This window comes from Salvelinus sp. IW2-2015, linkage group LG30 (assembly GCF_002910315.2).
Source record: "Salvelinus sp. IW2-2015 linkage group LG30, ASM291031v2, whole genome shotgun sequence".
Taxonomy (NCBI): Eukaryota; Metazoa; Chordata; class Actinopteri; order Salmoniformes; family Salmonidae; genus Salvelinus; species Salvelinus sp. IW2-2015.
The window spans coordinates 22,784,465-22,856,553 of NC_036869.1; the positions used below are offsets into that span (position 1 = coordinate 22,784,465).

General features: G+C 42.8%; 1 protein-coding gene across 1 annotated transcript; it reads left to right on the forward strand.

Moving 5' to 3' along the window:
* Positions 1 to 12,119: 12,119 nt before the first annotated feature.
* spaca4l (sperm acrosome associated 4 like) lies at positions 12,120 to 21,940 on the forward strand. Its single transcript, XM_023975363.2, has 3 exons — positions 12,120 to 12,393; positions 20,860 to 20,970; positions 21,474 to 21,940. Exons 1-3 carry the CDS (start codon positions 12,342 to 12,344, stop codon positions 21,698 to 21,700), a joined length of 390 nt encoding a protein of 129 aa, XP_023831131.1. The 5' UTR covers positions 12,120 to 12,341; the 3' UTR covers positions 21,701 to 21,940.
* Positions 21,941 to 72,089: the final 50,149 nt, after the last annotated feature.

Below are 72,089 nucleotides of genomic sequence, written 5' to 3' on the forward strand. Positions count from 1 at the left end.
AAGTCCTTTGCTGTTGTTCTGGGATTGATTTGCACTCTTGGCACCAAAGTATGTTCATCTCTAGGAGACAGAACGCGTCTTCTTCCTGAGTGGTATCACGGCGCGTGGTCCCATGGTGTTTATACTTGCGTACTATTGTTTGTACAGATGACGTGGTACCTTCAGGCGTTTGGAAATTGCTCCCAAGAATGAACCAGACTTGTGGAGGTCTACAAATTTTTTTTTTGAGGTCTGGCTGATTTCTTTAGATTTTCCCATGATGTCAAGCAAAGATGCACTGAGTTGAAGGTAGGCCTTGAAATAAATCCACGGTACACCTCAATTGACTCAAATGATGTCAATTAGCCTATCAAGCTTCAAAGCCATGACAAATATTTTCTGGAATTTTCCAAGCTGTTTAAAGGCACGGTCACATTAGTATGTATGTAAACTTCTGACCCACTGGAATTGTGATAGTGAGTTATAAGTGAAATAATCTGTCTGTAAACAATTGTTGGAAAAATGACTTCTGTCATGCACAAAGTAGATGTCCTAACGACTTGCCAATTTATAGTTTGTTTTTGGGAGTTGTTGAAAAATGAGTTTTAATGACTCCAACTTAAGTGTATGTAAACTTCCCGACTTCAACTGTATGTAATCTTTTATAACTAAATCACGTCTCTCTTCTGATGTGGTAACAATTTTTTGACATCCATCACTTCGGTGGGTAGCTAGCTAGCATCAGCCCGCTGGTAGCTAGCTCGTCGATGGAACTCACGTTAATCCGCGAAGGCAGAAATTACAGTCATTCGGTGATATGGAACAATCCTCTTCCAGAAGCTGAACATACTTTTTCTCCAACATAAGTTACTTTCTGAATTCGGCTCCTCTCTACTCGTTATCGTTCTTTAACTCTCTGCTCCTTTTGCAACACATTTGCCTGCGCACTACCTCGCGCCCATCTTCCAAGGACCTTTTTAGAGCCGACGCGGGACGTCACCTGGCTCATAGTATTTTGGAAAGTCCCTGAACAGACACAGAAATCCCTATTCCTAGACTTTGCCACAATGACACCCTAGATAGCTAGATGCAGGAAAGAGTATGCAAAGCGGTATTGAATGTGTCTCTGTCTTGCCAATGTGTCACTGTCTGCCACCTAAATCTTCTCTCGACCTGTGTGCACGCACCTACGTTGTAAACTTTCATTCATAGGCTAGGTTGTAGCAACCTCATGAAGGGTATATGACAATTTGAGTATCATGTAGTAACCCTATCGATGTTACATTGAACTGGGTGAATGGAAATGAATGAACAGTCATCCAATATGCTGTAATAGAAATAAGGCCATGCCATGGAAAAAATAATCGTCCTCCCTCATCTTAAACGGCACTGACCGCCACTGGCTTAGAGTTGGCCTAGGCTGTTGGCTATATAAGATCTTTTCTTTCCTTTCTTTTCCGTTTATAAACGCATTTCACGCAATTCTACTACACGTTATATGACTGTAGAAATGAGCAGAATCTTTTTAAATAAGACAAAAATGACAGAGTAGTATAGGCCTATAGGCTACTGCTGTCACTACGACAAACAGATCACTACAAACAACCTTGTCTGCAACCATCTAATCTAGGCCTATGAAAAGGGGAGACAGAAATGATACAAAATGAATCCATCTAACCTGGAGGAGGAAAGATTGTCCAAAAACAAAGTTTCAAGTTGCACTGATCTAATGATAGATGTGATGCACTCATCTGGGATATGGACGATACTCTCTGCTGGTGTCAATAAGGCTACGGATTCACAGTCCTTTGAGTCCCACAGTCCACCTCCCACACAGCTAGACAGTTCGCCTGCAGCTCCAACTCCACATGTTGGGAGGAATCACAAAAAAATACCCATACAGCACTTGTCCCAGAGGTTGCTTCAACTTTGGCCAACTTCACCCACAAACAAGAGGATCATCTTTCAGAGAAGTAGAAACCCTAATCAAACTGTGGTCTGTCTTCCGATCTTGTTGCAATCCTCCGGAGAGGAACGTTCTCCAGTCTCACACACCCTGTTTGTAACACTTTCCTAAAACAATACTTGTCCACCTCAGTTGTCAGAGATTTGAGCACTAAATGCATTAGGGCATTGCATGCATAGGCCTATAGGCTTACGCGTCCACTGTATGATAAGAGCAGTAGAGAGCTCACATCATCACACAAGCCATTGTTTATAGTGGTCTCTTCCTTGGCCTGGGCTATTGTTTGCATTCAAGGCAAGGTTGTTTTTATTGTCAGAGTAGCAACTCATTTCGGTCATTTGTGTGGTATTAAAGATTATTCTGCTAACGCCTTCTCTCATGTAAATGACATAGAATTGTATGAAATGTGTTTATGAAAGGCTCTTTTTTTTTGAGCCTGCTAAATAATGTTCCCCATGTGTGGAAATCCTAAAAACGCATCTGCTCAACTGTATGCCACTACACAAATGCAATGGTTCATTATGAAGGGGATTTTTTTTTCTCAACCCAACTCAAAACGTCTTCCCTCTGCCATGCATGCGGGCGAGCAAGCACATGCTCTGAGGTAAAATGTGTGTGTGAATGTATGACTAATTCATCCAACCTCTATTCTATTCTAAGGGCTTACTTTGTGTGTCTTAATTCCTGGCAACGTGGTGCGTCACATGTGTGTGACAATTCATACAGGGCTTATTCATTACCAGGAAGTTACTACATTTCCCATAGGGATAGATTGAGGACTCATCTTTGTATCTGTGCCATTATTGCGTCTGTGACAGCATGGGCAGCGCCATTGAGACAATCTCCATTTTGAAGTTGAGGGTAAAACAGCCATCCACCTAAAACAGCCATCCACCGCAGGAGCCTCGATCTGGCTCTGATGCCAAGGCACCAGGACCGGCTGATACCCCAATACGCACTGGAAGGGGGAGAGGTTAGTGGAGGAGTGGCGGAGCGAGTTCTGGGCCATCTCTACCCAGGGCACGAACGCCGCCCACTCCCCCGGCCGGTCCTGGCAATAGGACCGCAGAAACCTACCCACATCCTGGTTCACTCTCTCCACCTGCCCGTTAATCTCGGGGAGTAAACCCGAGGTAAGGCTGACCGAGACCCCCAGACGTTCCATGAACGTCCTCCAGACCCTTGACGTGAACTGGGGACCTCGATCAAATACAATGTCCTCAGGCACCCCGTAGTGCTGGAAGACGTGTGTAAACAGGGCCTCCGCAGTCTGTAGGGCCGTAGGGAGACCGTGCAAAGGGAGGAGACGACAGGACTTAGAAATCCGATCCACAACGACCAGGATTGTGGTGTTACCCTGTGATGGAGGAAAATCCGTTAGGAAATACACCGACTGGTGCGACCACGGCCGTTGTGGAATGGGTAACTTCCCTCTGGGCAAGTGCCTAGGGGCCTTGCACTGGGCGCACACCGAGCAGGAGGAGACATAAACCCTCACGTCCTTAGCTAAAGTGGACCACCAGTACTTCCCACTAAGACAGCGCACTGTCCGACCGATGCCCGGATGACCAGAGGAGGGGGACGTATAGGCCCAATAGATCAAACGGATGTGGACAGCAGACGGAACGTACAGACGCCCAGCTGGACATTGGAAGGCACACTACCGGTGCCACCAGGCAAGAGGCCGGGAGTATGGGAGTGGGATCCATGGGCCGCTCCTCTGGGACAGTGCGTCTGCCTTCGCGTTCTGGGAACCTGGTCTGTAGGATAGGGTGAAAACAAAACGGGTAAAAAAATGGCAAACCTTGCCTGGCAAGGATTCAGAGCACGGCTACTATCCCAGCCTCGGATGCGTCCACCTCCACTATGAACGCCAAAGAGGGTTCCAGATGAGCCAGCACGGAAGCCGAGGTAAACAGAGCCCTCAGCTGACCAAAAGCCCTGTCCGCCTCACTGACCACTGCAAACGCACCAGTCCCCCCTTCAGCCGTGAGGTAATGGGAGCCGCTACCTGACCAAAGCCCCCGGATACACCTCCGGTAGTAGTTGGCAAACCCTAGAAACCGCTGCACTTCCTTTACCATGGTGGGAGTCAGCCAATTACGCACGGCTGTAATGCGGTCACTCTCCATCTCATTTACATTACATTTAAGTCATTTAGCAGACGCTCTTTCAAACTTGGCCCAACTTCACCCACAAACAAGAGGATCTCCAGAGAAGTAGAAACCCTAATCAAACTGTGGCTTGTTCTTCCTACCTTGACTTTGTTCCTTTCCTTAAGCCATTTTGCCACAACTTTGGAAGTATGCTTGGGGTCACTGTCCATTTGGAAGACCCATTTGCGACAAAGCTTTAACATCCTGACTGATGTCTTGAGATGTTGCTTCAATATATCCACATCATTTTCCTGCCTCATGATGCCATCTATTTTGTGAAGTGCACCAGTCCCTCCTGCAGCAAAGCACCCCCACAACATGATGCTGCCACCCCCATGCTTCACGGTTGGGATGGTGTTCTTTGGCTTGCAAAGCCTCACCCTTTTTCCTCCAAACATAACAATGGTCATTATGGTCAAACAGTTCTATTTTTGTTTCATCAGACCAGAGGACATTTCTACAAAATGTACGATCTTTGTCCCCATGTGCAGTTGCAAACTGTAGTCTGACTTTTTTATGGCGGTTTTGGAGCAGTGGATTCTTCCTTGCTGAGCGGCCTTTCAGGTTATGTCAATATAGGACTACTTTTACTGTGGATATAGATATGCTTTTTTTAGATATGCTTTTGTACCTGTTTCCTCCAGTATCTTCACAAAGTCCTTTGCTGTTGTTCTGGGATTGATTTGCACTCTTGGCACCAAAGTATGTTCATCTCTAGGAGACAGAACGCGTCTTCTTCCTGAGTGGTATCACGGCTGCGTGGTCCCATGGTGTTTATACTTGCGTACTATTGTTTGTACAGATGAACGTGGTACCTTCAGGCGTTTGGAAATTGCTCCCAAGAATGAACCAGACTTGTGGAGGTCTACAAATTTTTTTTTTGAGGTCTTGGCTGATTTCTTTAGATTTTCCCATGATGTCAAGCAAAGATGCACTGAGTTTGAAGGTAGGCCTTGAAATAAATCCACAGGTACACCTCCAATTGACTCAAATGATGTCAATTAGCCTATCAGAAGCTTCTAAAGCCATGACATAATTTTCTGGAATTTTCCAAGCTGTTTAAAGGCACGGTCAACTTAGTATGTATGTAAACTTCTGACCCACTGGAATTGTGATAGTGAGTTATAAGTGAAATAATCTGTCTGTAAACAATTGTTGGAAAAATGACTTCTGTCATGCACAAAGTAGATGTCCTAACCGACTTGCCAAATTTATAGTTTGTTTTTGGGGAGTTGTTGAAAAATGAGTTTTAATGACTCCAACTTAAGTGTATGTAAACTTCCCGACTTCAACTGTATGTAATCTTTTATAACTAAATCACGTCTCTCTTCTGATGTCGGTAACAATTTTTTGACATCCATCACTTCGGTGGGTAGCTAGCTAGCATCACGCCGGCTGGTAGCTAGCTCCGTCGATGGAACTCACGTTAATCCCGAAGGCAGAAATTACAGTCATTCGGTGATATGGAACAATCCTCTTCCAGAAGCTGAACATACTTTTTCTCCAACATAAGTTACTTTCTGAATTCGGCTCCTCTCTACTCGTTATCGTTCTTTAACTCTCTGCTCCTTTTGCAACACATTTGCCTGCGCACTACCTCGCGCCACCTCTCCCCAGGACCTTTTTAGAGCCGACCGGGACGTCACCTGGCTCATAGTAGTTTTGGAAAGTCCCTGAACAGAACAGCAAAATCCCTATTCCTAGACTTTGCCACAATGACACCCTAGATCAGCTAGATGCAGGAAAGAGTATGCAAAGCGGTATTGAATGTGTCTCTGTCTTGCCATGTGTCACTGTCTGCCACCTCAAATCTTTCTCTCGACCTGTGTGCACGCACCTACGTTGTAAACTTTCATTCATAGGCTAGGTTGTAGCAACCTCATGAAGGGTATAGTGACAATTTGAGTATCATGTAGTAAACCTATCGATGTTACATTGAACTGGGTGAATGGAATATGAATGACAGTCATCCAATATGCTGTAATAGAAATAAGGCCATGCCCATGGAAAAAATAATCGTCCTCCCTCATCTTAAACGGCACTGACCGCCACTGGCTTAGAGTTGGCCTAGGCTGTTGGCTATATAAGATCATTTCTTCTCCTTTCTTTTTCCGTTTATAAACGCATTTCACGCAATTCTACTACACGTTATATGACTGTAGAAATGAGCAGAATCTTTTTTAATAAGACAAAAATGACAGAGTAGTATAGGCCTATAGGCTACTGCTGTCACTGACAAACAGATCACTACAAACAACCTTGTCTGCAACCATCTAATCTAGGCCTATGAAAAGGGGAGACAGAAATGATACAAAATGAAGTCCATCTAACCTGGAGGAGGAAATGATTGTCCAAAAACAAAGTTTCAAGTTGCACTGATCTAATGATAAGTGAATATGTGCACTCATCTGGGATATGGACGATACTCTCTGCTGGTGTCAATAAGGCTACGGATTCACAGTCCTTTGAGTCCCACAGTCCACCTCCCCACACAGCTAGACTTAGTTCGCCTGCAGCTCCAACTCCACATGTTGGGAGGAATCACAAAAAAAATACCCCATACAGCACTGTCCCAGAGGTTGCTTCAACTTTGGCCCAACTTCACCCACAAACAAGAGGACTCTTCAGAGAAGTAGAAACCCTAATCAAACTGTGGCTCTGTCTTCCGATCTCTGTTGCATCCTCGGAGAGGACGTTCTCCAGTCCTCACCACCTTTTACTTTCCTAAAACAATACTTGTCCACCTCAGTTGTCAGAGATTTACACCTACCTCTCAATCGCACTGGCTATGAGAGGTAGGTGGTAACTGTGCCTCACTGTGATCTGGTTGATGCCTCGATAGTCAATACACGGGCGCAGATCTCCATCCTTCTTCTTCACAAAAAAGAAACTTGAGGAGGCAGGTGAAGTGGAGGACCGAATGTACCCCTGCTCCAGGGATTCGGAGACATATATTTCCATAGCCGCCGTCTCCTCTTGTGACAGGGGATACACGTGACTCCTGGGAAGTGCTGCGTCTACCAGGAGATTTATCGCACAATCCCTCCGTCGATGGGGTGGTAATTAAGTCACCTTCTTCTTACAGAAGGCGAGAGCCAAATCGGCATATTCAGAGGGGATGCGCACGGTGGAGACCTAGTCTGGACTTTCCACCGTAGTTGCACCGACAGAAACCCCTAAACACCTCCCCGAGCACTTTCGCGACCACCCCGTGAGAGCTCTCTGTTGCCACGAAATAGTGGGGTCATGACAGGCCAACCAGGGTATACCCAGCACCACGGGAAACACAGGAAAATCAATAAGGAAAAAACTGATTTTCTCCTTGTAATCCTCCCGCGTCACCATGCCCAGTGGAGCGGTGGCCTCCCTAATTAGCCCCGACCCCAATGGTCGACTATCTAGGGCGTGAACTGGGAAGGGCATATCCACTGGAACAATAGGGATTCCTAAACTATGGGAAAATGAATGGTCAATAAAATTCCCAGCTGCGCCTGAATCTACGAGCGCCTTATGCTGCGAATGCGGGGGAAACTCAGGAAAGTTAATATACACAAACATGTGTGCAACAGAGGGCTCTGGGTGAGCCTGGTGCCGACTCACCTGGGGTGACACAAGAGTGCCCTGCCTGCTGCCTCAACTCCCAGAGTTCCTCCAGCACCGACCGGCAGTGTGCCCTCTGCGGCCACAGATGGTGCATGGACCGGCCCCTCCTCCGGTCACCATACGTGCAGCACCTCCCAGCTCCATGGGTGTAGGAGCTGTGGTGCTGGGGGATGGAATCGACAGACCCCGATCTGGACGTCCGCGAGTAGCCAGCAGGTTATCCAACCGGATGGACAGGTCCACCAGCTGGTCAAAGGTGAGAGTGGTGTCCCTGCAGGCTAACTCCCGACGGACGTCCTCGCTCAAACTACAATGGTAGTAATCAATCAGGGCCCTGTCGTTCCATCACGTGCTAGCGGCCAGGGTCCGAAATTCCAGAGAGAACTCCTGTGCGCTCCTCGTCCCCTGCCTAAGTTGGACGAGCTGTATGGGATGAAGGAGAAGCGGTGTCTCCAGGGCTTTCCCTGAGAGACAGGAGACGAGGGCGGACACGCTCTCACGGCCCGAAGGAGCCGGGTGGATGGTTACTAGGTAGAGTTCCAGCTGGAGTAGGAACCCCTGACATCCCGCAGCCGTCCCGTCATACTCCTTCGGAAGATCAAGCTGAATCCCACTGGGACGAGGTGATGGAGGGGTGTGTAGTGGTGTCCTTGGTGGTGATGGTGGATGCACTGGAGGAACTCCTCTTTTCTCCCAGCGGTCCAGATTCTGCAGGACGCGATCCATGGCGATGCCGAGATGTTGTAACATAGCCGCATGCTGCTGGACGCGCTCCTCGACCCCTAATCCGGGGTTGTCTGCTCCTGCTGATTCCATATGGTTTGGTGCGTGATTCTGTCAGAGGGTGAGTGTAGCTGGTGCATGAAGTCAGGCGCAGGAGAGCAAAATGAGTGAGCAACGTACTTTACTCAAACAATAAAGGCACAAGGTAAACAAATACACTTGACAAAAAACCCAACGGTAAATATTACACACTGGTGAACACAGCACCCGTCGAAAAACCAGCCATCATGAACCGAACTGAACATAGAAATAATCACGCACAACAAACATGGGGGAAACAGAGGGTTAAATACATGAACATGTAATTGGACAATGAAAACCAGGTGTGTMGAAAATAAAGACAAAACCAATGGAAAATGAAAGATGGATCAGCGATGGCTAGAAGACCGGTGACGTCGACCGCCGAACRCCGCCCGTACGAGGAGATGGACCGACCTCGGCGGAAGTCGTGACAGAAGTAGTACATTTTCTTCACGATTATCTTACTTTACATTATAAAACAATATATATATTTGACCTTAATTGTTGTATTAAGGAAAAAATATCTTTAAAAATATCTTAGAAGATGCATTACAAATAAGATGCATTACTTGTATTAAGCCTATTAAATAATAGGTTAAAATAAGCTAAATTATCTGCCAATGACATTTAGATCATTTATACTTTTGACTCATCTGTCCATCATCTCTTCCAAGAGTTTTGATGATCATCCAGGTGCTTCCAGGTGCTTTTTTGCAAACTTCAGTGAACATTTTGGACGACATGGGTCCCATTTATGTTTGGTGAAAAACCAAACACTGCATTCCACAGTAAGAACCTCATTCCAACGGTCAAGCATGGTGGTGGAAGTGTGATGGTTTGGGGATGCTTTGCTGCCTCGGGACATGTACGACTTGCCTTAACAGAAAGAACCATGAATTCTGCTCTGTATCAGAGAATTCTACAGGAGAATGTCAGGACATCTGTYTGTGAGCTGAAACTGAAGTGCAGCTRTGTCATGGAGCAAGACAATGATCCAAAACGCACAATCAAGTCTACATGAAGATTGTTAAAAAGCAACAAATGTGAAGGTTTGGAACGGCCTAGTCAAAGTCCAGACCTAATTCCAATTGAGATGTTGTGGCAAGACTTGAAACGAGCAGGTCCTGCTTGAAAACCCACAAATGTCACTGAGTTAAAGCAGTTCTGCATGCAAGAGTAAAACAAATAAGTATACATTTGTTTTGTTAGTTGTAATCTCAGGTTCCCTTTATATAATATTAGGTTTTGGTTGAAGATCTGATAACATTCAGTATAAGACCATATGCAAAAATAGAGAAAATCAGAAAGGGGCCAATACTTTTTCACGGCACTGTATCTACTCTATAAGATATTTAAAATGTAAAAAATCTGCTTAATCTCTGAAATGTTTTCCTTAATGTGTTTTTCTGTGTAAACAAGAAAGACCAACGCCATGGCAAAATCCCAAAACTGTGAAGCCTTGCCAGTGACTATATGTTATGAAGACTATTGTCGTCTACTTTTTCCCAAAGCCAGTGCTGTTCCTCTTTAGTAAAATGAGCAGTATGCAACCATGTGCCTGCCCTGACTCCGTCACATTTTCCAGGGAAAGGAGGAGTGCCTACGTGACTCAGGAGTTTTGACCACAGCATCAGGAGTAGCGCCATGTCCCTCCCTTGGTCTCTCCTCACACACCCTGGGCACACTGGGCAGGAGGCCAACAAGTTTCTCCTTTGTTTCTTACTGATATGACCATTATTTAACAATTGTGTTTTTGTGATCAAGTGTTTGCTTTCTGGGTAGAGCACTCAAGCGATTGCATTGGGCAACATACCGTAATTAAAAAATATATAAGAGTGATTGAATTTGTATGAGAGGATCCAAAAGAATCCTCAAAAACGTGTTCAGTCGATCTGTGTTTGAGTGTGTGCTCGCGTATGTTATGTTATATGGAAATGCATGTATTGTCTGAAGTTGGAACAAGGAAAAACAATTAGTGTAACAGCACATTATCCGTGACAGTATGCCTGTTGCTCACTGAGTCATGTGACATGTTCCCTCACCAAGCCTGCTGGCATCACCACACCCTTTCCTCCGCAAATGTTAAAAAARATATCTTACTCCTAGTCCTAACATCTACAGTAGGCTCTTTCTTACAATTGTTTAAAAAAATAATTTTAAGCCAGCTGCAACTCCAGAAAAAACACTTTTGGAGGACGAATTCTCATCYAAAATTACATTATAATCAAAAGCTCTACCTCTCCAATCCTTTCCATAGTCCTATTTATCCTTCTCTCTTGTATAACTCCTGGGATCTCTTCTGCTGCAGTGACTGATCAGAATARAGATTAGCATTGTTGTTCACTCCCAAATGCCCTTTGCTATAATGACAACAGTTGAGAAACATGTCAGAGACTCTGGGATCTGTGGGCAAAACAAAGACTGCAGTCAGGGTTTGAAGTAATGACTGATGAAAGCATTTCATAACTGTTGCCCTCTGAAGAGGAGACACAAACGCCCCTTAAAGCCACACACAGTCTTTCCTGCTCAAAGTCACCGACCACGCAAATGCACATAGTATCACAAACAATATTGACTCAATCACAGAATATCTTGCAACAGGATAGGGAAACAATGATTCAAGATAAACTCAAGCAGTACTTTTCAAAAGTAACCAATATTTGCTTTTCCAGTTACACTGGTGGGAGTCAGTGTTCACTAATTCGCTAACTGTTTTGTCTTTTGCTGACAAAGATTAAAATGAGAGACTGACATATCATGAGCACAATTTAGAGATGCTTGCACAGACTGGAAGACCAGACTTCCGACTGGGCACACAACTTCATTTCATTGTGGATAATTGGGTMATATTTGATTGAGACCTTGTTCAAAGGTTACAATCTACTGTATAGTCACCCACTAAAAAGTGAGTTGAATTTCCAATGTGTTATCACTATGCTTTCAATCAACTAAAAGAACATCCAAATTTTAATGGAAAGACAATGTCTGAATTTTGGTCCAGTGGTCACTCAAATGGTTGGTTAAAACCTTGGACGGGAGGTCTAGAGGTAGCTGTAGATAGATCAATTCTCCAATAGKAGGTGCTGCCCAGCCTGTMGTTTTTTCTTCTTCATAATAGTGGATATAACATTGAACATTTGATGTTGTTCTAAATATAACACGTAAACATATTTTATTCAAGGTTTGTCTGTGTTGAGATTTGGTTGTCATGATGACATAATCCTGTGGTTGAAATTTCACAACCACCCCCCATTTTTTATTTTTTTATAAATGCTTTAAATTAATGACTTTTCAAAGCCTTTGTATTTTCCAACGTCACAATTCGTTGACAAATTACATTGAAACAACGTTATGCACCAGTTTGTGCCAAGTGTGTTGCCATGAAAACAAGCAAAAAAACAGAATAGCAACCTTGCATTGCAGAAGCAAAGCCAATAACGGAAATAATTGTGTTTCTCTTAGTGCTGGAGGAAAATCGTTTCTGTTCAGACAACTTCAGACAGTGATCTGTTCTAGCATGTCGACCCAGGTTGAATTGGCTTGCACATAGCCTATTGCAGGGCGGAAAATACATTGAATTTACGTCTGTGCTCAGTGGGTCGGCCCTCTTGATGGAATTTATATCGCCAACGTTCACGAACGTTTAGCAACTGAACGTTGCCCAGACACTTCTATGTTGAATAGGATAACGGTGACGCGTCTGTGAAAATGGGTGGGAAATTATAAATGGCGAGTTGGTGACGAATTTGGCTATTTGATCACATTAGCTAACTGTCCATAGAGGCACGGAAAAAAACTTGTCGACACTGATCTTTTTAAAAATATTTTCCAAGATGAACAGAATTCTTCTCAGCWTTTTCGCAGTTGGCCTGTGTTTTGCAGTTGGTAAGATAAAATAGTTTGTCAACTGTATTTGTTTGCTTATTTCAGTCGTTGTTTAGTTAGCCTATAATTTTGATAGCCAAAACAAAATGTTTGATACCATTGTAATGAATTGGGTAGTCAAAATGATGTTCGTTTTTTCATCATTCGAATACTATGTATACTTTCAATTTATTGCAAAGAGGCATTATAGTTTATCATATAAATAGGCAAGCTTTACATCCGAATACAATCAATTAGAACATGTGGACGTCTTAAATCCGTGTTTCTGATCTTTGCCCAATTATTGGCAAAAGAACTGGTCTGATTGGTCAAAATACCAATTATTAGTATTTTTTTTTTAAATATATCAAATGGGCTGCCTGTGTAAACGCAGCCTAGTGTTTGTAGTTGAAGGTTCAGATTCTCCCATACGCGGGTTACAATAAAAATCATGACCATAGACCGTTTACAGGGTAAGGAAACCAGTTTGGGGGAACTGATTTGGGGGAACTGGCCCCTTTATGAGCGAATGGTTCAGAATATTCAACTGTAAAGACTAAATAAACAATTTCTTGCCATTATGTATGACCCTTAGTTTATATAACTTAGTCCCGCTAAACAAGTCTTTGTCCCCATCTCCGGTTTCAAACCACACCCTTACTATATGATTTTCTGCAGTTGTCGACCTTGATTGAGTTCTTCCTGAATTGTGAATATGTATTCCTCATRACCTTTACCAAATATTTTCGGGAACATTTTAGTGAAACTAAGACCTGAGAAAMTGTAGTTATGCTGACTTCCCCCTTTGGCCCTTAACTTGCAGAGTATCTGTCATTCTGAGAGAAGTGCTCTAGGGCAGTGGTTCCCCAACTTTTTATAGTCCCATACAGCTTCAAACATTCAACCAGTCAACCTCCAGCTGCGTACCCCCTCTAGCACCAGGGTCAGCGCACTCTCAAATGTTGTTTTTTGCCATTATTGTAAGCCTGCCACACACACACTATATGATACATTTATTAAACATAAGAATGAGTGAGTTTGTCACAACCCGGCTTGTGGGAAGTGACAAAGAGCTCTTATAGGACCAGGGCACAAATAATAATATATACTTTTGCTCCTTATTTAACCATCTTACATATAAAACCTTATTTGTTCATTGTGAATAATTCACCACAGGTTATTGAGAAGGGTGTGCTTGAAAGGATGCACATAACTCTGCAATTTTGGGTTGTATTGGAGAGAGTCTGTCTTAMATCATTTCCCACACAGTCTGTGCCTGTATTTAGTTTTCATGCTAGTGAGGGCCGAGAATCCACTCTCACATAGGTACGTGGTTGCAAAGGGCATCAGTGTCTTAACAGTGCGATTTGCCAAGGCAGGATATTCTGAGCGCAGCCCAATCCAGAAATCTGGCAGTGGCTTCCAATTTAAATAAAAATTTCACAGAACCGCTTGTTGCAATTTCGATGAGGTTCTCTTGTTCAGATATCRGTAAGTGGACTGGAGGCAGGGCATGAAATGGGATAACGAATCYAGTTTGTGTCATCCGTTTCGGGAAAGTACCTGCGTAATTGCGMACCTAACTCACTCAGGTGCTTCGCTATATCACATTTGACATTGTCCGTAAGATCGAGTTCATTTTCACACAAAAAATCAAACGATGGAAATACCTGTGTGTTGTCCCTGTTAATGCAGATGGAGTAGAGCTCCAACTTCTTAATCATAGCCTCAATTTTGTCCCGCACATTGAATATAGTTGCGGAGAGTCCCTGTAATCCTAGATTCAGATCATGATATGTAGCGCTGCCCATATCATTGCATAGTGCAGGAAATACACGAGAGTTCAGGAACCTCGCTTTAACAGAGTTAACCATTTTCACTGTAGTGTCCAAAATGTCTTTCAAGCTGTCAGGCATTTCCTTGGCAGCAAGAGCCTCTCGGTGGATGCTGCAGTGTACCCAAGCGGCGTCGGGAGCAACTGCTTGCGCTATCACTCCACTATGTSTCCCTGTCATGGCTTTTGCACCATCAGTACAGATACCAACAGATCTTGATCAAAGTCCATTTGATGACACAAAGCTGTCCAGTACTTTAAAAATATCCTCTCCTGTTGTCCTGGTTTCCAGTGGTTTGCAGAAGAGGATGTTTTACTTAATTGACCCCACATAAACGTATTGGACATATACCAGGAGTTGTGCCAAGCCCGCCACGTCTGTTGACTCATCCAGCTGTAACWCATAGAATTCACTGGCTTGCATGCGAAGCAGTAATTGTTTCAAAACATCTCCTGCCGTGTCACTGATGCGTCGTGAAAGTGTTTGATGAAGACATTGTCTGTATAGTTTTTTGGGCCTTTTCCCCTAGCATTGTCCCAGCCATATCTGTGACCGCAGGAAGAATTAAGTCCTCCACAATTAGTACGGGGCTTGCCTGTCCTAACCACTAGGTAGGTCACCATATAAGACGCTTCTAGCCACTTCTTATTAATGGTCTCTGTTGCTTTTATACATGTATTACTACTCGAAAGTCGTCTTAATTCTCGCTCAAAAAACTCTGGCTTATTTTTCAAATTGGCATGTTTTGTTTCTAAATGTCTGCGCAAGAGTGAAGGCTTCATCGAGTTGTGAGGTAGTACTTTTGCACGTATAACACACTGTGGCTGAGGAAAGGCACTACTCCCAATATAAGTGAACCCAAAATCAATGTAGTTCTCATCATATTTGCGCCTCTTCGACGGTCCAACGTCCCTGTCTGTTGTTCGGTGCTTTCCCTGGTAAGGGGGCAGTAGCTCTTCGGCTGCATCAGACACAACTGTTAGTGTCCATGCTAGCTGGGCAAACAACAAATGTAGAATTACTAATGTTAACATTGGATGTGCTCGTAGAAGCAGGACAACTTGTGTCGTCGACAGGTGCAGGTGTAGTACTGCTGGTAGTAGCAGTACTACCAGTAGAGCTGGTATGTGTCTCTATGGATGTGGGCCTTACTTTTTTTAACCATTTATCTATTTTCAAGCAAACAGAATGAGCAGCAGCTACGTTTGGCTACATACGGTCCCACGAGAGAGTAATAGTTAATGTGATTGGATGTTAATTTTTTGACTAGGCTACCTATATTTTACTTTGTGGCGTTATTTCGCTGAACACTAGATGGTTTAATTTTATTTTTGGCAGTGAAACGAGGCTACTCGGGCGAGAAAACAACCTCACCCAAATCTATAGCCCGGTTGGAAAATATAAGTGGACTGTTTGAAAATGTATTTTTGTTTTTTATTAAGAATTATATATTTTAAATGTGAATCACRTTTTTATTTGGYGTACCCCCGACAGCATTGCGYRTACCCCAGTTTGKGAATACATGCTCTAGGGTGTATTCACTAGGAGCCAAAAGGAATGAAATGGGGAGGGGCCTACCTCAGTTTGGAATAAACGGTTTCCATTGCCAAACATTTTGTAACTGTTTGCTACGGTCTTTGTCTAATGAATACACCCCTGGTGTCACAGGTTTGATTCACGGCCAGTTACATTGATGCCGTGACCCTGATCACTTAGYTGATGTGTAGGCTAATAAGCCTCTTAGTATACTGTGTGGCCAAAGGGAGCAGGCCAAAGGGAGATGTCTGTAGCTCAGTTAGATTGAGTTCAACGTTGCAACTTCGTGTTAATGTTGTGACAGCGACATTAAGAAAGCAGTTCGTTAAGGTTAGGTGTTTGGTCCTAAGCCTTGTGGGTGGAAGGTATTGGCAATTACAGGAAGTCATATTAGTTTAAACCTTTCAGGGACAGTATGGAGTAAAACTAGTATATATTACTGACTACCCTCAAGGTAAAACGTGTTTGCTCAATTAGGGTTGTGAAGACTGGCTCTAGATCTGATTTGACAACTGCAGTAACGCAGGTCACGCGATTGATGGCATTTTGTAATTGTCAAATATACCTTTTTGATCTGATTTATTAGCATCCCTATTGAATACTTCCGATCCAGGCTCTTGGTTAGGACACACCATGGCAGTCTGTCTTCTATCAGGCAACATTGCCATCATGTGGACAACTTTGGTTTTAATGTTAGAAATCTGTATCAAGACTTGATTTGCTTATCAATATCCCAACACAAATGCCTTACTTTGAAGAGGATTCATTGAAATACATTTTGACCAATGTTTGGTGTTTTGGAATCCCAGTTATGGTATCCATGGTTCCCATCATCATGGGGTCTCATAATGAACTGATAAACTCATTTGACGTAGTTGCAGTGAGTGAACTGTAGAGTGCAACAGTAGTCTGATTTGAACTGTGGTACTTGGCACTGTGGTTTGTGGTTATGGGCCCTGATCTGAAACCAGTTGAACAGAGTAACTCGATCTGCTCTCCTATTTGGCCAAATACACAATACAGTATTGGTTCTTTCATTAAATACACAATACCCAACCTCTTTGTTAATGTTACTGTTCCTTCCAATTCCGCCACCAGTATGTACCCAGTGTAAAAACTCCTTACAGGACATAAAAACGACACCAGACAATATACAAAAACATACACTGAGTGTACAAACCATTAGAAACACCTGCTCTTTCCATCACATAGACTGACCAGTTGAAATCTTTGATCCCTTGTTGAGGTCACTTGTTAAATCTACTTCAATGATGAAGGGCAGGGAACAGGTTAAAGAAGGATTTTTAAGACAAAATATTGAAGTGCCTTTGAACAGGGTATGGTAGTAGGTGCCAGGAGCACTGGTTTGAGTGTCAAAAACCGCAATACTGCTGGGTTTTTCACGCTCAAAAGTTTCCCGTGTGTATCAACAATGGTCCACCACCCAAAGGACATCCTGCCAACTTGACACAACTCTGGGAAGCGTTGGAGTCAACATGGGCCAGCATCCCTGCGGAACACTTTCGACACCTTGTAGAGTCCATGCCCCAATGATTTGAGGCTGTTCTGAGGGCAAAAGGGTATGCACCTCAATACTAGGAAGGTGTTCCTAATATTTTATATGCTCAGTGTGTATATATGCCTAGGAACTGACTGTACAGGGGACAATACAACTGATGATCGTCAGTCAGTCCCCCCCCCCCCCCCCCTGCTAGTCCATGCATGACATGCATACTGCATAAACCTACAAGGAGTTTTCTTTTTGGTGGGGGAATTTAAAGGATACTTGAATGTTGCAAGAGGCCAGCGAAATTCCCCATGACTACAATGTCCTCAAATAGTTGTCTCTTGTGTGTAATTATGTCGGCATCACACTTTGTCCATGTAATAATAATTCCCCTTATGTGGTACATATAACACAAACCATATGGTTTATAATGATCATCAAAAAGCACTAAAACAAAACATTTTGATAGTCCTAGGCCACATGATCATTATCTTGTAGTTGTACGAGCAGCTGTTTATTCATACTCAATGGGCACCGTGTCCTCAGTCCTCTTAAAGGTAACAATAATGACAGATGGTGGAGACCAATTGTGAACATCATCCCCGTGCTCCCTATTACCCAATCAAGGCTTGTGCGCTCATCCTTAACTTAACCCCTCATTGCGTCTGTAAATTACCTGTTGTGGCTAGAATACAGCCAAGTGTGTAAGCCAAGAGGCAGCTTTGTTTGCGAAACCTGACTGTTACCTGTGTTTCACCTGTATGAGTGTGTGTATGTGAGGCGGTGACAGTTTGGTGGTGTGACATGAGTGAAAGGAACCGATTTGACAGGATTTCTGAAGGGGGTAAAGGCGCGGCCCAAGGCGCGGCTCCAGGCAGAGGCTGACAGAGAAATGTGCATCATGTCATGCATGACTCATTTACGTGATGTTGGTCTGTATGTAGGGGAAGAGGCATTCTGATTGAGAACATTTGATTGTTTTCACTCTAAGGGCTGGTTTCCCAGACAGATTTAAACCCATTCCTGAACTAAAAAGTATGGTCAATAGAGAATGTCTATTAAAATAGCTTTTTAAAACGTAATCTGTCTATCGGAAACCGCCACTTAGACAGCATTTACACAGGCAGCCCAATTCAGATTTTTGGACCAATTATTGTCAAAAGAGCTGATCTGATTAGTCTAAAGACCAATAGGTGGGAAAATATCCGAATTTGGCTGCCTGTGTAAACGCAGCCTCAATACATTTTTGTGAAAGCATTCTTGAGTGGGAGGGTTTTTGACAAGTGGAAGTTTACTTGTGCGCCGACATGTCTTACTCATCTGCGTTCTCTCTCAAGGATGTATTTGTCCTTCCCGGAAGGACACCTTATTTGATATTTGAACCTAAAGAATGGAATTCAAACATTGATTGAATGATCAGATCACTTGGCAATCACTTTTTCGGGATCTTTAGTCCACCAGACAAAAGTTCAGACCACATTCTGCGCATGTGTATATATTTTCTACTTTATACGTAGAGAGCAGGGTACTCAGGTAAACGATGCTCGTTAAATAAAGTTAGATCAAAGCCGAATCGATGTCTGCAAGATCACATAATGATGGTCTTTGATATAAGTGGACACCCAAGCTGACAAAGAGATTCTGTTGCGTCCCTCTTTACATGTGATCAAACAGCTGAGTCATTTGGTTGGATTGTGGGGATGCACTCAATGTACACAGAACAAAAATACGCAACATGCAACAATTTAATTGATTATACTGAGTTGCAGTTCATATGAGGAAATCAGTCAATTGAAATAAATGTATTCGGCCCTAATCTATGGATTTCACATGACTGGGAATACAGATATGCATCCACTGGAAAAATGGGACTCACGATGGACTCAGGATCTCGTCACAATATTTTTGTGCATTCAAATTGCCATCGATAAAATACAATTTTGTTCGTTGTCCATAGCTTATGCCTGCCCATACCATAAYCCCACTGCCACCACAATGTGGTCTGCGGTTGTGAGGCTGGTTGGACGTAATGTCAAATTCTCTAAAACAATGTTGGAGCCGGCTTATGGTAGAGAAAAATTAACATTCAATTATCAGGCAACAGCTCTGGTGGACATGCCAATTGCACAAAACTTGTGACATTGTGCTGTGTGACAAAACTGCACATTTTAGAGGGGCCTTTTATTGTCCCCAGCACAAGGTGCACCTGTGTAATGATCATGCTGTTTAATCAGCTTCTTGATATGGCACACCTGTCACGTGGAAGGATTATCTTGGAAAAGGATAAATGCTCACTAACAGGGATGTAAACTAATTTGTGCACAAATTTGAGAGAAATAGATTTTTGTGCGTATGGAATGTTGCTCTGATCTTTTATTTAATCTCATGAAGCATGGGACCAACACTTTACATGTTGCGTTTATATTTTTGTTCAGTGTATGTTTTGTTTTGTTTGTTTGGAACAGGAGTGGCATTTTCTTTGTAACCCGAGTCTCTTGTGAACTCCTTTTTCATGGGGTGTGACCGAAACCAGTGTTTGGGAGGGGAAAGGGGTGGGGGGGGTCAGGCGTTGGCATGGCATTTTTACAACCTTACTAAGCAGCTCAATGTTCCTTGGCTCAATCACAAATTTCTTAGATTATTTGTTGTTTTGTCAACCAGACATTCATAACTGAAGGCCACGCCATGTTTTCCCTCTTTTAAAAATGAAGTTGGTACCTAAATGTGACCAAATATGCGTCGCTCATTTAAAATGGCAGCTCTGCTGTTCTGTAGAATCGTCCCATGACGACGTCTTTACCACTTGAATGGCATGAATGCAAATGGACTGAGTAACTTTACTCAAACAAGGAACAAACAAAATGGTGTATTTACTGTATGTGTCAATGTGTGCACGTCACCTACAAACGTAGGCCTTTCCATGATGGATCCAGTCATGAGATGAGTTTGTCACACATGACTTCATGGACAGGTATTTAACTCCTTTAGGTACTGCATGTCTGTAGTGTTATTTACATAAGAAGTCAGAACTTGCTCAGGGACTTTCCGTCTTGCAACTAATTGGTTGAATTTATGGGTCTCACTGTCATTTGGTTAATTCCGTAGTTTATGGCGGACCATTCCTCCTCCACCCCCTAAAAGCACCAAACTACTCATTATAAAGCGCATAAGAATTATGGGGTCAAAGGGTAGTTCCCTGACCCAATTGGTTCTCTGTCTGGAGTGGCACTTACAAAATGGCTGCTTCCTAGTATGTCCCTATCAAGAGCTAAGGAGGGCTACACTCAAAGCATTCGCCCTGTGTTTTGAGAAGTGGACAAATTGTCAAACAACTATGCCCTTCTATGAACTAACATCATAATGACTTGCGCAGGTTGGGCTTTTCATCCACTGAAGTACAGTCAGCAAAACCGGGGAGTGTCAACAGCTAAACCATTTTTTGGCTCATCCCATGTTTAGAGACAAACAGTCCCAATGACGTAGGATTGCATCAACAAGCGGTCAAGGGAGTTATCTACAAGAATGTTTACTTGAACATGAGAATTTGTACAATGGCATATGGTAATTTATTGCTTTTTTTTCATTTTTTTTTCATCTCTGTTATCCCAGGCCAGGCTCTGAAGTGCTACAAATGTAACTTGGGCTTATTGGACTTGTGCTACACCACCGAAGTCAACTGCATTGATGGGGAGAATTGTTTCAGCGGCGTGGGAAAGGCAGGTAAGGACCCAAGACCAAAGGACCCAAGGCCTGGCCGACACCAGTCATGGGTGGCTCATATGTGTCTTATATTTACATTATAATAATTTAGCAGACGCTTTATCCAGAGCGACTTAGTCAGTGCATTCAACTAAGGTACTGTAGATAAACAACCACATATTGCAGTCATTGCAAGTAAGAACTTTCCTCAAAGCCGCTATCAGCAAAATCAGTGTTGGTAAGAAAAGACAAGTTCAAATGTAAGGATATTTGTTTATTTACTTATTTTTTTGGCTAGTCTGTTTTTACACCCCATAGTGCCTCTGTCCTCTTCAGAAGCAAACAAGGAAGGAAGACAAACCTGCAAATATTCCTTTTGCAGATGCTTAAATGTCACTTTCCAGCATTCTGTCTTGCGGCAAAAGTTAATGAACAACTTGCGTTTCATAGTTTGTCAATTTAAGAGGCCTTACTGTATGTGCCGTAAGTAATTACGTTTTTTCTGTGTTCCTTTTCATCCACAGGTAACTTTGTGGACATCAAGACGAAAGGCTGCCTGAAAGTGGATGAATGCAACAAGACGACCACAACCGATTTCCCTACCAGCTCCAACCACACAGTGTACAACATATTCAAGGCCTGCTGTGACAAGGACCTGTGTAACGATGCCCCGGGCCTGCCCCGAATGAGCATCCTGCCCCTGGCCCTCGCCACCCTGACCACTGCCTTCATGACCAAAGTCCTGGTGTAAGGGGGTGTGAAGCCCTCTGTGTGGCCTACACACATACATATGCAGAGGTTGATATACATGTAGGCTGATGATTCACACACCCACACGCACTCATCAAACATTAGCAGCAATCGGTCCGTGTGTATAAGAACTGCATTACGTTTGTATAATTTAGGCCAAGGAGGAAACATCTGTTAAAGTGTACCATATACCAGCTAAACTTCTAAATTATTTCTATTAAAGAATTTGATTTGTCCTTCATGCCTCTGGAAATCTCTCAATTTGTTTTATGGCTCACTCTGGAAATGCAGTTGTTCAAACAGACTAGCTTACACAGACCCTTATTCAGTTGCACCTATGGAAAGCATTGAATTAAACCTTGTTTGTATGGAATGCTCACATACGATTGGCAAGTTTCTATTAACATAATTGAGCAGATGTCTTCAGACACTTTAGTAAGATGGAGATCGTCCAGTCAGCATTATATAACCAATGACTGTTCATACTGACAGACAATTCATTAATCTTCAATAGGGAGCTCGGCTAACAAATACTATTTTCTATCTCTGGTGTTGGTTACGAATACTTATTTCTAACCACTATTTCAAATTGATGTTCACTGTTAATTCTCCCATTATCCAGCCCCACTTGGTGTTGGGGAGCTCCACTGATCACTCAGTTTACAATGAATAATGCAGTTGCTGTGTGACCTCATATGTTGCCCCCATTCTTGAGCTACATGATGACCTAGACCATTGGCGGGCAACTCCAGTCCTCGAGGGCCTGATTGGTGAGACACTTTTTCCCCATCCCTAGCAAACACAGCTGATTAAATAAAATTGAATTCTAAACTGAAGATCATGATTAGGTGATTATTGGAGTCAGGTGTGTTAGCTGGGGCAAAACTGTGACACTATTCAGGCCCTCGAGGACTGGAATTGCCCAACCCTGACCTAGACCAGTTCTAAACAACTGGGAACTCTGGGGGGGAAAAAACTAGCTCCGACTGAGGAAAAATCTATTTGAACGATCATCCAAATCGGAATTCCGACTCGGGCCTCTTTCTAGAGCTCAGACTTTCTGACCCGAAGATCACTGATGTCATGATTTGACCTGGTATTTTTCAGTTTTGAACAAGGCATCTGTTTCTAGAAAGGGCAAACAACAATGTGGTTCAACTTGTGTTGACTAGGAATTGAATTGAATTCCTTTTTGCCTAAAGTAATTATTGTATTTATCTGGCAAGATTAGAATGTATACTGAACAAAAATGTAAACGCAACATGTAAAGTGTTGGTGAAATAAAAGATCCTAGAAATATTCCATACGCACAAAGACCTTATTTCTCAATGTTGTGCACAAATTTGTGTACATCGCTAGTGAGCATTTTTTTTCCTTTGCCAAAATAATCCATCCACCTGAGAGGTGGAAGCTGATTAAACTGCATAATCATTACACAGGTGCACCTTGTGCTGGGAACAGAAGGCCACTAAAATGTGCAGTTTTGTCACGCAACACAATGCCACAGATGTCTCAAGTTTTGAAGGAGCATGCAATTGGCATGGTGACTGCAGGAATGTCCATCAGAACTATTGCCAGAGAATGTAATGTTAATTTCTCTAGCATAAGCCATCTCCAACATTGTTTTAGAGAATTTGGCTTTACCAGCGGGATTGTCTGAGACCAGCAACCTGGACAGCTGATGACACTGGAATATTTCTGTCTGTAATAAAACCCTTTTGTGGGGGAAAAACTCATTCTGATTGGCTGGGCCTGGCTTTCAAGTGGTTAGGCCTRTGCCCAGTCATGTGAAACCCATAGATTAGGGCCTAATTCATTTATTTCTATTGACTGATTTCCTTATATGAACTGTAAATCAGTATATTTTTTGAAATTGTAGCTTGTTGTGTTTATTTTGTTCAGTATAGAGTTAAATAAAGCTTTTAAGTGCTATTTGTTTGTGTTATTGTTATTGGGATTCTTTTTTTAGGTTCATTGGAGATTTGTCTGTGGTATTTCCTTGTTTGGGAAGAACTGTGTACTAATTTAATGTTAGCCGTGTACTAACGGGAAATGGGTTGACTGATTTATGTATATCTGATCACTTTTTTTGCTTGTAAAACCTTTTTTAAGCTGGAAATGTGTATACTCTGTGGCTGCAAAATAAGTTGCAAGAATTCAATACATGTTTAAAGCTTCTACAAAATCCCCTGTCTTCTGAATGCTTTGCTATTGTCTATTGGTGTCATAACATTTTTTCCACTCCCAAACAAACCATTTTTCAATTTGTGGCTGAGCAGGACATACAGGTTTCCTTCTTCCCCTCCAGTGTCCACTCATACCAATTCAAAAGCTGGTGAAAACATTGTCAAAATATTTCTATTGTCACATGCCTCATATTTTCTATAATATGCCTGTGTGTTCAGTAGTCAAGTACAAGCAGTATTTGCTAATAACCCAGTATTAGTATTGCTAATAGCCCATCCACAACCGTCTGGGGCCTGCACCCTACCCTAACTCGCAAATAGGCGGATAGAAAATGTGCTTTAGGCTGCAGTAGGAGACAGCGGAATTATCTTTTGACAGGGGATGCAGATGAATTTTTTTTAAAGCGTAATTTAGATAAGCCGATTAAACTCAACTCCACAATTTACGATGAATGTTGAGCAGCGACTAGTGTAGGCAGACTGGTGCTCCAAAGTCACAAAAAATAAACAACATTGTTCTGTGTGATTGAGGGCTATTCTTTTGGAGCTGAAATCAGTCGTTTTTCATAACTTGATTGTATCCTTTGCAAAATACGATTGCAGTTTTGAAATTGCAGTAAAAGTGCAGTAACTGCAGTCAGTGTTGTAGTACTCGAGACCACATAGTGTCTCGGTGTCAGATACATGTGTACTTACATAGTGTCTCGGTGTCAGATACATTTGTACTTGGTCTTTACTCGGTCTCGGACAGTGAGGACTTAACATCTTCCTGAGACCAGCAGAGTAGAAAACAGAATTATGTAACTTCCATTTGGTCAGCGCATAAAACCGCTTCGCCAAATATTCTTGAAACATGAATACATTATCTTAACAGCCTTCATATAGACATGTTTGAGCAGTGGCGAACCTTCAGTGTGTTACCGGTTCCTCATTCTGAAAGGACAGYAACCCTAACCGCACACTCAAGTGAGAGAGCGCACTTTTTGTGAAACACAAAAGGGCCTGTGGTGTAGTGAAGGCTATAATGAGGTATAAGCAGTATGCCCACTTTTTTTGTTGGCAATGCATATACTCAGTGGCGACCGGTCATTCAAGGCAGGTGGGGCAGAGCGTAGGGGTTGGTAATGTTCTCTAGTTGCGCCGTTATTGGCTCAGTGTTCTGTCACTCTTGGGGACACTAGGTCACCGCTAAATCTACAGTTGAGCTCGAAAATTCAAGCACTTGGGTGCTGCCATGGAGTTACATTAGAAGTACCCATTCAAGAAGGCTCAAGGTCATTGGCCACAGATAAAATGAAGTCAAATCACGTTATATCTACAGTAACTGTGATTGGACTGATCATACTTTCAAAATCTTAGCTAGCAAGCTAGTAGTCATCATCATGAATCAAGTTGACAATCTACTGGCACATATTTTTCTATCCTTGTCATATAAAGAGAAATAATGAAGAGAAATTATAGATAAAACGTATCAGTGCTCATTGGCTATTGGACATAAACATTACACAACAAGTTGGAAATCGCAATTTCAGCAATGAGTGGTTTGGAAGGAATCAGTGGCTAACTGCAAACATGGCAAAGCAATCACTAGCCTGCTATTCAGAGGAGTGGGTGTGTGGTCCAAGTCTGGGTTTAAGGGTCTTTTTTCCAAGCTTAAAAGGATAAACATTCAAGATTGGCCAGGCTGTCAATCCAACATGACTTCTGCCACGCTCAAAATAACTGGAAACTCGGAACTGGAAAATCTCAGACTTCAGTGAGTTCAAGACAACTGGGAACTCAGAAAAAAATGCGCTCTGACTGGGAAAATAAGTTTTGAATGGTCATCCAACTCGGAATTTCAAGTCGGGAACTCAGGCCTCTTTCTGGAGCGCCAACCTGAAGATTACTGACATCATTATGATTCAACTTTGTTTTTTAGATTTCCCAGTTATCTTGAAAGCACCATAAATCCAGAGAATGACAGACTTTGATGACAAAATTTGCCCACAAAAGACTGCCGCGCCACATTCCTGTTCAAGTGAGCACAGCACAACAAGGTGAGTCCAAAAATGTCTTGTATGCTGCTGCATAAATTATGTAATATGCCAGGGAGACAGTATTACTTTCACAGCTAAAGTATACTTAGGTGTATGTTGTGTAGTAGCCCATGTGCCTCACCCTAATAATTTGGTCAATTTTCCCCTCATAACAGCCTACTGTTCTGACTTGGTGGTGCACATGTAGCCTGTTTTAGAGAAATGTCATCATCAAATATTGTAAAAGCTTTCATTGTCTGCTTATATGCCCCCTTTATTTATCCTACGGTTCTGACTTAATGTACAGGGAGAATACTGTAAGAACGGCCCATGTTTTGGATTCTGTTGATGTACATTTCAAAAGTGCTGAACAAATAGTTATATTGACTACGTCCGTCCTAGCTCGCTCATTAATGTCATAATTGAAATTATGGATTGCCTCTTATCTGCTCGTTGTCCCCTTATGCCATAGTTTGTACATCTCAATTGTCAGTAGAAACCACATTTGTTTTAGCAAGTCAGCCATATCAGCTGTTTTTTTAAGGCAGTAAATGAGGCTGAATTAACTGTTTCGCTGCCAGACAAGGCTCTGCTGAAAGCCAGGTGTAGCAGTGGTAAGGTGTCGAGACTCTGCTATTGGGACAGATTTACTGTCAGAGCAGTCAGAGCAGAACTAGGTAATAGCAGGAGCAGTTTAATTGCAGAAACCAACGGCAGAAAGAATAACAAGACATGGGTACAAAACCCGTCGCGCACCAGTCAACATGTGCACAAGAACTTACAATAAACAATTCCAAACAAAGACATGGGGGGAACAGAGGGTTAAATACACAACACTTAATGAGGGAGATGAGAACCAGGTGTGTASGAAAACAAGACAAAACAAATGGAAAATGAAAAGTGGATCGATGATGGCTAGAAGACCGGTGACGCCGAYCGCCGCCCGAACAAGGAGAGGAACCGACTTCGGTGGAAGTTGTGWCATTTACGTAGGCCCTAACAGTTTGTGGGCATCGTTGTCACCRTTATAGTGCAATTAGTGTATTGTTTAGTGTTGTGGTATGTTGTGTAGTTGCTTTGCTGGCATGCATCTACATTTGTTTGTTGTTGAGTTTGCCCCACCAAGATTTGCATGCTAAAATCGCCACTGCCTATACTCACTTCTTAATCCCTACTGATGCGTATCAAAGTAGTGTAGTGGAGGTACAGTACAATAGAGAAATCATGCACAAAGTACACAACCGCAAAGCACGTTAAATATATTTACATGTGGGCCGCACACAGTTTCAGCAGAATATAATCTGTAGGCAGCAAGATTGTGCACTTCACAGAGGAATGCCGGTAGGGTAGGAAAGACGTTTCAACGTATGATATCTAACCAGTAAATGCTAACTAAGGCAGCAATAGGTATGCAAACCAGGTATTGAAAAAGTTTTGTTCGAAGTATTGGTTAGTAGGCTATTTGTGATGCACAATTGTCATCATGTGCTGTTTGCATCAGGGGCATAGACATGGATGGGCCTGGGTGAACAGAGGCCCACCCACTGGGGAGCCAGGCCCCAACAGGCCCACCTAATTAGAATTCTGTGGCTAAGCATTTTGTGGAATTAGACCATCACATTTTTGTATTTTTCTATATATAAAAAGTGTGATTTAAGCGTGTAAATCTGAMAAATGTATAGGAAAACTCAGGAAAACACAGGATTTTTCAGAGTGACTTTCCTTCGATGGGCGGGCTGTTTGGGAACTTGTTGGCAAAATTTTTGTATACCCACTTCTCCAGGCACCATTACACCACTTCATACCGATGGAAAGACAGAAGTCACACACAGCATGATGTTAAAGGATAAGCAGTCCATTAACTAGGACATAATAAGCCAGTTGGTCCCAATCATAAGAATASAAAAACACAACCATTAAGCATTTCCCAATCGAAATKTACAAATATTACTTCSCRTTGGAAAAAACATTTAATATTTAGCACACAAAGTAACCGGTGACCTAAAGTTTAAAGTGAAGCTGACAGCGTTTTAACTACTTTGYAGATATGAAACAAACAGACAATCATAATATCAGTCAAAATGATAAAATTCCCAGTATATGCTACAAAACCAAGTTTGTAAGAGGTTTAAAAATAGGTTATATTTGACTCAACGTTCCATGACTTACACAAAGGCATTGTTGGCAGAATAGATGGGTGCAGTTCAATGCATGATTAATAGAATTCACCAATACATTTCTTGGCAGTACAAAAAATATGGCTATCAGATTGTAAAATCACAGCTGGCCTGGTACATTGTTTGCTGCCACAACTCATTCGAGATGCACTGTTTCAGTTTCAACTATTCAATATTCTGGACAAAAACRAACAAATGTAACTAAGGCTGGGAATGTCAATACAATCAAACTAGCAAGGGCAATGATCACAGTCAGTCATAACGTGGCTAATAGGCTAGTGTATCTATTGATGTAATTTTCTTCCTGGGGGTGTATATGACCAGATTTTAATAAGATGTAATGTTGCTAAAATGCTGTCAGTTCCACTTTAAATGCAACAATGTTTTACAAACATAAGTTATTTTCAAAGAGATGGCTAACAACAGCAAGCGCGCTGCAATAAAAAACACAGAAATGTATTCTTGAAAGGGAGAAGCTAACAAATTAGCAACAAAATCCTTTTTGATAACACCTGCTGCAGCCACTGAAAAGTAGGCGATGACAAAATCTAGCTAGCTAGACCAGAGGAAAACTACTGCTCACTATTGTGCAGTGACCTGTTGGCCTTCAAGAAGGCAGACGTTTCCATAAGTCTCTTAAAAACGGTCCCACCCATTAAGTCAAAATGTGATTGGTTGATTCAGCTGTCACATTTTTGCCCTAATACAGTTGAATGGCAGAGGCCTTTATCTAGCTTCTGATGGCCGAGCCAATGGCTGACTTAGCTAGCTAGATTTATCTCCCCAGAGACCAGCAAAGAATATTGATTGGATATTTTTCTCTCTTCAGTGTTAACCCTTTCAATTCCAACAAAAACTGTAGAAATTAAATCAGAAAATCATCCAAAATAGTAATTTTAGTATTATTATTATAATAATTTTTTTTATGAATCCTTAGCCCTTCACTGAAGGCATAGAAGAACCATTGTTCCCCACTGTGTTTGGGTTAGTAATAATTAGTAGATTGGCTCTATTTTCCCTCAGCATGCATTTTTTCACTATTTTGAATGTTTAAAGAATCCATATGATGTTCTGAAATATGAACCCAGAAATACTGGACATTTTKACCTCTTATTATGGTGGTGAGTTGACATTACAATCATGCTCTTGAATTTGACTTTTTCTGGTCTCGATCTTGACTCGGTCTCGGACTCCTTGTCCCCCTTCGGTCTCGAACACAACACTGACTGCAGTCGACTGGTACTTTGGATGCAGTAATTGCAGAATTTTTTATTTTTTATTTTTTWATTTTACCGTTATTTTACCAGGTAAGTTGACTGAGAACACGTTCTCATTTGCAGCAACGACCTGGGGAATAGTTACCGTGGGAGAGGAGGGGGATGAATGAGCCAATTGTAAACTGGGGATTATTAGGTGACCGTGATGGTTGAGGGCCAGATTGGGAATTTAGCCAGGACACCGGGGTTAACACCCCTACTCTTACGATAAGTGCCATGGGATCTTTAATGACCTCAGAGAGTCAGGACACCCGTTTAACGTCCCATCCGAAAGACGGCACCCTACACAGAGCAGTGTCCCCAATCACTGCCCTGGGGCATTGGGAATGGGAATAGAATAGAATAGAATAGAATGCAGTAGAATAACTACTGCAGTTGGGCTGCAGTTATACTGCACTGTAAAGTGTCAGTGTAGTTACAAATATTTCTTAATATTGATATTTCTGAAAATAGTACAACGGTGTCTGCTAAGAACAGACGTTTACACTATGGAATAAAATAAAACTTGTCTGACTTGAGATGTCTGAGCAACAGAACAAGCAGTTAATTTCACTGTGGTCCATGTCCTCTATTTGAAGTCATCCACAAACTCATGCAGCTGGTGACTGAATTCCTGCTAGAGAGCTCATCCATGAAATCAGCTATAGGTGAAAGGACCCTGTGGAGAGGAGCAGCGGAAACTTAGTCGCTGGAGTGATGAATCACGCTTCACCATCTGCCAGTCCAAAGGATGAATCTGGGTTTGGCGGATGCCAGCAAAATGCTACCTTCATGGTTCGAGCTAGGTCCCTTAGTTCCAGTGAAGGGAAATCTTAACGCTACAGCATACAATTGTTATGCGTGCGGAGCAGGTGAACCCAAATGCAGACTCAGACGGAGACACGGATAGGTAACCAATGTACCTATTGAAAAGCAGGAGAGGAGATGGGGTGCAGTCCAGGGGAATGGTATGGAGGTATCCAATGAAGCACTAGAGTGAGGATCCAAGGTAGGGAAGCAGGACTGAGGAGACAGGCACCAGAGTCAGAGCAGATGGGACCGTAGCGGAGAGAAAAATAAGTGTGAGGCTAGGGAAAACAGGCACACACAACAGGATAACAAAATCTATGCAGGAACTAACAGCTAGAAATGCAGACTGACTGAGTAGAGGCTACGATCTGGCAGCGTGGAAGTGGCAGGGCTGAGTATTTGTAGGGTCCTTGATTATGGAACAGGTTGCAGCTGGTGGGAATCTGCTCTGCTTCCAGCACACCTGTCTCCACTCACAAAATCACAAACGCACAGAGAGAGCGGGAGAGAGAGAGCACTGGGGGAGTGGTGGCAGGTTAGGGAGGTCCAGGATGAGAAGTAGAGGGCGTGGCAGGAGCAGATGTAACAACAATGACATTCTAGACGATACGGTGCTTCCAACATTGTGGTAACAGTTTGTGTATGGCCCTTTCCTGTTTCAGCATGACAATGCACCCGTGCACAAAGCGAGGTCCATACAGAAATGGTTTAACGAGATCAGTGTGAAAGAACTTGACTGGCCTGCACAGAGCCCTGAACTCAACCCCATCGAACACCTTTGGGATGAATTGGAACGCTGACTGCGAGCCAGGCTTAATCAACCAACATCAGTGCCTGACGTCACTAATGCTCTTGTGGCTGAATGGAAGCAAGTCCCTGCAGTATTGTTCCAACATCTAGTGGAGAGCCTTCCCAGAAGAGTGGAGGCTGTTATAGCAGCAAAGGGGGGRCCAACTCCATATTAATGCCCATCATTTTGGAATGAGATGATTGACGAGCAGGTGTCCACATACTTTTGGTCATGTAGTGTATCTCTCACCTTAGTCTTTCACCTCAGTGGGTTGGCTGCAAGGGCTTAAATTTACATTTAGATTTTTGGTTACTGGCCTACATAACATACCCTATAATGCCAAAGTGGAATTATGTTTTTTGAAATGTTAAAAAAAATAAAGAATGAAAAGCTGAAATGTCCTGAGTCAACAAATATTCAACCACTTTGTTATGGCATGCCTAAATAAATTCAGGAGTAAATGTTTGCTTAACAAGTCACATTATAAGTTACATGGACTGACTCTGTGTGCAATAATAATGTTTAATGTGATTTTTGAATGACTACTTCATCTCTGTACCCCACACATACAATTATCTGTAAGGTTCCTCAGTCGAGCAGTGAATTTCAAACACAGATTCAACCACAAAGACCAAGGTCTCACAAAGAATTGCACCTATTGGTAGATGTGTAAAAATAAAAAGCAGACATTTAATATCCCTTCGAGCATTACACTTTGAATGGTGTATCAATACACCCAGTCAGTACAAAGATACAGGCGTCCTTCGTAACTCAGTTGCCGGAGAGAAAGGAAGGGATTTCACCATTAGGCCAATGGTGACTTTAAAACAGTTACAGAGTTTAATGGCTGTGACAGGAGGAAACTGAAGATGGATCAACAACATTGTAGTTACTCCACACCACTTTAAAAAAAAAAAGGGTTATTCGGCTGTCCCCATAGAAGAACCTTTTGGTTCCAGGTGTAACTCTTTTGGGAACCAAACCTACAACCACTGCAATGATTTCGATGTTAAGGTAGACATGTTTGAGTTTTTTTTAAAGAAACATCCGTTTAAGGGAATACTTTAGCTCCCCTAATCGTGGTATTTCTACTGAACATGTAGGCTGCTCACCAGCACATACTYCGACTCCTTTTAGAAGTAAGAGTTATTTTGTACCTCCAGCCAAACGCAATCACCCTATTGAGACATATTTCAGACTTGTTGAAAAAGATGTTGATAATCTCCTTTAGAACAAACATGAGTACATACACTACCGGTAAAATGTTTTAGAACACCTACTCCTTCAAGGGTTTTTCTTTATTTTTACTATTTTCTACATTGTAAAATAATAGTGAAGACATCAAAACTATGAAATAATACATATGGAATCATGTAGTAACCAAAAAAGTGTTAAACAAATCAAAATATATTGTATATTCTTATAAGTAGCCACCCTTTTCCTTGATAACAACTTTGCACAATCTTGGCATTCTCTCAACCAGCTTCACCTGGAATGCTTTTCCAACAGTCTTGAAGGAGTTCCCACATATGCTTAGCACTTGTTGGCTGCTTTTCCTTCAGTCTGGGGTCCGACTCATCCCAAACCATCTCAATTAAGTTGAGGTCGGGGGATTGTGGAGACCAGGTCATCTGATGCAGCACTCCATCTCTCCTTCTTGGTAAAATAGCCCTTACACAGYCTGGAGKTGTGTTGGGTCATTGACCTGTTGAAMAACWAATKATAGTCCCACTAAGCCCAAAMCAGATGGGATGGCGTATYGCTGCAGAATGCTGTGGTAGCCATGCTGGTTAAGTGTGCCTTGAATTCTAAATAAATCCCAGACAGTGTCACCAGCAAAGCACCCCCACACCATAACACCTCCTCCTCCATGCTTTACAGTGGGAAATACACATGCTGAGATCATTCGTTCACCTACACCACATCTCACAAATACACGATGGTCTTTCAAAAATCCAATTTGGACTCCAGTCTAATGTCCATTCCACCGGTCTAAAGTCGATTGCTCATGTTTCTTGGCCCAAGTAAGTATCTTATTCTTATTGGTGTCCTTTAGTAGTGTTTTTTCCCCCAGCAATTCGACCATGAAGGTATGATTCACAAAGTATCCCCTGATCAGTTGATGTTGAGATGTGTCTGTTACTTGAACTCTGTGAACTCCAGTTTCATCATAGCGCTTGATGGTTTTTGCAACTGCACTTGAAGAAACTTTCAAAGTTCCTGAAATGTTCTGTATTGACTGACCTTAATGTCATACAGTAATGATGGACTGTCGTTTCTCCTTGCTTATTTCAGCTGTTCTTGCCATAATATGGACTTGGTCTTTTACCAAATAGGCATATCTTCTGTATACTCCCCCTACCATGTCACAGCACAACTGATTGGCTCAAACGCATTAAGAAGGAAAGAAATTCCACAAATTAACTTTTAAGAAGGCACACCTGTTAATTGAAATGCATTCCAGGTGACTACCTCATAAAGCTGGTTGAGAGAATGCCAAGAGTGTGCAAAGCTGTTATCAAGGAAAAGGGTGGCTACTTTGAAGAATCTAAAATCTAAAATATATTTTGATTTGTTTAACACTTTTACTACATGATTCCATATGTGTTATTTCATAGTTTTGATGTCTTCACTATTATTCTACAATGTAGAAAATAGTACAAAAATGAAGAAAAAACGTTGAATGAATAGGTCTTCCAAAACTTTTGACTGGTTTCTATAATTTACCTAAAGATTAAAAACAAGCTTCACTTGATTTACAATCCGATACGTCAGTCCTTATCTGCCCTGCTGATAAGTTTTTGTAAAGGACACCAGCAGTATGATCTCTATTGTTGAATCTCTTGATCCTCTCCCTGAGAATACTGTGTTAGTTACTTTTGTTGTTGAGTCGTTATACACGAACATTCCACACGAGGGCGGTATTGATGCCATGGAACATTTTCTTCTGCAACGTAACACAAATGAACTACCTTCCAGTGCATGCATTATAAGATTGGCTGAAATAGTACTCACACACAACTACTTCATGTTTCTAAATTATTTCTTTATTCAGACRAAGGGTACTGCTATGGGATCTTCTACGGCTCCTAACTATGCTAATTTACATGGTTACATGGAGAAAAGGTAAATTCTCAATCCTTTCAACAACAAAAATATTGYCTAACATTATTATCTGGAAAAGGTACATTGCTGTTATTTTTGCTCTATTGAAGGGTGATGCAAAACAGCTCCAGACATTCCATGCTTTTCTGAACTCTTGTTCTGAGCACTTGAAATTTACTATGCAATCTGACACACGTCAAATCAGTTTTCTTGATCTTTTGATTTGTGTGAGGACAATGATCTATTTACACTGACATTTACAGAAAATCAACGGATTGTAACAGTTTGTTGAGGGCAGATAGTTGTCACTCGCTTCCCTTGAAAAACAGTTTGCCCTACAGCCAAACAATCAGATTTCGACAGAAATATGTTTGAGACGCAAAGAAAATTAAAGGAGAGGTGGTAAAAAATGGTCAGATTAATACTGCCATTGAGAAAATTCAAAACAAATCGAGACGTGATCTCTTTCAAGGACAGTCTCGCAAAAAGAAGCAWTCTTGCGTTCTTACTAACGTCACCTGCTATTCAAAGTGCTCTGAACAAATTAAGGGAATCGTTCACAAACATTGGCACATTCTAAGATTCGAYGACAGTATCGGTAATGTGTTTTCGGACCCTCCCTTGGTCGTATTCTCACTGGGCAGAAATGTCAGAGATCAATTGCTAAACACTGATTTACCACCCCCAAATAGCCCTGCACAACGTCTATTTGCGCCTCTACCGGATGGAAACTACAAGTGTAATGGCTGCGCTCAATGCAATGGCACTTACAAACAAATCTCGGTGCATAGTAGCACCATTAGGTGTCAAAACTCAATGTACCCAGATGCGGCCCATTTTTTGGAAGCGAACCTCTCGATTTTGTCCCTACGTTATATCGGCATCGAATACGTCACACAATTTTTTGTTAAAACGAGAGGCTGCCTGGATCTTTTACTGAAAGACCCTAGCTTCCTTCAGTCTCAACGTAGACTTTGATCTGATACCATTCTTGTGATTTTGCTATTCATTGTAAATKTTTRTAGGCCTATGCAGCCAAATTGTATCTATGATCGTATGTTATCCATTCATGTTTTTTTGTATGATCTACTTAAATCTGTAAATAATATCAAGTCACACCGGCCATGATTACAGAAACGTGTGTGTCCTTTGACACTATATAAACTAGTGACCCACAGTGTTTGTCATTATACCCTGATGAAGACAGCTTGTCTGTTGAAACGTTGGTTATTATGTTATTCAACTATTGCATCTGAGCTCCTGGATTGTGCGGAAAAAGGGTTCTTCAAAGGGTTATCCTATGGGGAGAGCCGAAGAACCCTTTTAGGTTGTAGATAGCACCTTTTTTTCTAAGATTGTACTTATATATTTTTTTWAAGAAAAAATATCCAAATACTTCCTTCGAAATGTTTTTGAATGTAATTGAAATACCTTACATAGTAATTGATCCCAGGCCTGGTGCATGCATGTGTGACAGAGAAAGAAATTAGATCTATAACATCCGAACAGTGAGATACATATAGTTGTGATTATTACAAGTTTATTCACCTCGATCCTCTGTTCTGGACATTCTAATTCTTTAATTTGTGATCTATCGAGGTCATTACATTGGTAAAAAGGTGCAGTGTACCTCACTACTGTTATTTTTCACTGTCTTTTTACTTTTGCTTTTTATTTCTTTACATATCTATTGTTCACCTAAATACCTATTTTTTACATAAAAATTGCACTGTTTGTTAGTAAGTAAGCATTTCACTGTAAGGTCTACAACTGTTGTATTCGGCGCACGTGACAAATAAACTTTGGTTTTATTTGTAATGAAACAGGCAGGCAGAGTGAGCCTGCGGCAGTCAGAGAATCCACAAGCTTCTGTCCAGTAGCCCTGCGTGGCATCAACTGTGCCACAAAAGCAAGTGTAGTGGTTTTTATATGTACCACAGGACAACCAAAAAATGAAGAGCGACACCACGGCTGTCTTTTTGGCTTTTATGTCGATCTGCTGCAATAGTATTGTGAAAAGACAGGACAGGAACACATCAGTCTCCAATGCACCATCTGACAAGTTGTTCTATACAGGAGCATGAAGAAAGGTAAAACACATATCCTGTCTYACATCCCCAATACATTKCTAGGTGCTTTCAGTGTYGACAGTACCAAAATACAACAACTCATGTACAAAAACACTGCAACACAAACAAGTTACAACGTGAAATCGCCTCTATCCCATTCAGACCTTAGAGGGCCAAAACTATAATCTCCCATAATGCAACGCCAGCACCAGTCGGCAGCTCAGCTAATCGTCTGCATCACAGAAAGGAATGCTAGCTAGCAACAGCAGCACTTTTAACACTCTGTAAACTATATTACAGTTTTTTACGATTGCTTACACACTAAAATTAAACTTTTCCCACAATTAGCAAAACCTTACACTCAAGGAGCAAAACACAAGGCTAGATTTGCACAACTGTAAGCACATTGTCAGCTTCACACTATTTGCAAAACATTACACACAGTGATTTGCAAAACACTAAACACACTTGTATACAACAGACACAGAAGTATATCATGATGTCACTTCCTTGCAATTCCAAAGCACTGACTGTCAAATTACCACACCTATGAGCCAATCTGTTAAACACAGACATCAGGTGCACAAACACATGATTGCTAAATTGTAGACACACCAATCAGGTTTAAGCACTATAAAAATGCAGCAGGTAGGTTCACCTGCCTTCAACCAAAATGGAAGGAGTCAGAAGAAGAGTGAGGGTGAGAGGAGGAGTACACAGAGGAGGAGAAGGAGGTAGAGGCAGAGGCAGAGGCCGAGCCAGAGGCCGAGCCAGAGGTCGAGGAAGACCTGAAGCAGGAGGAGAACGTGCACAAAGAAGAGGACCAAACTTATCAAATGACATTCGTGCAACACTAGTGGACCATGTTGTGAACCACGGATTGACGCTGAGGGAGGCTGGACTGAGAGTTCAGCCAAATCTTAGCAGATATACAGTGGCATCTGTCATAAGGACTTTTCGACAGGAAAACAGGTAAAAGAAGATCTGTCTACAGTTACAGTAATCAGCCGCTTATTGTATGCACCACATCAGCACTTGTGATACCCCTTCCTGTGACATTGTACAATAAGTTACATGTATTATTCTCTACATAGGATTGAGGGATTAGTCCATGGGTAGCGCATGAGAGCCTTCCAACATTTTAATGTTAGTCAATGGGTGGAGGACTTCCCAAATTCCATTGGCTGATCCCTAAGGAAAAACTAAAGGTCCAGAAAATGGAGTATCCAACGAACTATATAGGTAAGGCTTTAGGATGGCGCATTTTTAATTAGGAATTTTATTACCTTCAGAATACATACCAAAGGAAGGGGGCCCATAGATTCACGCGCCCGAAATAACCAGAGAGCCAAGTAGTTGTTATTAGTGACATCTCACAATTAATATTACCCATATCCTAATGGTGTTGTTGAAGCCCAACTGATGAATTATAGGGTAACCCTTTAGGTGCTGCCCTATATTTAACAGAAGACTTATAATCTTATAATACAGATAACCGCAGACCATACAATGGTGGTTAGACATGGAAGCATTAAACTATAAAAAGGACAAAACTAATGGTTGAACATTATCTATTTGTATATGTTGACCATGAGCAACATGTGTCCAATAAGTAGATCTCTCTTCATCACCCGGGTCTCTCATAAAAGGTACAATTAAACTAAGCACTAGCATCACCAATGGACATTAATGCTGGATAAAAGAGCGATAATACCTGTGAAACTGAAGGAATGTTCTAAATGAACCAGGTAGCTTTATCGAGTGGCCTATTTATGAAGTTTTTTAATTGGGTGGTGGCCAGACCGGTAATTACAGGTTAGAATTGCTATGGATACCCAGAGGAGGCACATTAGACCAGTTTTAAGGGGCTACATAAACGATGGAGCATGGCGGCATAACCATTTTATAATGAGTTAGGATGACCGCTGAGCTGATAAGATTTAGGTTTGTGTATGAATGTTTCTATGTGACAGGGAATTTTGGATAGAACTTTTGGGATGTACTTGTACGAACATTGTCCTTAGGCGCAAAATTATCTTTGGACACACAGCTTTAGAAGAAATACAGAAATGGCATGTAGTAAGGCTTCATGGACTAGAATTTGAATTCTCTCAGTGTGCTATTAGACGCATTATCAAACGACCGGTGAATACTAAAATGTCTGATGAGCTACAACTAAGGTGACTTGCCTTTCACTAGTATTTCAGGGAGTTTGCAGCCTGGGTTAGTAGCAAACATACAAAGGTACATATTTGATATCAAAATATGACATGAGCTATGCTGCAGGATAAACTCTCTTCTGCAGATTGTCATTCAGTAACATTCAAATGGAAATCTGGTTGCTATAGGATTTAGGTACTAGTGTCCTAAGGTCAAGAAGTGGAAAATATTCTAACCTCACCAAAATATGCAAGAAGGAGTAACAATCATGATCAACATAAGAAAAGGATATTGAGTGTATGACAAGAAAAATATCTGTAAGATATTGGGCCACAGGGCTATAAACAATGTCCCAGGGCAACGTGGGGGTAACATCACCCTTTTGCGCTGCCATTTCACAGCATGGGGTTGTCCTCCGTCATGCCAAAATGGGCCCTTACAACACACCTCACATTCTCCATTTTTTGGACCGATTGCACCACATCGTCACAGCAGGCGTAATGAAATGCACCAGATGCAATACACGGTCATCTGGGACAATGTGTCATCTCACCGCCTCTGCTTTGGTCCAGAAACTGTTTTCAACCACCTCCCACAGTTGACAGTACTATACCTTCCACCATACTCTCCGTTTCTAAACCCTATCGAAGAGTTTTTTCTCTGCCTGGCTGTGGAAGGTATTACGATTCTCCAGCCCCAGGCTCAGGTACCCCTCATTCAGGCCATGGAGGACGCCTGTGACCAAGTCGACGCCGCAGCTGTGCAAGGATGGATTCGACATTCAAGAGGTTCTTCCGCGTTGTCTTGTAATGACGATATTGCTTGTGATGTTGATGAAATTCTCTGGCCAGATCCAGCTAGGCGAAGAGATAATGTTATAGTATGTTTATGTAGTATTTTCTGTACAATATTTCGTTTTTTTCAGATTATTTTTTATGTTTGTGTTATTTACTGTAATTGTAACCTGTACTGGATACAGTATTTTACGTTTGTCTGTTTGCTGAGCTAACAGTGTTATGCACACTACTGTAGTAGCATGAAAACTGGGACATGTTTTGTTGTGATTCTCCTGTTGACATGTTGACTGATTTGGGTATATGGAGAGAAATAAATGATATTTTCCTCAGTCTGCAGCATTGGTCTTGTGAGTGTTTGTATAGTTGCACTTTCTCTCTGTGACTTCATTTACAGTACTCTAATCACTGAAATTAGACTTGCTAAAAGTGTTTTAGGTTAGCAACAGCAGTGTTTAACTGGTTCAAAAAGATTGAAGTCATATGAAATGTGTGTGTTTCGTATGAGTAAACAAAATATTATTTTTATGAAGTCGTGTATAGTTTTGACAAAAGTGTTCCATTTTGCAAATGATCTGAAGTGTTGTGCTACTTTGGTGTAGGGTTGTGCTAATTGTGTGTAGGGTTTTGACAAACCGGGCCCTGTTTTCAAAATTGCGCTTAAACAATTTAAAAAAACTGTAACAACAATAAAACTCTGAAAGTTACATGTTTCAATAGTCTCACACTCCCTTATAACAATATCTACAGCATTAACCTTGGGATGTTTTATTTATTTCACGTTATGGACTTCTACAAAGGAGTAATCTGCAACACATACCTTTCTCTCTCAGTGTTTTCTCGGACTGAGGAGAACGGGAGYTACGGGTAGTACCAGGGTGTTAGTAGGTGACACAAGCACCCAGATGAAATAAAATACATTTAATGWAACCAAACCCGAAGGTGTTAACATCATTCAGCTACTGTAGCTGCCTACTTAACATCAACAGGCAGCACCAGTAGCGCAACAATTAAAAATAGACACCAAAAGTAAAGTTCCTGGCGATCATAGCGATCTGACTCCCCCCTTCTGTCTGAACTTGAAATATTCCTGTTYGCKGGCTTGGGCYACTGACCCCCAACCTGGTTGTTCTGTTCTACGTTGTGTACTATTCTAATAATTTGAAGTTTTATGGAATAACCTTTTTCACTCTCCTACACACACCCCTTCTTAATTTCAGCAAACTTTAAGACATAAGGTAAGAGTTCTTCCTCCACAGGAAGAAAGAGAGTTTGCCAGGTAGACTTTGCCAGGTAAMAATATGCCCATATCTGCATATTGACCCTCTAAAAGTATTTCTAATTTCCTTAATCTATCCTCTGGCCTCTGTTTCACTGGGGTACTGTCACTTTAACAAAAGTTGATAAGGCTTGAATCAGGGCAGCTAGATGCTCTCTTTTGTCMGGCTCAGCAATCACTTGACTCATTGACTCTAAAAGTCTTCTGACCGGCTTCACAACTCTTCCAGTTCAAGTTCTCAAGGTGCCTTCACTGGGTCTCAGGACKGTATCAGTGAACTCAGACGTCTGGCTGTTCCTGCGCTCTACCTCTCTCTGGTTACTCATTCTCTCCTTAGTAGATCTTATGCATACAGAACCGCTGACTGATGAACTTCYACTGCTGATGCCATCTAGACTGCTCACTGACGTTGCTTTTCTACTTGYGTCAACTTCAGAGGGATCACTTGAATCATCACTAGKCATCCTTGAGGARCTTCCTGTGCTTGAGCTAGCTGCTTGTCCGGAGATCATGTCCTTCTGTGGGCTTTGAGGATCAGCTTCTCTCATGTTTACTCCATCTTCCAGTCCCAAAGATTTTTGAGCTTCAGCTTCCGTGGGCCCCTCAGGGTTCTGGCCCTCGAGAATCCAGACAGCAGTCCTTCGATCCTCTGAATCCTCATCCACATCAAATACCMGTCTTTCRTCACCGCTGTCTGCGTTTATGTCCTCCTCTGAAGCAGTAGAGGCTACTGTGGACATCTCGTCTGTCTGTCCCACCGGCAGGAAGTTCACTGGCAGTATGAAGTTTCGATGAACTACCTTACTCTTCGTGGTAGTAGGATCTTCGACTCTGTGGATATGCACAGACGGGTCTTTCCATGTGATCACATAGACCGATGAATCCCACAGGTCGGCAAGTTTACCTTTTCCTCTTTCCTTTCGGTTTGACAAGAGAACTCGGTCTCCAATCTCCGGGGCAGTGCCTTTCACTCTCTTGTTAACTTCTTATGGCTGCAATTCCGCTACCGGGATCGATATGACAACAGCCAGTGATAGTGCAGGGTGCCAAATTCAAACAACAGAAATCTCATAATTAAAAATTCCTCAGACATTCATGTGTCTTATATCATTTTAAAGGTAATCTTGTTGTTAATCCCACCAAAGTGTCCAATTTCAAATATGCTTTTCAGCGAAAGCACTACAAACGATTATGTTAGGTCACCACCAAACCACAATAAGCACAGCCATTTTTCCAGCGAAAGATAGCTTTCACAAAAAGCAGAAATAGAGATAAAATTAATCACTAACCTTTATTGTCTTCATCAGATGACACTCATAGGACTTCATGTTACACAATACATGTATGTTTTGTTTGATAAAGTTCATATTTATATAAAAAAATCTGAGTTTACATTGACGCGTTACATTCACTAGTTCCAAAAACATCAAGTGATTTTGCATAGCCACATCGTTTCAACAGAAATACTCATCAAAATGTAGATGATAATACAAGTTATACACATGGAATTATAGATATACCTCTCCTTAATGCAACAGCGTGTCAGATTTCAAAAAAACTTTACAGAAAAATAAACCATGCAATAATCTGAGACGAGCTCAGAACAATAGCCAAATTAGCCGCCATGTTGGACTCAACAGAAACCAGAAAATACATGATAAATGTTTCCTTACCTTTGATGAACTTCATCAGAATGCAGTCCTAGGAATCCCAGGTCCACAATAAATGCTTGATTTGTTCGATAATGTCCATTATTTATGTCCAATTAGCTACTTTCGAATTGTTTACCAAACGCCCTAACCAAAGTCTCAAAGCGCGTCCACTATAACGTGACGAAATGTCCAAAAGTTCCGTTACAGTCAGTAGAAACATGTCAAACGATGTACTGAATAAATCTTTAGAATGTTGTTAACATACATCTTGAATAACATTCCAACCGGAGAATTACATCGACTTCAATTGACCGATGGAACGGAGCTCCCTCTCACATGAACGGCCAGTTCAATGCGTGGGCGGGCACCTCATGGAAGTGATTACTCATTCCTGTCTCCTTCGGCCCCCCTTCACATTAGAGTCATCAGACAAAGTTATATTGACTGTTGACATCTAGTGAAAACCCATCCATATCTCTCTGTATTTTCAATGAGAGCTTGGTTGAAAATCTGGCACCCCCAGAAAATATCCAAACAGGAAGTGGAACTTCTCAGGTTTTTGCCTGCCATATGAGTTCTGTTATACTCACAAACATAATTCAAACAGTTTTAGAAACTTCAGAGTGTTTTCTATCCAATACTAATAATAATATGCATATATTAGCAACTATGACATAGGAGCAGGCCGTTTACTCTGGGCACCTCTGTGCACCTTTCATCCAAGCTACTCAATACTGCCCCTTCAGCCATAAGAAGTTAAACTGCCTTGCTTGCTTTTTCTGAGCTTCAGTGGTGTTGGCCTGAGCGATCCTGACAGCCTCTCACAGGTCCTTTTGTAACGAGTCAACATACTCGTCATGWGTCAACACGTCTTCGTTTTTCAAGGTACTTCCAAACATGATGTCCACTGGCAGCCGTGGAATTTGGCCGAACATCAGGAAGAACGGTGCCAATCCTGTCGTTTCGTGTGTGGTAAAGTTGTACGAGAAGGTGAGCGTCTGTATCATCTGGGGCCATCTTTCTTTTGCTCTTGCTGGCAACGATTGGACCATGTTACCGAGCGTGCAGTTGAATCTTTCCGTCTGACCGTTGCCCATAGGATGATATGGAGTGGTATGGGACTTTTTGACTCCTGACACTTGTATCAATTCTGCGATTAAGTGACTTAAAAGTTTGCTCCTTTGTCAGAGTGTATCCGCTGGGGAAACCTATAGACATAGAAGAACTGGTTCCATAACTTCTGGGCAACCACCTTTGCTGTCTGGTTCGGGCAAAGAAACGCATGTGCCAGCTTCGTAAAATGGTCTGTGATGACGAGTACATCAACACTCTCTCCATCCCTTCCTTTTGTTGACCAGAAGTCTATGCACACCAGTTCTAACGCTGTGCTGGTCTGTATAGATTCCAACAGTGCCCTAGCCTCTGGTTCCATTGTCTTGCCAACCACACAGCGCTTACAGTAGGAGACATACTTCTTAACTTCCCCTTCCATTCCAGTCCAGAAGAACCTTTGACGTACCAAATGGAGTGTTCTAGTTTGGCCTTGGTGGCCGGCTTCGTCATGGGTTCCCTCAGAACGATGGCTTTAACCTTTCTAGAGCAGGCGTTCCACTAGCGACCCACCTCGACAACATCCGGTGAAATTGCAGAGCACGAAATTCAAACTACAGAAATATAAATATTTAACTTCACTAGGGTAGGGGGCAGCATTCTGAATTTTGGATGAAAAGCGTGCCCAGATTAAACTGCCTGCTACTCAGACCCAGAAGATAGGATATGCATATAATTAGTAGATTTGGATAGAAAACACACTAAAGTTTCCAAAACTGTTAAAATAATGTCTGTGAGTATAACAGAACTGATATGGCAGGCGAAAACCYGAGGAAAATCCAACCAGGAAGTACTATTCTTTTGAAAGGCTGTTTTTCCATTGAAAGCCTATACACCATACAAAGACTTAGGACCCAGTTCACGAGCTCTGTGTCTTCCTCTACATGTGGCCAGTCTTTAGGCATTGTTTCAGGCTTTTACTCTGAAAAATGAGGGAGATACAGCACTTTCAATCAGTGGCCAGATCTACCAAATCTACCAATTATATGCATATCCTAGCTTCTGGGCCTGAGTAGTAGGCAGTTTACTTTGGGCACGCTTTTCATCCAAAATTCAGAATGCTGCCNAAATCTACCAATTATATGCATATCCTAGCTTCTGGGCCTGAGTAGTAGGCAGTTTACTTTGGGCACGCTTTTCATCCAAAATTCAGAATGCTGCCCCCTACCCTAGTGAAGTTAACATTCATGGAAATACATGTGTAATACATCAAAATAAAGCTTAACTTCTTGTTAATCCAGCCGCTGTGTCAGATTTCAAAAAGGATTTACTTTACGGCGAAAGGACACCATGCAATTATCTGAGGACAGCGCCCCGCATAAAAAAAACATGAAAAACATTTTTCAACCAGGCAGGTGCGACACGAACGTCAGAAATAGCGATATAATAAATGCCTTACCTTTGAAGATCTTCTTCTGTTGGCACTCCAAAAGGTCCCAGTTACATCACAAATGGTCCTTTTGTTCGATAAAGTCCTTCTTTATATCCATAAAAACTCAGTTTAGCTGGCGCGCTTCAGTCAATAATCCACCGGTTTCCCTCCTTCAAAATGCATACAAAATGAATCCCAAACGTTACCAATAGACTTATCCAAACAAGTCAAACAACGTTTATAATCAAACCTTAGGTACCCTAATACGTAAATAAACGATCAAATKTAACATACRGAGAATATTATGTTCATTACCGGAGATAAATAACAAAGAACGTGCTTTCCTTCATGCGCATGGAAACACTAGAGCCAAAATGTGAGGCACTTAGAAAAACTACAACTTCTGGCTCATTTTTCTAAAAACCAGCCTGAAACTCTTTTTAAAGCCTGTTGACATCTAGTGGAAGCCCTAGGAACTGCAATCTGGGAGGTTTTCGCCTTATAATAAAAGTGACAGACATTGGAAACAGTGGAAGGCTGAATTTTTGGGGGGGATGGTTTGTCCTCTGGGTTTCGCCTGCCATATCAGTTCTGTTATACTCACCGACATTATTTTAACAGTTGTAGAAACTATAGAGTGTGTGCTATCACAATCTACCAATTATATGCATATCCTAGCTTCTGGGCCTGAGTAACAGGCAGTTTACTTTGGGCACGCTTTTTATCCAGACGTCAAAATACTGCCCCCTAGCCCAAAGAGGTTTTAAGGGAATCTAGCACCACCAGCTGGTACCTCTTCTTGACAACTCTGTCCTTAGATCTTCRGTAGAGGATCTCGTCCTTGATTTTGAGAGTATCCCAATGCATCAGCATTCTCAACACCTGGGCAGTCTCATGAGCCCTCTCTCTCCGCGAAGGTCTCCTCCTCCTCTCAACAAATTATGCCACCCATTGCCAAGACCTGATCCGCATTCTGTTTTCTCCGTATCACATCAGAAGAAAGGACTGGAAGAGTAGCCGCTCCCTCTTCATGCTGAAGGATGCTGGCAGAATACTGGGCTAATTGCAATTTGCGCACTGGCACACTCGCATCCCACTCCWGACAGGATTCCAAAACTGCTTTCACTCCTTCAGAAGCGACTTGAGCCAGGATCTCACCACCTTGGATATTGACTGACAGTTTGAATGMGTCCTGGATGGACTCTGAAGTCACATACTMKGGGAACTCACTTGCCTTCCTAGCTCCAAYGAACGGCTGTCGACTAAGCAGGTCTGCTGGGACATTCTGGGGCCCGGGGATGTACTTCAAGTCAAAGTCGAAGGGGGCCAGTTTAGAGACCCACCGTTGCTCACAGACGTCTAGCTTTGGTTTCCTCATTATATATGTCAGGGGGTTGTTATCTGCTGGACTGTGAATCTACCTTTGAGAAAAATCTGTAATTAAAAGCTCTATACAAATGAAAGTGTGTTATTATTATTACACTCACACACGTGTCGGTCTGGCCGACTGTCTTTGTCTGATTGTCTCTCCCTCCTCCTCCTCCACTTCCTCCTCTGTCTTTGTCTCTCCCTCCTCCTCCTCCTCCTCCTCTTCCTTCTCTGTCTTTATCTCTGGGTAAGGACAGGTGTAGCAAACATTACCTCATACTCCCTTTGTTTGATTCTCTACCCTGCCATTGATCTGTAAGCACCCATTAACCTTTTCTCCACCCACATCAGCCATTCCTCTCATACTACTCATCAACATCTCAATTTGTCCACTTACAGGTGTCATATGACCCTGTTGCACATGTCACACCCTGTTACCTTCATGTTTCCATCATCTCCATCAGCATCACACCCTCAGCATATAAGTGGGTGTCCAAGTTGGTGCTCCTCATTCTACACAGCTCTACACTTCATTAAGTTGCAATTTGGACTCTGGATTATCTGAGTTGCATTATTCCAATACTCACTATTGAACGTTGATATTTTTCCATCTACTTGGATCAAGATGAACAAATTCATGTTGGGATGTGTGGTGCTGGTGGGACTCTTTGCTGTCGGTAAGTTGGTTTTATTCTCTCTGGGCAGGTTATTATTATTATTCATTGGACAAATTGGGGCTTGTTCTAAAAATACTTTTTTTGTGTGTGTTGGAAAAAATGACCATTAAAGTCCACAACAGTTTTTAACTGATTATTTGTTCGAGATCATGAACAGTTTTTAACTGATTATTTGTTTGAGATCATGACAAAGAATGTGAAGACTGGAGATATGAAGAATGGGTGGGTAGGAAGTCAAGCTCGGATGGATCATGCTTGCATGTGTGTGGAGTTGAGCAGTCGGAAATCCCGCTTATCGCTCATGTTGGTGCTCGCGCACGGCTCTGGACATCCTTTCCAACCAGCCTTCCACCGCTCCGCTAAAAACCGGTCCTAGCTCACAGAAATAAAAACTGCGACTCCAAATTCGCTCCATTCATTAAAATCACAATTTAACCAACACCTATTTATTTTTGCGACTACCTGGACCTACCATTTGGTTTTGAAGTATTGAAACCAAACCATATGGATTTGAATGAAAAGTATTTGAATAAACATGAAAACGTGAATGRAAGAAGCGCACATCATTTCAAATAAGCTAAATGTCATATTCTACAGCATATAAACACTCAAAATAGGTCAAGATCCAGACAGGGAGCCTACATTTACATTTACATTTAAGTCATTTAGCAGACGCTCTTATCCAGAGCGACTTACAAATTGGAAAGTTCATACATAATCATCCTGGTCCCCCCGTGGGGAATGAACCCACAACCCTGGCGTTGCAAGCGCCATGCTCTACCAACGTGTGGCTAAGAAGGAATGGCAATTAATTATTTAGTCTATATTATTTATATTTTTGTTCAAAGCTATAGCCTACAAATAAATACAGTGTGAATCGTTTGCGAGTGCGGCGACACAATCGGCWGGTAGGGACATTAACTTTGAATTTCCTTAGAATTAAGTACAAATTAAATGAAAAATGACATATTAGTGGGTTTGAWTTCATTTTWWWAATTCAATTTTAGATACACGAGTTTGGCCGGTCTGTGGCATCAGGCTCATGCGATGGTGCCTGGAGAGAAGGYTAACAGYAGAGAATAGGTATGCCTAAAGGTTTTTAGGCAAAATAACGCAATCAAAACGGAAAACTCATTGAACATGTGAAYATTGGGACAAAATCAATTATSGCCTATTGTATAGATAATAGAACAAAAATGAACGTAACGTTGAAGAGATCTGATTTTTAGTAAATAAATACTTTGCTACAATGACACKCKTAGTTATCTACCCACCTGGTTTCTTTCTTTTAGCATGTGCACGTAGTAAGTAAACCATCATGCTTTCGGAATAAGTGTCTTTTCAGATTCCACAATGATTCTGGACTCTACATCACCGCACTCCCTCTCTTGCTCTTGGTTCTCATTTTTGTAAGTAACCTTGATTTAGCAAGGAAAATATTTAGSAAACTYCATGACAATAGCKAAACCAAGGGGCTATAGCAGCACACAAGTAGWCTTCAAATGCATGCTGGACCGGGTATTCCCTCAGCTCATGAAGTGTGCGCTACTGGAGCAGAGAAGGCTGACGCTCCAGCTTTTGGGAATCTTGCTCTGCGCTCCAGTCAAATTGGGMATGCTCTATTCCTCGCTATGCTCCAGCTCAGCTCCACTCATACTCCGGTGGCCACTGACCTCGGATCTGTCTGAAAATATGTAAAATATTGACCAGATCCGAAATTAGGCTATATTTGAAGAAGAAAATATCCAGATGAAAATAAATATCCTCAATAACTCAGATTTGCTCAGCGAACTTGCAKTTTCCCATGCCAATGATCTCGGGAATAGGCACGTCTGTATTTGAGCGAGGGAGAAGTGTTCAGGTAGACTATGTTATGACACATCCACTGGAGAAATGGGATCAGCAATATGTTGCTATTTCACAGTGGCTCCTTGATCACACCGACAGTCTATTTGCATTCTGGAACATCAGAAGTACATTGATTTCCAATGGAACGCTGCATTTGCCTTTCAGCATTGCATTGCAGAGGCAATGCAGTGCGTTCTGTGTGGTGTATACCTTGGCATTATTGACAGAAAATGTAGCAGAAGGTGAATGTTGAACTTTTTTGTACACATATCCAGATGATGCTGAGTACCATTTTGCTCTAACACTATTGGTGTGGGTAACCACCAGATTTTTGGTCCTTAAATTCATTTTTGTTAACAAACTTCAAGCAAGTTGGAGAATACTAGAGTTCCAAGTGAAGAGATTGCGTTTCAGTCAACCTGAATTAAATTGCCAGAGAATTACATTTTCATTTCTCTACCAAAAGTCGCCTGCAACCTCGTTTTAGAGAATTTCGCAGTACGTCCAACCGGCCTCACAACCGCAGACCGTAACCACGCCAGCACAGGACATCCACATCCGGTTCTTCACCTGCGGGACCGTTTGAGACCAGCCACACGGACAGCTGATGAAACTGAGGAGTATTTCTGTCTGTAATAAATCCCTTTTGTGGGGAAAACCCATTCTGATTGGCTGGGACTGGCACCTCAGTGGGTGGGCCTATGCCCTCCCAGGCCCACCCATGGCTGTGCCCCTGCCAAGGCATGTGAAATCCATAGAATTGACTGATTTCCTTMTATGAACTGTAACTCAGTAAAATCATAGAAATTGATAATTGTTGCATTTATATTTTTGTTCGGTATATTTACGGATAGTCAGRGGCACACTCCAACACTCAGACATAATTTACAAAAAAAACATTTKTGTTTCGTGAGTCCGCCAGATCAGAGGCCTGTAGGAAAGACCAGGGATGTTGTCTTGATTTAGTGTGTGAATTKGACTATTTTCCTGTCCTGCTAAGCATTCAAAATGTAATGCATACTTTTGGGTGTCAGGGAAAATKAATGGAGTAAAAAGTACATTGTTTTCYTTTCAGGAGTGTATTGAATTAAAARTCAAAGTCAAAAATATAAATTGTAAATTAAAGTACAGATACCCCCMAAAAACTACTTAAATAGTACTTTCAAGTATTTGTTCTTAARTACTTTACCACACTGCCTACTATCAGACGTCACCAAATGGGAACTTTTATAGGACAACACTCCACTAAAAGTGCTTTTCAGTCCAAGAATAGGTTCACTCTGGGTGTATGGTTGCGCAATCAACAATTTAAAGTAGTCAAAATAGAGTCCGTCAATTCATTAATTAAACTGACAGGTATTAACCTAATATTTATGTGGCCTTGCACTCTTATTTCTGTCCTGGACTGAACAAAGAAAGGAAAAAACAAACAAATGATGTGTATGTTTGTACATATAGTGTCATGAATGACAGCAATCTTATTTGTTTCTCTCCTCTTTCTTCTCTCTCCTCGTTGCTCTCTGTCTCTCCATCTTTCTCTCATCCCATCTCACAGCAGAGTCCCTGAAGTGCAACACATGTACTGTGGGGTTGTCCAGCCTTTGTTTATTTGGTTCAACTGCAGAATGTAGCACCACCGAGCCCAACTGCTTCACCGAACAAGCAGGTACTGACCCTGTGTTTTCGTACAAGTAGAACGCTACAATAAAAATAGCTCATTGAGTTACTGTGTAATTCCAAAGTTATAACTGTGTAATTCCTAGGTTATTACTGTGTAATTCTTAGACAATTATTGTGTCATTCCCATTTCACAATGTAATTTCTGTTAATATCTAGTCATTTTTGTACTGTAAAATAAAGWGCTACCCAAACAAAAACKACCTGTAAKTACRATTGTTCTTCCTTCTTCCAGAGTTCAACTCCACTAAGTTCCTGAATCTCAAGCGCAAGGGTTGCATGGCCACATCTTTGTGCAACACCACATCCATTGGTACCATCCTGACAGCCGACTACACCTTCTCAAGGACCTGCTGCAACACCACCGACCAGTGCAATGGGGCCGTAGCCATCCAACTCCCTCTCACTGTGGCCCTTGGAGCCGCCCTGGTGGCCATCTGGAGCACTTTTTCTTAAACAAACCCTTCACAATAAGGGGACCTCCTCCATCGGCTTCCATTGAAGTGTGTTGTAGTTCTTAAATACACAATGTACTGCAACTGGTTTAATTCTGGGAAAGACTGCAATGTTTATTCAGGCTATTTTCCCTCAACTTTAGTTCCAAGTACCAACTCAAACTGATTTTACCTCTAGGCTAAGCAACATCCTACTACAGCATCGTAATGTACAGTTCAATCACTGTCACTGTATTTATATTGGGAACTTAYCTGTGTGACATAAGTACTTTTTAATGGCATAAATTCTCACTCATGTCACTATCAATTATCATTATCTAGCAAGTTTTTATTTTCCCCATTGAGTATGTTACCCTCTGTACTCTTTTATAAAGATAACATTTCTATGTATTCTATGTACAATAAATAAACATACTACACTTAAAAATATATCTACTACTACGAGACACTACATTATGTGTGTGTGTGTGTGTGTGTGTGTGTGTGTGTGTGTGTGGTGAAATGGTTGAACAAATAATAAAATAAAGACTAACAAATTGAACTCATTCCAATCTGACATAAATACTGCCTGCATTCCTTCCTCTTCTTTTCCGACTAACGTCCTCTTAGCACCCTCATGGAAGACGATAAACTTGTTATACTTCATTATAGTAGCCTATAATCAAGTTCCTATCATGTACCACCCCGCTTAGCAGGAAACTGGAATTTCCCACACATTATTTAGTAATCTTTCCTTGCCATACCTAAGTCAGTGGTTTTCAAAAATGTAGGCCACCCCCCAAAAATGACACATTTATTTTTTTTTTTCAAAGGAACTCAATCAATCAATCAAGTTTTATTTTATATGCCCTTCGTACATCAGCTATATCTCGAAGTGCTGTCACGAAACCCAGTCTAAAACCCCAAACAGCAAGCAATGCAGGTGTAGAAGCACGGTGGCTAGGAAAACTCCCTAGAAAGGCCAAAACCTAGGAAGAAACCTAGAGAGGAACCAGGCTATGAGGGGTGGCCAGTCCTCTTCTGGCTGTGCCGGGTGGAGATTATAACAGAACATGTTCAAAATGTCTAAATGAAAGCAGTGGTCAAATAATAATCAGGAATAATGTCAGTTGGCTTTTTCATAGCCGATAATTAAGAGTTGAAAACAGCTAGTCTCGTACAGGTAGGGGTCCATAACTGCAGGCAGACCAGTTGAAACTGGAACAGCAGCAAGGCCAGGTGGACTGGGGACAGCAAGGAGTCATCATGCCCAGTAGTCCTGACGTATGGTCCTAGGGCCTCAGGTCCTCCGAGAGAGAGAGAAAGAAAGAAGGAGAAAGGAGAGAAAGATAGAGAGAGCATACTTAAATTCACACAGGACACTGGATAAGACAGGAAGAAGTACTCCAGAATATAACCAACTGGCCCTAGCCCCCCGACACAAACTACTGCAGCATGGAGGCTTGAGACATGGAGGGGTCAGGAGACACTGTGGCCCCATCCGATGATACCCCGGGACAGGGCCAAACAGGAAGGATAACCCCACCCACTTTGCCAAAGCACAGCCCCGCACCATAGAGGATATCTTCAACCACCAACTTACAATCCTGAGACAAGGCCGAGTATAGCCCACAAAGATCTCCACCACAGCACAAACCAAGGGGGGGCGCCAACCCAGACAGGAAGATCACGTCAGTAACTCAACCCACTCAAGTGACGCACCCCTCCTAGGGACGGCATGAAAGAGCACCAGTAAGCCAGTGACTCAGCCCCTGTAATAGGGTTAGAGGTAGAGAATCCCAGTGGAGGGGAACCGGCCAGGCAGAGACAGCAAGGGAACTCAATTTTCACAGGGGGGGGTTGTCCCAAAGCTGGAAGGAGGCCCCCGAGTGAAAAGGTTTGGGAACCCCTGCTTTAAGTGAGCACTTTTTGAGCAAGACTCATTCATTCGGGATTAGGCCTACAACTCCTATTGAAAACAACAAACACTACCCTCCTACAAGAAGATGAAGACTAATATTTTGATAGGGCTTTCTGTCCTGGTGGTCTTCATAGCAGTGGGTAAGTCCTATCCGATAATTTGTTGCTATGGCAATATTCAAAGACAGGTACAGTAAAGGTTGTGATTTGATGAGTTTTGATGATTTAAGGTATAATCGCAAATTCTGTACTCTGTGATTATATTTTCTAAGGCTATAAATTGTTGATGTTGGATGATGGTACAGTCCCCTACATATGTGTTTGGACAGTGAAGCTTAACATTTTTATTTGGCTCTATACTCCAGCATTTTGGATTTGAAATCAAATGTTTCATATGAGCCGACAGTACAGAACGGCACCTTTTATTTGAGCGTATTTTCATACATATCTGTTTTACCGTTTGCAAATGAAAGCACTTTATGTATCTAGTCCCACCATTTGAAGGTGATAAGTATTTGGACCAATTCACTTGTGTATTAAAGTAGTCAAACATTTAGTTGCCTATTTGATCCCATATTCCTAGAACGCAATGACTAGATCATGCTTGTGACTCTACAAACTTGTTGGATGCATATGCATTTTGTTTTGGTTGTGTTTCGGATAATGTTGTGCCCAATAGAAATTAATGGTAATTAGTGTATTGTGTTATTTAATAACGTGGATGCTACCATGATTACAGATAATCATGTTCTCTCTAAACTGCGTGGGCGCATTAGCCTGAGACTGCCACCCAGCTCCCCAGGACTGCAGAGCAGAAGAAATATCAGCAGCACAAGGTTGAACTTCACTCAACTTTATAAAGTTTTCCCTGTTAGTCGACACCATCAATGTTTCCCTTTACTGTGGCAATTGTGATCGAATCAATGCAATATTAGCCACTTTCAATGGAACATACCAAAACAAAACGAACTATGCAATACTTATTATACAAAACAAACTATGCACGAGATGTTGTTGTAAGCAGAACGCATCGGAGTAGGATTCTATTGCATTGACCTCCATGTACTCTACACAGACATGATGCGGCAATATCAAGTCAGAGCTGCAGTAGGCCTATATGCAGGTAGATCATTTCCATATATAGATCTGTGCCATTTACTTTGAACTGAACTGTGTTTACAGCATGAGCGGTCAGCGGCATGTAACCACGTGTGCACATTTTGTTAATATCCTTTGCTAATTAGTGAGTTATTAGCCCAGTTAAATATAATTTGTAGTCAGAAATAGGGGAGTGATTGCTTCCTACAAGAGCACAAAACGTGTCCATTTCTAGACATCTTTGAAAAGAAAGCTGTGTGCTTACGGTCGTTGTCCTGTTGGAAGGTGAAACTTTGCCCCCAGTCTGAGGTCCTGAGTGCTCTGGAGCAGGTTTTCATTAACCTTTCTGGACTACCCATCCCGGATCCGGGATAATTGTCATCAGAAACGCTGACTAGCATAGGATAACGCCTAGCGCCACAGGTATATAATATAATATAATTTCATGAAATCACAAGTGCAATATTGCAAAACACAGCTTAGCCTTTTGTTAATCACTCTGTCGTCTCAGATTTTGAAATGATGCTTTACAGCGAACGCAATAAAAGCGTTTGTGTAAGTTTATCGATCGCTCGACAAAACAATAAGTACACCTAGCATCAGGAGAACCAAGCCTTTGGATTCATAGCTTTAACCCCGCAGCACACAGACACCAATTGATTAATTAACTGCTGAATGTATTTTTTGGGGTGCTTTGTTTGCCCTTTTCAGTATTATGTCTATCTCTGATAAGCTACCCAGGAAAGGGCTGAAAATAGCCCATATTAATATATGTAGCCTTAGAAATAATGTTCATGAAATCAATAACTTGCAAACATCAGATAACATTCATACAGTGAGGGAAAAAAGTATTTGATCCCCTGCTGATTTTGTACATTTGCCCACTGACAAAGAAATTATCAGTCTATAATTTTAATGGTAGGTTTATTTGAACAGTGAGAGACAGAATAACAACAAAAATWWCCAGAAAAATGCATGTCAAAAATGTTATAAATTGATTTGCATTTTAATGAGGGAAATAAGTATTTGACCCCTTCTCAATCAAAAAGATTTCTGGCTCCCAGGTGTCTTTCATAACAGGAACGGACCGCGGAGCATTAGGACACACTCTTAAAGCGGAGTTGCTCTAAATCTCATTTCTACCGTATAAAAAGATACCTTGTCGGCACAAAGCAATCAAGCAATCAGGATTCCAAACTCTCCACCATGCCAAGGACCAAAAGCTCTCAAGGATGTCAAGGGACAAGATTAGTACGACCTAGCACAAGGCTGAATGGGCACAAGACCATCGCCAAGGCAGGCTGGTGAGAAGGTGGTGACAACAGTTTCTGTGATGTATTCGCAAATGAAGAAACACAAAAGAACTGTCAATCTCGCCTCAGCCTAGGGCCTCCATGGCAAGATCTCACCTCGTGGAGTTGCAATGATCATGAGAAACGGTGAGAATCAGCCCAGAACTACAACAGAGATCTTGCGCAATGATCTCAAGCAGCTGGACCAATAGTCATCAAGAAAACAAATGGTAAACACACTATTGGCGTGAAGGACTGAAATCCTGCAGCGCCCGCAAGTCCCCCTGCTCAAGAAAGGCACATATACCATGCCGTCTGAAGTTTGCCAATGAACATCTGAATGATTCAGAGGACAACTGGGGTGAACGTGTGGTCAGATGAGACCAAAATGGAGTTCTTTGCATCAACCCAACTTGCCGTGTTTGAGGAGAGAATGCTGCCTATACCCCAAGAAACCATCCCCACCGTCAAACATGGAGTGGAAACATTATGCTTTGGGGGTGTTTTTCTGCTAAAGGGACAGGACAACTTTCACCGCATCAAAGGGACGATGGACGGGCCCATGTTACCGTCAAATCTTGGGGTGAAAACCTCCTTCCCTCAGCCAGGGTATTGAAAATGGTCGTGGATGGTATTCCAGCATGACAATGACCCAAAACACACGGCCAAGGCAACAAAGGAGTGGCTCATAGAAAAGCACATTAAGGTTCCTTGAGTGGCCTACCAGTCTCCAGACCTTAATTCCATAGAAAATCTGTGGAGGGAGCTGAAGTTCGAGTTGCCAAAACGTCAGCCTCGAAACCCTTAATGACTTGAAGAAGATCTGCAAAGAGGAGTGGGACAAAAATCCCTCCTGAGATGTGTGCAAAACCTGGTGGCCAACTACAAAGAACGTCTGACCTCTGTGATTTGCCAACAAGGGTTTTTGCACCAGAGTACAAGTCATGTTTTGCAGAGGGGTCAAATACTTATTTCCCTTCATTAAAATGCAAAATCAACTCATAAACATTTTTGACATGCTTTTTCTTGGATTTTTTTGTTGATATTCTGTCTCTCATGTTCAAATAACCTACCATTAAAATTATAGACTGATCATTTCTTTGCTACAGTGGGCAAACGTACAAAATCAGCCAGGGATTCAAATACTTTTTTCCCTCACTGATATATTAGCCATTTCTGAGACCTCACTTAAAATAATTCATTTGATGATACATCAGTGGCAATACAAGGATAAACATCTATAGAAGAGACAGAAATGCTTAATGGGGGAGGTGTTGCTTGTATATATTCATAGCCATATCCCTGTAATGCTTAAAAGAAGATCTATGTTCAAGTGTATTGAAGTGTTGTGGTTTGCAGGTTCACTCGGCACATCTAAAAGCCTTTTTCTTTTGGGGTGTTGCTATGGGCCACCAAGTGCTAACAGTCAGTACTAAATAATATGTGTAAAAATGCTTGAGAGTAGAGGTCGGACGATTATGATTTTTCAACGCCATACCGATTATTGGGGGACCAAAAAAAGCCGCTACCGATTTAATCGGCCAAAAATTATATTTATTTTTTTGTAATAATGACAATTACAACAATACTGAATGAACACTTATTTTAACTTAATATAATACATCAATAAAATAAATTTAGCCTCAAATAAATAATGAAAAAGGTTCAATTTGGTTTAAATAATGCAAAAACAAAATGTTGGAGAAGAAAGTAAAAGTGCAATATGTGCCATGTAAAAAGCTAACGTTTAAGTTCCTTGCTCAGAACATGAGAACATATGAAAGCTGGTGGTTCCTTTTAACATGAGTCTTCAATATTCCCAGGTAAGAAGTTTTAGGTTGTAGTTATTATAGGAATTATAGGACTATTTCTCTCTATACCATTTGTATTTAATATACCTTTGACTATTGGATGTTCTTGTAGGCACTTTATTATTGCCAGTGTAACAGTATAGCTTCCGTCCCTCTCCTTGCCCCTACATGGGCTCGAACCAGGAACACATCGACAACAGCCACCCTCGAAGCAGCGTTACCCATCGCTCCACAAAAGCCGCGGCCCCCCAGAGCAAGGGGAACAACTACTCCAAGTCTCAGAGCGAGTGACGTTTGAAACGCTACTTGCGCGCACCCCGCTAACTAGCTAGCCATTTCACATCGGTTACACCAGTGCAAGGGGTGCGTACTGGCGGCAGCGAAGTCAGGCGCAGGAGAGCAAAAACTGATTTACAACGGCGCAGTCTAATAAATAAAACCACTGTTAGCAGTACAATAATAAATGGGTAAAACCCGTCACACACCAGCATTTCGTGCACAAGCATTACAAATAAACAATACCGGACAAGGACATGGGGAAAACAGATGATTAAATACACAACATATAATTATGGAATTGGAACCAGGTGTGTGGGAAGACAAGACAAAACAAATGGAAAATGAAAAGTGGATCGGCGATGGCTAGAAGGCCGGTGACGCCGACCGACGAACGTTGCCCGAACAAGGAGAGGGACCGACTTCGGCGGAAGTTGTGACAGTACCCCCTTCCTTGACATGCGGCTCCAGCAGCGTGCCGACACTGGCCTCGGGGACGACCCGGGGGGCAAGGCGCAGGGCGATCCGGACAAAGACGGTGGAACTCCTGCAGCATAGAAGGGTCCAACACGTCCTCGACTGGCACCCAGCACCTTTCCTCCGGACCGTACCCCTCCCACTCCACGAGATACTGAAGGCCCCTCACCCGACTCAAATCCAGTATGGAGCGAACGGAGTACGCCAGGAACACCTCAATGTCCAGAGGGGGCGGAGGAACCTCCCGCACCTCAGACTCCTGGAGCGGACCAGCCACCACCGGCCTGAGCAGAGACACATGGAACGAGGGGTTAATACGGTAATCGGGTGGAAGCTGTAACCTATAACAAACCTCGTTCACTCTCCTCAGGACTTTGAATGGCCCCACAAACTGCGGACCCAGCTTCCGGCAGGGCAGGCAGAGGGGCAGGTTTCGGGTCGAGAGCCAGACCCGAACACCGGGGCCTCACTGCGGTGGCGATCTGCGTTCTCCTTTTGTCGCAGCACGGCCCGCTGAAGGTGAACACGGACAACTTCCCATGTCTCCTCCGCGCGCCTGAACCAGTCGTCCACCGCAGGAGCCTCGGTCTGACCCTGATGCCAAGGCACCAGAACCGGCTGGTACCCCAGTATACACTGGAAGGGAGAGAGGTTAGTGGAGGAGTGGCGAAGCGAGAGGGCACGAACGCCGCCCACTCCCCCGGGCCGGTCCTGGCAATAGGACCGCAGAAACCTGCCTACATGCTGATTTACTCTCTCCACCTGCCCATTACTCTTGGGGTGAAACCCTGAAGTAAGGCTGATCGAGACCCCCAGACGTTCCATGAATGCCTTCCAGACCCTAGACGTGAACTGGGGACCTCGATCAGACACTATATCCTCAGGCCCCCCGTAGTGCCGGAAGACGTGCGTAAACAAGGCCTCCGCAGTCTGTAGGGCCGTAGGGAGACCGGGCAGAGGGAGGAGACGACAGGACTTAGAGAACCGATCCACAACGACCAGGATCGCGGTGTTACCCTGTGAGGGGGAAGATCAGTAAGAAAATCCACCAACAGGTGCGACCAAGGCCACTGTGGAACGGGTAAGGGGTGTAACTTCCATCTGGGCAGGTGCCTAGGAGCCTTACACTGGGCGCACACCGAGCAGGAGAAAACATAAACCCTCACGTCCTTAGCCAAGGTAGGCCACCAGTACCTCCCGCTCAAACAACGCACTGTCCGACCGATCCCAGGATGACCAGAGGAGGGTGATGTGTGGGCCCAATAGATCAACCAGTCACGAACAGCAGACAGGACGTACAGACGCCCAGCGGGACACTGGACGGGAGCGGGTTCTGCACGTAACACCTGCTCAATGTCCGTGTCCAGCTCCCACACTACCGGCACCCCCAGGCAGGTGGCGGAAATATAGGAGTGGGATCCATGTACCGCTCCTCTGTGTCATACAGCCGGGACAATGCGTCTGCCTTAGCGTTCTGGGAGCCTGGTCTGTAGGAAAGGGTGAACACAAAACGGGTGAAAAACATGGCCCACCTTGCCTGGCGAGGGTTCAGTCTCCTCGCTGCCCGGATGTACTCCAGCTGCGGTGGTCAGTCCAGATGAGAAAAGGGTGTTTAGCCCCCTCAAGCCAATGTCTCCACGCCGTCAAAGCCTTGACGACAGCCAACAGCTCCCGGTCCCCCACATCATAGTTTCGCTACGCCGGGCTGTGCTTCTTCGAGAAGAAGGCACAGGGGCGGAGCTTCGGAGGCGTACCCGAGCGCTGAGAGAGCACGGCTCCTATCCCAGCCTCGGACGCGTCCACCTCCACTATGAACACCAAAGAGGGATCCGGATGGGCCAGCACGAGAGCCGAGGTAAACAGAGCCCTCAGGTGACTAAAAGCCCTGTCCGCCTCAGCTGACCACTGCAAACGCACCGGGCCCCCCTTCAGCAGTGATGTAATGGGAGCCGCTACCTGACCAAAACCCCAGATACACCTCCGGTAGTAGTTGGCAAACCCTAAGAACCGCTGCACCTCCTTTACTGTGGTGGGAGTCGACCAATTACGGACGGCTGTAATGCTGTCACTCTCCATCTCCACCCCTGAGGTGGAAATGTGATACCCTAGGAAGGAGAAGGACTGTTGGAAGAACAGGCATTTCTCAGCCTTGACGTACAGGTCATGCTCCAACAGGTGACCAAGCTCCATGGGCACCAGGGACACATGCTCGGCGCGTGTAGCGGAGTATATCAGAATGTCATCAATATACACCACTACACCCTGCCTGTGCAGGTCCCTGAAAATCTCGTCTACAAAGGCTTGGAAGACTGATGGCGCATTCATCAACCCGTACGGCATGACGAGATACTCATAGTGCCCTGAGGTGGTACTGAAAGCCGTCTTCCACTCGTCTCCCTCCCGGATACACACCAGGTTGTAAGCGCTCCTGAGATCTAGTTTGGGGAAGAACCGCGCCCCGTGCATTGATTCAATCGCTGTGGCTATGAGCGGTAGTGGGTAACTATACCTCACAGTGATCTGGTTCAGACCCCGATAGTCAATACACGGGCGCAGACCTCGCTCCTTCTTCTTCACAAAAAAGAAACTGGAGGAGGCGGGTGAAGTGGAGGACCGAATATACCCCTGACGCAGGGATTCGGAGACATATCGTTCCATAGCCACCGTCTCCACCTGTGAGAGGGGATACACGTGACTCCTGGGAAGTGCAGCATCTACCAGGAGATCTATCGCACAATCGCCCTGTCGATAAGGTGGTAATTGAGTCGCCTTCTTTTTGGAGAAGGCGAGAGCCAAATCGACATATTCAGGGAGGAATGCGTACGGTGGAGATCCCTCCCCGAGCACTCTTGCGACCACCCCGTGAGAGCCCTCTGTGGCCAAGTGATAAGAGAATTTTGTTCTCAGGTTCATAACCCGATTTATTATATTACTCAGTCTGCAAACCAGAATTTGTAAGATCCTGGTCGAATGAAACAGACGGAGGCCCAGCTAAAATAGTCAAAAAGGTTTATTCACGGGAACGTTCTAAAGTCAAGAATACAAAACAATAAATTTTATACTGACTTCTCACCCCCACACACATTCACACAACCATACGCACACACATACACACACACAATCATACGCACACACATGTCCTGCTACCCAGCCGACAGAGATTAGTGACCTTGTCCTTGAGACGTACTCCCCGTTCTCTCCCAAATCTCTAGTCAGGTCGGCACCGAGCTCAGACAGTCTGTGTTTATAATACCATAAAGACATGTTGTCTTTACCCTCATTCTGACTAGGACTACACATTTATTGATTATGATTTTATACATTCTAATCAATTCCATACAATTATATGTTTCAGGGCGGAATATTCTAATCATTCAATTAACAGATCATTCTCAACTAACACCAAGAAGCAGTGGGGTCATGACAAACTAACCAGGGTAGACCTAGCACCACGGGAAACGCAGGAGAGTCAATAAGGAAGAGACTGATTCTCTCTGTGTGACCCCCCTGCGTCACCATACCCAGAGGAGCGGTGGCCTCCTTAATCAACCCTGACCCTAATGGTCGACTATCTAAGGCGTGAACGGGAAGGGCACAGCCACGGGAACAATGGGGATCCCTAAACTATGGGCGAACGATTTATCTTTAAAATTCCCAGCCGCACCTGAATCGACAAGCGCCTTATGCTGGGAATGCGGGGAAAACTCAGGGAAAGTGACATACACAAACATATGTGCAACAGAGGGATCTGGGTGAGAATGGTACCGGCTCACCTGGGGTGGCGCCAGAGTGCCCTGCCTGCTGCCTCGATACCCAGAGGAACCAACCCGGCACCGACCGGCAGTGTGACCTCTGCGGCCACAGATGGTGCACGAGCTGGAATCCCCTCCGGTCTCCCTGCGCACCGCCCCTCCCAGCTCCATGGGTATCAGAGAAGCGGTGCGAGGGGATGGAACCAACAGACCCTGATCTGAACGTCCACGGGTAGCCAGCAGGTTATCCTGCCGGATGGACAGGTCCACCAGCTGGTCGAACATGAGGGTGGTGTCTCTGCAGGCCAACTCCCGACGGACGTCCTCGTGAAGACTGCAACGATAATGGTCAATCAGGGCTCTGTCGTTCCATCCCGCGCCAGCAGCCAGGGTCCGAAACTCGAGGGCGAAATCATTGGCGCTGCTCGTCCCCTGCCTCAGATGGAAGAGGCGCTGTGGGTGGTCGGGCGGGTGGTCGAAGACTGCCCGGAAATGGCGGGTGAACTCCTCAAACTGGTCCAACGCTCAAACTGGTCCAACGCTCAAACTGGTCTCCCTCTCTCCACACGGCGTTGGCCCACTCCAGAGCTTTCCCGGTGAGGCACGAGACGAGGGCGGACACCCTCTCACGGCCCGAAGGAGCCGGGTGGACGGTTGCCAGGTATAAGTCCAGCTGCAATAGGAACCCCTGGCAGTTCGCAGCCGTCCCATCATATTTCTGGGGAAGGGAGAGACGAAGCCCACTGGGACCAGGAGAAGGAGGGGCGCGTGATGAAGACCCCAGTTGTGCTGGTGGAGGCGCTGGGAGAACTCCCTGTCTCTCCCAGCGGTCCATTGTCTGGACAACGCGGTCCATGGCGGTGCCGAGATGGTGGAGCATTGCTGCGTGCTCCCTGACGCGCTCCTCCACCCCTATACCCGGGGTACCTGCTCCTGCTGACTCCATAAGTTTGGTCCGGAATTATGTAAGGGGTGCGTACTGGCAGCAGAGAAGTAAGGCGCAGGAGAGCAAAAACTGATTTACAACGGCGCAGTTTAATAAATAAAACCACCGTTAGCAGTACAATAATAAATGGGTAAAACCCGTCACACACCAGCATATCGTGCACAAGCATTACAAATAAACAATACCGGACAAGGACATGGGGAAAACACAACATATAAGTATGGAATTGGAACCAGGTGTGTGGGAAGACAAGACAAAACAAATGGAAAATGAAAAGTGGATCGGCGATGGCTAGAAGGCCGGTGATGCCGACCGCCAAACGCCGCCCGAACAAGGAGAGGGATCGACTTCGGCGGAAGTCGTGACAACCAGCCTAATCTCGGGAGTTGATAGGCTTGAAGTGATAAACAGCGCAATGCTTGAAGCATTGCGAAGAGCTGCTGGCTAATGCACGAAAGTGCTGTTTGAATGAATGCTTACGAGCCTGCTGCTGCCTACCATCGCTCAGTCAGACTGCTCTATCAAATCATAGACGTAATTATAACATAATAACACACAGAAATACGAGCCTTTGGTCATTAATATGGTCGAATCCGGAAACTATAATTTCGAAAACAAAACATTTATTCTTTCAGTGAAATACGGAACTGTTACATATTTTATCTAACAGATGGCATCCCTAAATCTAAATATTGCTGTTACATTGTACAACCTTCAATGTTATGTCATAATTATGTACAATTCTGGCAAAGTAATTACGGTCTTTGTTAGGAATAAATGGACTTCACACAGTTTGCATCGAGCCAGGCGGCCCAACCTGCTGCATATACCCTGACTGTTTTCACAGAACGCAAGAGAAGTGACACAATTTCCCTAGTAAGAAATTCATGTTAGCAGGCAATATTAACTAAATATGCAGGTTAAAAAAATATATACTTGTGTATTGATTTTAAAGAAAGGCATTGATGTTTATGGTTAGGTACATTGGTGCAACGACAGTGCTTTTTCGCAAATGCGCTTGTTAAATCATCACCCGTTTGGCGAAGTAGGCTGTGATTCGATGAGAAATTAACAGACACCGCATTGATTATATGCAACGCAGGACACGATAAACTAGACAGGACACGATTACTAGATAAACTAGCTAGCAACTTACCTTGGCTTCTTGCTACCCTCGCGTAACAGGTAGTCAGCCTGCCACGCAGGCTCCTCGTGGAGTGCAATGTAAGGCAGGTGGTTAGAGCGTTGGACTAGTAACTGGAAGGTTGCAAAAATGAATCCCCGAGCTGACAAGGTAAAAATCTGTCGCTCTTCCCCTGAACAAGGCAGTTAACCCACCTTTCCTAGGCCGTCATTGTAAATAAGAATGTGTTCTTAACTGACTTGCATAGTTAAATAAAGGTGTAAAAAAATATATATATATTTTTTTTTAATTCGGCCAATCGATGTCCAAAAATACCGATTACCGATTGTTATAAAAACTTGAAAACGGCCCTAATTAATCGGCCATTCCGATTAATCGGTCAACCTCTACTTGAGAGTGTATGTGATGTAAACAGAGAGGTCTACTTTCTTGGGGACTTGAATATTGACTGGTTTTCATCAAGCTGTCCGCTCAAGAGGAAGCTTCTTACTGTAACCGGTGCCTGTAATCTGATTCAGGTTATTAATCAACCTACCAGGGGGTTTACAAACACTACAAAACAAGATCATCCACATGTATCGATCACATTTTTACTAATACTGTAGAACTTTGTTCTAAAGCTGTATATCCATACCCATTAGATGCAGTGATCACAATATAGTGGCTATATCCAGGAAAGCCAAAGTCCCAACAGTTGGGCCTAAAAAAGTGTATAAGAGATTTTTATGTGGATGATGTAAAAAAATATTTGTTGGTCTGATATGATTAAGGAAGAGCATCCAGACGCTGCACTTCATGAATTTATGAAATTTCTTCTTCCAATTATTAATATACATGCACCTGTTAAGAAATGGACTGTTAAGGCTCCATGGATTGATGAGGAATTGAAAAACTATGGTTGAAAGAGATGGGGCAAAAGGAGTGGCAAATAAGTCCGGCTGCACATCTGACTGGCTTACTTAGGAGAGGTGGAAAAAGTATTGTTATCGATCAATTATGACTAACCTCCTGGCATTGGCAATTTAGAAGGAAAGCTACTGAGGATGGTAGCTGACTCTATAGCCACTCCTATCTGTCATATTTTTAATCTGAGCCTAGAGGAAAGTCTTTGTCCTCAGGCCTGGAGGGAAGCCAATGTAATTCAGCTACCTAAGAGTGGTAAAGCAGCCTTTACTGGTTCTAACAGCAGACTTATAAGCTTCCTGCCAGCTCTTAGCAAACTTTTGGGAAAAAATTGCAAAATTGTGTTTGACCAAATGCAATGCTACAGTGCCTTGCAAAAGTATTCACCCCCTTGGTGTTTTTCCTATTTTGTTGCATTACAACCTGTAATTTAAATTGATTTTTATTTGGATTGCATGTAATGGACATACACAAAATAGTCCAAATTGGTGAAGTGAAATGAAAAAAATTACTTGTTTCAAAAAACCACAACAAACCTGCCAAGAGAGGGCCGCCCACCAAAACTCATGGACCAGGCAAGGGGGGCATTAATCAGAGAGGCAACAAAGAGACCAAAGATCACCCTGAAGGAGCTGCAAAGCTCCACAGCGGAGATCGGAGTATCTGTCCATAGGACCACTTTAAGCTGTACACTCCACAGAGCTGGGCTTTATGGAAGAGTGGCCAGAAAAAAGCCATTGCTTAAAGAAAAAAATAAGCAAACACGTTTGGTGTTCGCCAAAAGGCATGTGGGAGACTCCCCAAACATATAGAAGATGGTACTCTTGGTAAAATTGAGCTTTTTGGCCATCAAGGAAAACGCTATGTCTGGCGCAAACCCAACCTCTCATCACCCCGAGAACACCATGTTTTTCATCGTCGGGGACTGGGAAACTGGTTTGTTTCACAATAAAAAATATTTTGCATCTTCAAAGCGGTAGGCATGTTGTGTAACTCAAATGATACAAACACCCCAAAAATCTATTTTAATTCCAGGTTGTAAGGCAAAAAATAGGAAAAATTCCAACGGGGGTGAATACTTTTGCAAGCCATTGTACCTTATACGTATAGCTTTTTATCATGAATTACTGAGTGAGTTATAGGTAGACAGTCATTCTGTCTTCTTGCATTTTTCAACCTGATGCCACTCGTGATTAGCAACAAGCACATGTTCAGTCAGGTGTTCCTATCTACAGTATCTACTGTATCATTGTTTGTTTTGGATTGTATTGTGTTGTACTGCACATGATTCATCAACTTCTCTTGCCTCTCATCCATGTTCTACAGCCCAGTCATTGACTTGTAAGCAGTGCATTGTGGGAATCTTTGGGACATCATTCTTTTCCACGAACATGGTGTGAACATGGTGTGTGACAACTCCACTCTTAACTGCTACACCAGAGAAGCATGTAAGGAAACCTGAATGATGAAGAACTGTAGGTTACGTGTCAGCCTGGTCTCATAGAATAGACATAACATAGTAAACGTAAATCTGTGACACTCAAATTAGTATGATATGTTACATTTGGTATGGTTACATAAGACAGATGGGAGCCACCTAGCTACATAGTTAGAATATGTAACATATCAAACTTTTTGCAAATTTGTAACATATAGTACGTTTAGTAAATTCGTAACATATTGTATATTTAGCAAATTCGTAACATATAATTCAAATTGTAATTCAGAACATAGCATACGAAATGGGTGATGGACATTTGGAGCGGCAGGTAGCCTAGTCGTTAGTGTTGGGCCAGTAACCGAAAGGTTGTTAGATCAAATCCCTGAGCTGACAAGGTAAAAATCTTTTGTTCTGCCCCTGAGCAAGGCAGTTAACCCACTGTTCCTAGGCTGTCAGTGTAAATAAGAATGTGTTCTTAACTGACTTTCCTAGTTAAATAAAACATTTTAAAAATCCAAAAATGAAAACAAAATGTAACAGTAACAAAAGGTGGAATGTCTCAGATTTCCATACAGAATAAAACAAAATGCTCTGAGACCAGGTTGCAGCGCACTGCAGAGGCCTGACCGCTTTAGCCAATCAGAACGTTGAAGAAAAATGTAAATTCACCATGTGTCGGCCTTGATGTTCATAAAACTCCACGGGCCCCCTCTTGCACAATGGAACCCAGAATGATATGTGACCACAGGTCATTACAGTTCTTCCTAGGACCCCTAAACCAGACTGGCTACCGCAAAGCCCAAAGAGCCTGACCCTCTCTGGAATCGCTGTACCAGTGCTTGGGATATTTAGCCTATATTGGCTGTTGGTTGAGATGCGTTGCTCGTTCTAGCTATGCCAGGGTGAGCAATTGGAAATGTGAATTAGGCCAAGTTGGAGGTAATAATGCATTTAGGTTACATTTTATTGAGATGCATGAATATACCACACCAAAAGCTTGATTTTTATGGCTGTTTTATGAATTTCTTGCAATTCTACATAGTAATAATTTGTGTTCACTACTTGGTCAACTGATTTGATAGCATGTTTAGTCTATGAAAATAAATTCTATGAATCGATAGTTAACCTCTCTGTTTTCTTTTATTCTGTAATAGGGTATATTGTAACCATGTGTTCAATGAAAACTTATTTATGGTACAGCATAGTGTAAGTTACACAATACAATGAAATGTCTATTTGCAACTAAATGTCTCCTCACAAACAGTGCAATGATATTACGTTATACGTATTTGTAGTGACATTAGGCTATAGCCTACAAATAGCTATATCGCGCAGTTGTAGGCAATACTGCAAATTATTGTTTGTTCCTGAACTGGCCGAATGGCACAGCTAGCCTTCGGCTATTTTTCAGCACCACAAGTTGGTTCAACTTCTTTAACATCATGCAATCCTGGTGCTGTCCTTTCAGAACCATGAAGGGCGCTCCAATCGCTTAAAATAACACTCATCGAAATCTGTTTTCTACACCTAATAGTCCTACTAATCACTTATTATTATTACAAATATAAGATGATCACTTCTCAAAATGGTGCAGGGTTCAGTAAAGTTAGATCAAAGCTGAATAAATGTCATGCATGTCACGCCCTGACCTTAGAGATCCTTTTTATGTCTCTATTTTGGTTTGATCGGGGCGTGAGTTGTGGTTGGCATTCTATGTTTTGTGTTCTATGTTTTTTTATTTCTGTGTGTTTGGCCGGGTGTGGTTCTCAATCAGAGGCAGCTGTCTATCGTTGTCTCTGATTGAGAACCATACTTAGGTAGCCTGTTCCCACCTGTGTTTTGTGCGTAGTTGTTTTCTGTCTTTGTGTCTGTTCCAGACAGGACTGTTTCGTTTCGTTCATTATCTTTGTTATTTTGTTTAGTGTTCTGTTTTAATAAATTAACATGAACACTTACCACGCTGCGCTTTGGTCCTATGATTCCTCATCTTCAGACGACGAACGTGACAATGCAAGATCACCTAATGATTCATTTGCATTTTAAATAGCAGAACCAAATATAATAGCATATTAGGCCTATAACATTACTGTTACACCAAAAACACTTCTAATTTCTAGTGATGGTTAGCTGAAGCCGAATATTCACATTATTTTCTCCCTGCCAAAACTCAACAGAGCATGCCACAAGGCAGGATATACACTATATAACCAAAAGCATGTGGACAACTGCTCGTCGAACATTAATATGGAGTTGGTCACCTCTATGCTACTATAATAGCCTCCACTCTTAAGGGTAGGCTTTCCACTAGATGTTGGAACATTGCTGCGGGGACTTGCTTCCATTCAGCCACAATAGCATTAGTGAGGTTGGGGACTGATGTTGGACGATTAGGCCTGGCTCGCAGTCTGTGTTCCAATTCATCCCAAAATTATACGATGGGGTTGAGGTCAGATGCTATGTACAGGCCAATCAAGTTCTTCCACACCGATCTCGACAAACCATTTCTCTATGGATCTCGCTTTGTGCACAGAGGCATTGTCATGCTGAAACAGGAAATGGCCTTCCCCAAACTGTTGCTATAAAGTTGGAAGTACAGAATCATCTACAATGCCATTGTATACAGTATCGTTAAGATTTTCCTTCACTGGAACTAAGGGGCCTAGCCCGAACCATGAAAAACAGCCCATTATTCCGCCAACTTTACAGTTGGCACTATGCATTGGGTCAGGTAGCGTTCTCCTGGTATCAGCCAAACCCAGATTCGTCCATCGGACTGCCAGATGGTTTAGCGTGATTCATCACTCCAAAGAAAGTGTTTCCGTTACTCCAGAGTCCAATGGCGGTGAGCTTTACACATCTCCAGCCGACGCTTAAATCAAATCAAATGTATTTATGATTTATGATGTCACAAAGTGTTGTACAGAAACACAGACTAAAACCCCAAACAGCAAGCAATGCAGGTGTAGAAGCACGGTGGCTAAGAAAAACTCTTTAGAAAGGCCAGAACCTAGGTAGAAACCTAGAGAGGAACCAGGCTATGAGGGCTATGTGCCAGGCTATGTGCCGGGTGGAGATTGTAGCAGAACATGGCCAAGATGTTCAAATGTTCATAGATGACCAGCAGGGTCAAATAATAATAATCACAGTGGTTGTCGAGGGTGCAACAGGTCAGCACCTCAGGAGTAAATGTCAGTTGGCTTTTCATAGCCGATCATTGAGAGTATCTCTATCGCTCCTGCTGTCTCTAGAGAGTTGAAAACAGCAGGTCTGGGACAGGTAGCACGTCCGGTGAACAGGTCAGGGTTCCACGTCCGCAGGCAGAACAGCTGAAACTGGAGCAGCAGCATGGCCAGGTGGACTGGGGACAGCAAGGAGTCATCAGGCCAGGTAGTCCTGAGGCATGGTCCTAGGGCTTAGGTCCTCCGAGAGAGAGAAAGAAAGAAAGAAAGAGAGAGAGAGAGAGAGAGAAAGAGAGAGAGAATTAGAGAGAGCATACTTAAATTCTCACAGGACACCGCATAAGACAGGAGAAATACTCCAGACCTGTCTCTTATACACATCTAGATGTGTATAAGAGACAGCCGCATAAGACAGGAGAAATACTCCAGATATAACAGACTGACCCTAGCCCCCGACACAAACTACTGCAGCATAAATACTGGAGGCTGATACAGGAGGGGTCGGGAGACACTGTGGCCGCATCCAATGATACCCCCAGACAGGGCCAAACAGGCAGGATATAACCCCACCCACTTTGCCAAAGCACAGCCCCCACACCACTAGAGGGATATCTTCAACCACCAACTTACCATCCTGAGACAAGGCCGAGTATAGCCCACAAAGATCTCTGCCCCGGCACAACCCAAGGGGCAGGGCCTGGACAGGAAGATCACATCAGTGACTCAACCCACTCAAGTGACACACCCCTCCTAGGGACGGCATGGAAGAGCACCAGTAAGCCAGTGACTGAGAGAATCCCAGTGGAGAGAGGGGAACCGGCCAGGCAGAGACAGCAAGGGTGGTTCATTGCTCCAGTGCCTTTCCGTTCACCAGCACACTCCTGGGCCAGACTATACTCAATCATAGGACCTACTGAAGAGATGAGTCTTCAATAAAGACTTAAAGGTTGAGACCGAGTCTGCGTCTCTCACATGGGTAGGCAGACCATTCCATAAAAATGGAGCTCTATAGGAGAAAGCCCTGCCTCCAGCTGTTTGCTTAGAAATTCTAGAGACAGTAAGGAGGCCTGTGTCTTGTGACCGTAGCGTACGTGTAGGTATGTACGGCAGGACCAAATCGGAAAGATAGGTAGGAGCAAGCCCATGTAATGCTTTGTAGGTTAGCAGTAAAACCTTGAAATCTGTCACGCCCTGACCATAGAGAGCTTTTTATTCTCTATGTTGGTTAGGTCGAGGTGTGACTAGGGTGGGTTATCTAGGTGATTATAATTCTATGTTGGCCTGGTATGGTTCCCAATCAGAGGCAGCTGTTTATCGTTGTCTCTGATTGGGGATCATATTCAGGCAGCCATTTCCCCATTGTGCTTTGTGGGATCTTGTCTATGTATAGTTGCCTGCGAGCACTACATGAGGGTTAGGGTTTTATCGTTTTGCGCTTTATTGTTTTCTTTGTGTTTCACTACCTAATAAAGTGGATGGAACCATACCACACTACATCTTGGTCCACTCATTATAACGAGCGTGATAAAATCAGCCCTTGCCTTAACAGGAAGCCAGTGTAGAGAGGCTAGCACTGGAGTAATATGATCAATTTTTTTTGTAAATTTAAATTTGCTATCATAAATGTTAGCAACACCGCCGCCTTTGCGGGATGCGCGGAGGATATGGTCAGTAGTGTAACCAGGAGGTGAGACCTCATTTAACACAGTAAATTCATCAGGCTTAAGCCATGTTTCAGTCAGGCCAATCACATCAAGATTATGATCAGTGATTAGTTAATTGACTATAACTGCCTTTGAAGTGAGGGATCTAACATTAAACTTCTTAGGGATCAAATCCCTTTAGCGGGATCGATTTGACAACATCAGGTTAAATGGCAGAGCGCCAAATTAAAATTAAAATATTACTATACTATAAATAAAATATTTTAAATATTACTATACTATAAATATTTAACTTTCATAAAATCACAAGTGCAATACAGTAAAATAAAGCCTAACTTCTTGTTAATCCAGCCACMGTGTCAGATTTTAAAAAGGCTTTACGGCGAAAGCAAACCATGCGATTATCTGAGGACAGCACCACATCATAAAACCACATGAAATCATATTTCAACCAAGCAGGTGCGACACGAAAGTCAGAAATAACGATATAATTCATGCCTTACCTTTGAAGATCTTCTTCTGTTGGCACTCCAATATGTCCCAGAAACATCACAAATGGTCCTTTGTTCGATAAACTCCTTTTTATATCCCCAAAATTTCCATTTATTTGGCGCGTTTGATTCAGAAAAACATCGGTTCCAACTCGCCCAACATGACTACATCTAATAAGTTACCTGTAAACTTTGTCCAAACATTTCAAAMAACTTTCCTAATCCATCCTTAGGTATCCTAAAATGTAAATAATCGCTCAAATTTAAGACGGAATAAACTGTGTTCAATAGCAGATAAAATCAACGTGGAGCGCGTGACCTGGAGCACACACCAAACAAAATAGTACACTTGGCTCTACACTGAACAGCCATACTTCTTCATTTCTCAAAGGAAAAACATCAACCAATTTCTAAAGACTGTTGACATCTAGTGGAAGCCATAGAACTGCAACCATATGCCACATATGCTAGTTTCCCATAGAAACCAAATTGAAAACAGAGTGACCTCCAATATTTTTTTCCTKGATGGTTTCTTCTCGGGGTTTCGCCTGCCAAATAAGTTATGTTGTACTCACAGACATGATTTTAACAGTTTTAGAAACTTTAGAGTGTTTTCTATCCACATCTACTAATTATATGCATATCCTAGCTTCTGGGTCTGAGTAGCAGGCAGTTTACTTTGGGTACGCTTTTCATCCAGACTTTAAAATACTGCCCCCTATCTCAGAGAGGTTTTAAGTAGCCCTATTTTGAGATGTGAGGAATGGAGGATCTCTTTCAATAATCTCTTTCAATAATAGCAGGAATGGAGGATGGTCTTATTTCCAGTGAACATTTTATTTTATTTTATTTTTATTATTTTTATTTTTTTTTACCTTTATTTTACTAGGCAAGTCAGTTAAGAACAAATTCTTATTTTCAATGACGGCCTAGGAACAGTGGGTTAACTGCCTGTTCAGGGGCAGAACGACAGATTTGTACCTTGTCAGCTCGGGGATTCGATCTTGCAACCTTTCGGTTACTAGTCCAACGCTCTAACCACTAGGCTACGCTGCCGCACATTGCTAAGGCGAACACCGCCATGTTTAGTTTTGACCAACCTAGGTCGATGGCACAGACACGGTCACAATGGGGATACTGACTACACTGACTGTGACAAGCATTGCGCATGATTATCTTAGGCTTGTGTGCGGCTGCTCGGCCATGGAAACCCA